Source organism: Lycium barbarum, chromosome 1, assembly GCF_019175385.1.
Source record: "Lycium barbarum isolate Lr01 chromosome 1, ASM1917538v2, whole genome shotgun sequence".
NCBI lineage: Eukaryota > Viridiplantae > Streptophyta > Magnoliopsida > Solanales > Solanaceae > Lycium > Lycium barbarum.
This window is the reverse complement of record NC_083337.1, coordinates 61,977,222-62,049,310: the sequence shown is the minus strand read 5'-3', so window position 1 is coordinate 62,049,310 and position 72,089 is coordinate 61,977,222. Positions and strand designations below refer to the sequence as shown.

The following is a 72,089-nucleotide window of genomic DNA, read 5'->3' as shown; positions in this document are numbered from 1 at the left end:
TGTGCAATAAAACCACATTATTATCTCTATAATCCTTACAACAACCCACAACAATTTAACTCCAACTCTAACCATTAAATTCCTTCACTCTCCTCACATATCCATGATTACAACAACCAAAATATTAATTCAAATCAGTCCATCAATTTCAATTAAAACAGCCCCTCACCCATAAATTTCAACAAAACAACAAACGAGTTTATAATGTTGTTTTCTCCGTTCTAATTCGTTAAAACTCTAAATAAACACTTTAATAACATAAAAGGAATTTTATAAATACCTTATCAGAAGCTCCACCACGAAAATTTCATCCCCCAAGACCAATATTTATCTCAAATTGAAGGCAACGCAACGTACAACGTTTTTCTCTTCATGAGCTTCGGGATTCGGAGCTCGGATTTTGATCAAAATGGCTTCCTTAGCCTAGGATCTCTCTATCTCTCTCTCTCTCTAATGTTTTTGGAGGATATTAGCTGAAAATTATCAGCCCTCAAGTGAATTTTCCATATATATTAACGTTAATGGGCCTCATGGGCTGAAACATTAGTGTTTGGGTCGGGTCCAAACTTGCTGCCCTGCCAGCCCAAATTGCATCGTCCATATATCCTTATCCAAATATCATTTTGACGAGCGGTTTGTTGCGTTGGAAACCAGACTCGATGAACTTCATTGTAGGCGTTTGAAACACCTTAAAACTTCTCATATACTAGGAGATATGCCCCCAACAATATGGGCTAAAAATCTGGTCCGAGATTTTACTGAAGTTGTTCCGATTCATTTTGTTTAGATTCGTTTATCTTCTAATCCTCTTCCAACTCTCATGTAACCTCTTATACATACATATACATACCCATATACATACATGACAATCCATACACGTCTCGAAGGGTCCGAACAATCACCATAACCTTAAACGTAACTGGAGAACTTACGAAGCTTCGACGAAACTCCAATCGCAAAAATATATTCATATCTTTTATCCATCTTCTATATCATTACTAATAATCTCAAATACTTTAAAAGGGCACTCACATTACCTCATATACGCTCATAACGCGATTTCAAATCCTTTAGGTTACGATGTCACCTCGGGATACTTAAGGCAACCATATATATAACGATATTCTTACTAACTCGATTAACTTTCCTTGAACTTTCTTAACTCATTCTTTCTTGTCTTAATTAAAATAGCACAGACTCTTACAGGGTGTAACATCCTCCCCCCCCTTAGGAACATTCGTCCCCGAATGTCAAATTAGTCCTACATAATTATACTGCTTCTGGTGATCTTATAACGATTCACTTGTAACTTGAACTCATCTATCATGTTGTGCCTTTCTTTACTTAGACTAATGCCATTCTCCACCTGATATCTGTTAATATTGATCTTCCAAATATAGTAGACACGATTTAGCTACCTCCGTAATCGACTGCAACTTACCATATCCATCTATACTTGAAGCTTAAGTCGAGTTCTTCTTGCTCGTTCTCTTTAAATTCACTGTCTTCTAGTAACTAGCTCGTTCTGACCATCTCACTTAAACCATTTCGCAATTTCCCTTAATCCTACTTATAACACTTCAAGCATATTTTCTCGTGTCGTTTCTCTATTTTTGACTCAACTCTTCTATCGCCCCTTTACTCAGGTTCACCTGGGTCCCCAATCCCTCCTGAAATGATCTCCAGAAATTTGCTGATCATATATGCTTTCCCAAAATAAAATTTCCCAAGTAAGGATGATGCTTCTTACGAATGACATGGAGGGTATCTCTTAGAATTTAACCCAACATAATAGATTTTCCCTATCGGTATCGACTTTCAAAACATGCTAAGAACTTATATCTCATTTTCCTATTCATATTTCTGGAAAAATTTGGGCAGAGGTTCCTCTGTATTTCTTACTATCCCAAAACCTGCACGCAGGAAATACCGACCATGCCTCACAGGGCCAACACACATACGTATATACACATCATATCACATCGTATCATAGCCACACAGGGCTAACAATTTCAAATAAAAGTATAAAGGTGTCGGGACTTACCTCACATATGGCACCTCGAGACGTACCTGATCCTTTAACTATTTGTTCTGTTGTACTTTTCTATCCACTTTCTCTTTCATCCTCAAATATCACATTTCAATCAAATTCTAATATTCTTACCTTACCCGACACGCCTCTTTCGTACCATAACTTACTTGCGTATTGTGTAGCTTCCAATATCATAGGTCACTTTCTTTTGTCGATATCATTCTTCAGCTGAAATCAAAGGTTAGTAAGAGGAATTTCATTTCTTATGGCTGGCTATATCGCACGATCTAAGATCCAAAGAAAGGTAACACCCTAAATGCCCTGTAGCCTCCTGTTTATCGATGTGGTGCACAACACACCGATAAACAAGACTCTACTAGACACGGCTTTGCAGACAACCCCTAGGACAGACCTGCTCTGATACCACTTTGTCACACCCTAATTCCGCTAGGGTGTGATGGGCACCCGACCCTTACCTAGGGCCGAGCGAACCCTCAGACTCTTGCTGCACATAAAATCATGTCAAACTTTTCAAATCAAATGAGATGAAATACATCGTAATTTTTTATTTTCCAGAAATATTCTTTCACGTAGCTTCCAAGCATAACGAATCAATAATCATACAAAATTCAGTACATAACACAGACCGACATTTTGGCTGACGGAGCCGCTTACAGACTGACAACCAATACCCACGATGCTGTCTCCAAAGTCTCTAACGTAATCCAGAAAGCATAACATACCAACTCTGACTCGGCAGCACTCCGGGAACAAATGGAGCTTGCCATCTGCACTGGAACATCTTCTATACTGTCTTTAACTCACCTGGGAGTACCTGCGCGGCATAAAACGCAGCCCCTCGAAAAGAGGGGGTCAGTACGAAATATGTACTGAGTATGTAAAGCATACAACACAGAAAGCAAAGTCACAACTGAAATACGATATATAGAAAGCGAGCACAATAGCCAGCATACTAAGGAGTCGTATCTGGCGTACAACAGGCAAAAGAAGTTCCGGAGAAATCAACACGGCAATCGGGATGACAAAATGTTTGCTTTCTTTTGGAAAACATCTATGTTTCACACACATAGAAGAATCAACGCACAATTTTCGCGGCCATAAGTTCAGCGGTCACAATCACACATACCGCGGTCAAGTATCCAGCGGTTTTCTATCACAAGTTCGACATACCGCGGTCAAGGGTCCAGCGGTCTATGTCGGCATAATCACAAGTGCGGCAGACGCGGTCAAGGGTCCAGCAGTCAATGCCACACGTCCGTCATGACGCGGTCAAGGGTCCAGCAGTCAATGTCGGGCACGCCGCGGTCGAGGGTCCAGCGGCCAATATCACATATGCGCATATTCACATAACCGGCCCGGGACTCGGTAACACAGAAGATAACCAGACAAAATGCCTAATTATCACTTTCCAAACATAATCACACATGCCAGGATCATGCATCACACAGGACTCAGGTATACCAAAATCGTATATCGGAAAATAAAGAAAATAAGTAGTTTGTCCAGAATCTCAGGGTAAGATTTTTAAAAACGCTTTAGATGTCAAAAACATTTTATAATGCTCATGAAGGTGGTCATAACACCTATCATATAGTGAACAGCATAATAACCAGGAGTTACCTGCGAACTCCGGACAAGAGTACATTGGCTAAAGCCGTACATCACATGTCAGGGTTTCGGTCCCCACAATTGGGTCAATAATCATTAAAATCCGTCTCGGGATAGATAAAATATCTCCCATTTAGTAGTCGGAACAATAACCATGAGTTCCCTTGACTTACCGTACGGGAATAAGACAAACAGAACAATAAGAGAGGCATCGGGGATAGCGGGCCCACCTCGGGCCAAGTCGAGGCGGCGGACGAGAATCACGCCCATTAGACTCTACGGAGTCATCCAGGAAAGTTTTAGAACGATCGGGTTACATTTGTAAACGTTTTGGAAGTCCAACCACTTTTCTAGTAAAATGCACCTTTTATAATTCAATTCTATTGAATGAATAGTAATGAAAACTAATCTCGGGTTACGATGAGCAGGATGGTCCCCGAGGCCGAAATCTCAACCTAGTAGACCTAGGGCATGCCAAAGAAGGAAAGGATAATCTTTACATACCTTTCGCGCTACTCACGCTTGTCCAAACTCAATCTCCGTTTCGCCCAAAACCTACAAATGGTCATTTTTGCCAATTGTTAACTATAAGGCTTTTGGTATTCAATCTTTAACTCATCACTTGTCTACAAAAATTTGGGCAGCATTTCCCCTATAAACTCGTCTATCCGAATTTCCAATTGCTCTCCTGTTGACACAGAAATACCAACAATAACATATGGACACAACCATATCTTCAATTCTTTTATTTCAACAAGAACAACAACATATCAAAACAGCCCCCAACTGTAACATAACGATGCCCGAAATTCTAACGAACACTTGCAATACACCAAGCAGCCCATATGCACTTCTTATACCTTATTTCATGCAATATTTTCAGAAAATTTCAGGGAAATACAACAGCAGCCACTCGACACCACATCATCTACTCATGTGCAATAAAACCACATTATTATCGCTATAATCCTTACAACAACCCACAACAATTTAACTCCAACTCTGACCATTAAATTCCTTCACTCTCCTCACATATCCATGATTACAACAACCAAAATATTAATTCAAATCAGTCAATCAATTTCAATTAAAACAGCCCCTCACCCATAAATTTCAACAAAACAACAAACGAGTTTATAATGTTGTTTTCTCCGTTCTAATTCGTTAAAACTCTAAATAAACACTTTAATAACATAAAAGGAATTTTATAAATACCTTATCAGAAGCTCCACCACGAAAATTTCATCCCCCAAGACCAATATTTATCTCAAATTGAAGGCAACGCAACGTACAACGTTTTTCTCTTCATGAGCTTCGGGATTCGGAGCTCGGATTTTGATCAAAATGGCTTCCTTAGCCTAGGATCTCTCTCTCTCTCTCTCTCTCTCTCTAATGTTTTTGGAGGATATTAGCTGAAAATTATCAGCCCTCAAGTGAATTTGCCATATATATTAACGTTAATGGGCCTCATGGGCCGAAACATTAGTGTTTGGGTCGGGTCCAAACTTGCTGCCCTGCCAGCCCAAATTGCATCGTCCATATTTCCTTATCCAAATATCATTTTGACGAGCGGTTTGTTGCGTTGGAAACTAGACTCGATGAACTTCATTGTAGGCTTTTGAAACACCTTAAAACTTCTCATATACTAGGAGATATGCCCCCAACAATATGGGCTAAAAATCTGGTCCGAGATTTTACTGAAGTTGTTCCGATTCATTTTGTTTAGATTCGTTTATCTTCTAATCCTCTTCCAACTCTCATGTAACCTCTTATACATACATATACATACCCATATACATACATAACAATCCATACACGTCTCGAAGGGTCCGGAGAATCACCATAACCTTAAACGTAACTGGAGAACTTACGAAGCTTCGACGAAACTCCAATCGCAAAAATATATTCATATCTTTTATCCATCTTCTATATCATTACTAATAATCTCAAATACTTTAAAAGGGCACTCACATTACCTCATATATGCTCATAACGCGATTTCAAATCCTTTAGGTTACGATGTCACCTCGGGATACTTAAGGCAACCATATATATAACGATATTCTTACTAACTCGATTAACTTTCCTTGAACTTTCTTAACTCATTCTTTCTTGTCTTAATTAAAATAGCACAGACTCTTACGGGGTGTAACAACAACAACCCATAATAATATTGCCTCACAGGGCCACAACACAATAGAACTATAAATTGGCCCCACACGACCAAAAGCATGAAAGAAAGCACACATACCTCATAGTGCTAGCGTTTCATCTAGAGTCTCTCCCGGGGGTTGGAATAAGTGCGGATACTTGAACTTCATACTCTCATCTTTATAAAACATATTGACAATATAGTTTACACGATAAGGAAGCTTTCATTCATGACTAACTTACTCGGTAGCGTATGGCACTCTTTAATTTTATTTATTTATTTTTTTCTAACTAACTCTATCTTTTCTCTATCCTTCAGCAACTACTATCTTGGAAATTCTACTCCTCATATCTTACTTCTTTAAAACTTAAGTACCATCGTCCCTACAATCCCCTTTAAGTTCCATCGGTAGTACTTTTAAAAAGGTACTTCATAAGGATTACAAGTAATGGATCAATACTGTCCTCAAGGATACATATAAACATTGTTAATACCACATATCGTACTTTATCTATTACCGTCGCTACATAGCATAAAACCTCTCAATTCATACTGGCTTAATATTACAAATATTCATTTCTCCTTTCACACATTATCAAAGGTGCAGATGTACCTGTGACGGCATCGGGGTATGACTCTGGATCCTGTCGCTCAGCTAAAGCATATATACGGGGCTGAGTGGCACCGGAAATAGATGCTCCCCCTCTGCCTCTATCTCGACCTGCTGGAATCGGGGGAGTCTTCCCTCCCGGGCGCACCGAAGAAGAACCAGCCGCTGATCCTGCGGGCTGAACCGCACGCCTACCGCCTCGAAATGGGCACTCTCTCATAATATGACCTAACTGGCCGCAAACATAACAAACATCCGAACCCAATCGGCATGGTCCCCAATGTAGCTTGCCACACTGGGTACATTGTGGTATAGATAATCTCTTCTGTCCTGAATCACTCCTATGCCGAGAGCCCGACTTTGTGAAACTCTGTTCCGGTCCGGGATGACTAAAGAAGTCGGACCCCTGGTCTGCAACTCGTTGAGGTATACTAGTTACCGACTGACCTGAGTGTCCAGAATACGTCTGTCTCGATCCCCTTCTATGGTCGCTATCAGCACCTATGGATCTAGCCCTCTTACTTGGCCCCTGGTCCGTATCATGCTCGCCCCTTTGCGGATGTCGTTGCTCTTCTAGATTTTGAGCATGGGCTTGAATGCGGGAAATATCCATCCCGTCTTGCAATGAAGCCGTTAAGCAATCTTTGAACAAATGTGGCCCTAGGCCACTCACAAACCTATGCACTCTATCTCCCATATCGGCCACCATAGCCGGGGCATATCTAGCCAATGAATTAAATTGCATGCTATACTCCCGGGCACTCATATTTTCTTGCCTCAAATTTAGAAATCTATCCGCTCTAGCTCGGCGGACCTCGAGTGGCAGCTAGTGACGGATAAAAGCATCTACAAATTCTTGCCACACGGGTGGAGGCGCATTCTCTTGCCTCGATGCTATCCAATTATTATACCACAATACCACCACATCTCGGAGTCTATACGATGCCAACTCCACGGATTCAGTCTTGGAGGCATGAATAATTTTCAATGTCCTCAACATCTCATCTATGAAGCCTTGCGGGTCTTCATCCGGCTTCGACCCAAAAAACTCTGGAGGATTTAAAGTCATAAAGTCACTGGCTCGGGTACTAGATGACCGATCACTTGGGCCCGCATTCTGCCGCTATGCCTGAGCGGCAACCAACTGTGTCAATAGATGTATGGCCTCAGTCACTTGTTGACCCGAAGCAACTGGTGGAGGAATTGGAGTTGAAGCTCCTCCGTATTCTTCTACATTGGGCGGGGTAGAGGAGGTATTAGATAAAGCCTCATTATATGACTCGCCCTCTTCTACATTAGTGGGTGGCTCTCTTTCCACCCGTCTTTTTGTCGTAGTCTTGCCATTCTGGGCGGCTGTAGCTTTTCCCTTTGGCTGCATTCTGAAATCACAACACACTATTAGGAAGGATAAAATCTTATACACGGCTCTATCGCGCGATCTCATAAGAAGAAAGATGGTCATTTTTCCTAAATGCCCTGTAGCTTCTTGTTTATTAGCGTGGCGTGCAACACACCATAAACAAGACTCTACTAGACACGGCTCGTAGACACTCCCTAGGACTGAACTGCTCTGATACCACTTTTGTCACAACCCGACTAGGGCCGCGACGGGTACCCGGGGCTAACCACCGAGCACCGCTCGTTCTATTACTCGTCATACTCATTTACGCTCTTTCATCAATTATATTCAAATCATAATCGTTAGACAATCATTTTTCATTTGAAAACATAATTGATTTTATATGCATACGCCCTTCGGCTATCAAAATAATAACATGTACACCATAGTAGTATCGTGAGACCATATTACCCACACGTACGTATCTACGAGCCTCTACTAGAGTACTAGACATATGGACGGGACAAGACCCCGTCGTGCCCAAAATACATACATAAATAAATATATATATATATATATATACAAAAGTATAAACCCGATTAGCACCTCCGGAATAATGGAGTGCTCCCGAAAGTCTGCTGATAGCTCCTATAGGTCTGCACCGTCTTCCTGTCTACCTGTGGGCATGAACACAGCGTCCAAAGAAAACGGACGTCAGTACGAATATTGTACTGAGTATGTAAGGCATGAATGAAATAAACATGATAGAGAATCATAAGTCATGAGGTGAAGGCAAAACCTGCGCGACCTTTAAGGATGAATGCATTTCATACATATACCACATATACATAATCATCGTACATGAATCATCATAGTGTATACATCATCATGTCATATCATTCATCATCGTAATACCGTATCTGCTCATACACATATAACATTATCCATATTCGGCCACGTAGGGCTGGACAATATCCGTATTCAGCCACGTAGTGGCTCGACAGTATCACATACACAATATCCGTATTCGGCCACGTAGTGGCTCGACAGTATCCGTATTCGGCCACGTAGTGGCTCGACCATATTACATGCATCATAACATGGATCGGTATATCTCATCATTATCATTGTAGTCACATACATCTCATAAGCGTATCGAAACCTTTCATTAATGCACACATTTAAATTTAAAGACAATCTATAAGAATCACATCATATTCGTAGCACGAATTTCGTATAAGTATCGTATGATAGTCTTTATAATCTTTTCAGCTTAAGCTCATCATTACCATTATCGTTTCTATAGCATATCTCTCACCTTTATCTCATATGAAATCTTTTATGAATATAGACTCGTAATTTTGCGGAACATTGGTCATAAGACGTGCATTAAGGCTTATGGACAATCTATAACAATGTCGGGGTGACATGAGGTTGAGAACCCCCGAGTCCATTATGGAGCATTCATAAGCATTATACCTCACCTTGAAGGAATTAGCATATAAGATGAGTGTAGTCAATGAACAATATCAATGGATCGTAATATGGATCGTTAACCTTGTAGAACCATGATATTATAGGCCTTAGTATCTTTAGACTTAGACTCATCATCATCATTACTACATTCGTAACATACCTCTTATCTTATCCCATATGGCTATTCGTATATCTCTTAGTTTTTCGAAAAATAGGAAAGTCATGGAGAGGTAAGGAAAATGTCACGACCCAACCCCGTAGGCCGTGACTAGTGCCCGATCTGGGCACTCAAACGCATTCTAGTATATGGCAGAAGCCGACAAGGCTTTATTTCAAATTTAGGTAATTTCCAGAAAAATTTCGGCATAGTTTCCTTTGTTTTACGGACTATCCCATATACCCTGCACGCAGAAAATACCAACAAAGGCCACACCGGGCTAACAAAGCAACATTTAAATATATGCGGACCGGCCGCCGCGGCGAATGGGATCGCCCAAACACATCATAAGCACACAACTGTACAGAAAGACCCCAACCCACAAACATGTCCACAGACCTCTAAACAGACCGACAAAATCATATGACGGGACAGGGCCCCGCCGTACCCATGAACGAGAATATACATATATAGAAGTGACAGACTATACCAAAAGATGGCTCTGAATAAAAGAGCGCTCCAAAAATAGCAGAATAAGATCCTAAGCGGACGGATCAGCAAACCTGTCGTCGGTACCTGCGCGACATGAAAACGCAGCCCCCGAGGAAAGGGGGTCAGTACGAAATATGTACTGAATATGTAAAGCCTGAATTACGGAGACAAAATCATAACTGGTACAGGACATACAGAAAATAAACAGAAAATCCAAAGTATCAGATACATAATTTCAAAACATGCAGAGTGTGTACAGAAACATATGTCATATCAAATCCGGCCCCTGCCAAGGGACTCGGTAGACAGAACGTGGCCACCCTCCCGACGCTGATGCCACAACACAGAAGAATCAGAATGGGGCATAACCCCGTCACATAATATATCATATCAGATGGCCATAGCAAATCATATCAGAACAAGCGTACATGGCACAGCATACTCCACAAACCCATGTACGCGTATACCTGCCCCCTCACATCGAGGCACGGCGAACAATGCAAAGGATCACGCTTGACAACATATCCTGGCCCGGGCTCAGTGTGGGAAACATTGGGACATCCACGAGTGGAGTAGTGAGAGACTAATGCAATTAAAATACCATAAATGTTTTCATAGACTCGATGAGGCATATCAAAGACAAACCGATCCAATGAAGTCGGAAGGGATCATAGTAAATGAGTTTCGGATATCATAATGAATTACAGAGTATAACCTTGCTGAAGTCGTTTCGAGTGTCAAAACAATTTATCAGACTTAATAGAATATTTAAAACAACGTTTATTAGGTAATTAGAATGGTAGTCAAAACATTTCTTTCAAAAACCGCTCGAAAGCAAGGCTTGAGTACAATATGGGCAAAACCGGGAATAGTGGGCCCACCTCGGGACAAGCAAGGCGGTGGGCTCAAATTACATATTTTAAGCTTATGGGATCACCTACAAGGGTTCTACGGACGTTCTATAGCTTTCCAAGTAGTTTAGAGAAAGTTCGCATAATTTCCAAGAAAGTATACCAAAAGAGTTTAATCTTAGTGAAAGAAAAAGTGATATTTTCACTTGTGGATTCCGAGGGGCAGAAAGTCTTTCGAGGCCCGAACTCGATTCTAATACACTTAGGCATGCCAAAAGAAGGATCGGGGTAGCTTTACATACCTTTTGAGCTTTACACGCCTATCCAAGCTCACTTCCCGTTTCGTCAAAAATCTGCAAATGGTCAAGTTTACCAATTGTGAGTTATACATTCTACGAATTCAACTTAACTCATATATGTCTACCGAAATTTCGGCAGCACCTCCCCTATACATATAGCACTCCCGAGAATTCAACTCGGCTTAAGATCATCAACAACAACCCAAACAACAACATCAACACCAACAACAAACATTAGAAACACAATATGGCACAACTAGTTCTACTTGCCGACATAATGCCACAACCTTCATTTCAACTTCAATTTCCAAACCAATTTCAATGATTTCACATTCATTATCAAACTAGATCATCACAACATAGTTTAGAAGCGTTTCATATCGTTTCCTCAAATTATACACACGATATACATAATATACAACTTTTCGCCAAAGTCATAATTCACTCAAAACTTCTAATCTTTAACAAACATGTTCATAATATGTTTCTAGCTTCCAACTTCATCAATACTCATCATAATTTGCAACTTAATAACTTCATTTTCATATGTCGTAAAATCATTCTAAAACGACATAAACTTCTACATTCCGTTTCATAACAAACTTATATCGTTTTACTTTCATATACCTTGCAAACATAACAACAACACTACTAACTTGTTAAACAAAATTGATTCATTCTCATTCTACCAAAGACACCCCACAGCTACATCACTATTTTCCAACTTCCATCAAATTCATTCAACTTTCATTTCCAACATGCATTTCACCCCAACCACAACTAGAATATGATATAAATTCAACACATTATAATTATACACATACATATATACACGGCCACATGCCTATATACATACCCACTTGGTAAACTTCCATTTTTCCGTACAATCAACTCATTCCCACATACTACAACACAAACAAAACTTCATAACACAATAAAAAGGAATGAATCCTTACCTTTTTCCCTAGTCTTCTTCACTTGGATATATGATCAAATTGATGAAACAAGGGCTCCTTCCTCCAAACCAACTACACCAAGTTGAAAAGGGCACTCAATTTAGTAGGAATTCAACAAGAACAAAATTTTAGAAGCAAGATTTTTGAGAGTCAATTTTCCATGGCCAAACCCGAACCCTCTTCTTTTCTTTGCTCTTGTTTTTCTTTGTTTTCTCTTCTTTTCAATTCTTGAACCTTCTAAAGAATATGACCCATATAATTATTTAACACATGGGGAATTAATTAACCAAAGCTTGGGCCTTGGCATGGCCGGCCACCCCCTATTATTGGGCCCAAATTTTTCTCTTCAATTTTCTTGGCCCAATGGATTTAAATCCTTGTTTTACAATTCCCGAAACTAATTTCCGAAATTCCAATTTTTGCCCTTAACCTTCGCCAACACTTTCACATTAATATTCTTTCACAAATAACTCATGTGCTAGATGTAATCAATTGTGACTTTATTTCATACAAGTCAAGATTATTTCTAATTTTCTAAATGTGCGAAAACACGGGATATAACATCCTCCCCCCCTTTAGAACATTCGTCCTCGAATGTTAAATTAATCTTATAGGGTCTGAAAATACTTTGGGAGAGTTTTTGTTTATAGACAGCACATATGACACTCATTCATTGTTGAAATAGAATTAACAAGGAGTCAAGATTACCTGTGGGCATAGGGAACAAATGGGGATATTTCTTCTTCATTTCATCTTCGGTCTCCCAGGTCATTTCCTCCCTATTATTGTTCCGCCACAGCACCTTAACAGAAGCTACGTCTTTATTCCGGAGCTTTCTTACCTGGCGGTCCAAAATGGCTATGGGCTGCTCCTCGTATGATAACTGCTCCGTCACCTGAATGTCATCCGCAGGAAATATTCTGGAAGGGTTACCAATGCATTTGCGGAGCATAGACACATGGAATACCGGATGTACCGCTTCCAAATCAGATGGCAGATCTAACTCATAGGCGACATTTCCAATTTTCTGCACAATCAGATAAGGCCCAATATAACGCGGACTAAGCTTACCCTTTCTGCCGAACCGCATTATGCCTTTCATAGGCGATACCTTTAGAAATACCCAATCACCAACCTGGAATTCCAAAGGACGACGCCGTTTATCAGCGTATGATTTCTGTCGACTCTGGGCTGCCAATAGTCGCTCCCGGATAAGTTTCACCTTATCAACTGCCTGCTGGATCATATCTGGGCCGATTAATTCTGTCTTGCCAATATCAAACCAGCCAATAGGTGACCTGCATTTCCTGCCATACAAAGCCTCGTACGGAGCCATCTGGATGCTGGAATGGTAACTGTTGTTATAAGCAAATTCAATCAATGGCAAGTGATCCTCCCAGCTACCTCTGAAATCAATAACACAGGCCCGCAACATATCTTCAAGCGTCTGGATAGTGCGCTCGGCCTGTCCGTCACTCTGAGGATGGAAAGTTGTGCTCAGGCTCAGCTGAGTCCCTAATCCCTCCTGAAAAGACCTCCAGAAGTTCGCCGTGAACTGGGCACCTCTGTCAGTGATAATAGATATAGGAACTCCATGAAGTCGCACAATTTCTTTAATATAAATCCTGGCATAATCCTCAGCGGAATAAGTAGTTCTGACGGGGAGAAAATGGGCTGATTTTGTCAGCCTATCAACAATAACCCAGATGGAATCATACTTCCGTGGAGTGCGAGGCAAATCTGTAATGAAGTCCATATTAATGATCTCCCACTTCCACGTCGGAATTTCCATTTCTTGCAACAGTCCACCCGGTTTCTGATGTTCAATCTTGACCTGCTGACAATTTGGGCATTGAGCGATGAACTCTGCGATATCCCGTTTCATACCATCCCACCAGTATAGGCATCTAAGATCATGGTACATCTTCGTAGACCCAGGATGGACCGAATAGCGAGCATAATGTGCCTCACTCATAACCTACTACCGAAGGCCTGCAATATCAGGTACACACAACCTGCCCCTGAATAATAAAGTCCCGTCCGGAGTGAACTCGAACGGAGTCTTCTCCTTATCATAGGTTGTGTCTCTGTATCGAGCTAAAACAGGATCTTCATATTGATGCCGCTTGATATCTTCCTTAATAGATGATTCAGAAACCCCTCGGACAGAAATCCATGTACCTCCAGAATCGGCCAAACGAACCCCAAGATTAGCCAACTGATGAATATCACGTACTATCTCTCTCCTGTCTGGCTGTAAATCTGCCAAGCTGCCCATAGATTTCCGGCTAAGCGCATCTGCAACAACATTAGCCTTGCCCGGATGATACAGAATATCCACATCATAGTCTTTCAGGAGCTCCAGCCACCTCCGCTGCCGCAAATTAAGCTCTTTCTGCCTAAAAATATACTGGAGACTCTTATGATCTGTATATATATCAACATGGACGCCATATAAATAATGTCTCCATATCTTCAGGGCATGAATCACTGCTGCAAGCTCCAGATCGTGGGTAGGATAATTCTTTTCATGCTTTTTGAGCTGCCGGGAGGCATAAGCTATAACTCTGCCGTGCTGCATCAATACACAACCTAATCCCACGCCAGAAGTGTCACAATAAATAGCATATCCATCGGGTCCCTCTGGAAGAGTCAGAACTGGAGCTGAAGTCAACTTCTCTTTCAGCAACTGGAAGCTTCGTTCACATGCATCGGTCCACTGGAACGTAGCTCCCTTCTGAGTTAGCCTTGTCAAAGGCGCTGAAATCGAAGCAAACCTTTCCACAAATCTTCTGTAATAGCCTGCTAATCCCAGAAAACTACGTACCTCTGTGGGCGTCGAGGGTCTAGGCCAATTCTTCACGGCTTCAATCTTCTGTGTGTCCACCCAGACACCATCAGCTGCAATAATATGTCCCAAGAATGCCACTGAAGCCAGCCAGAATTCACACTTAGAAAATTTTGCATATAATTTCTGATGCCGAAGTACCTCAAGTACCGCTCTCAGATGATCTGCGTGCTCTGCCTCGGACCGAGAATAAACCAGAATATCATCGATAAATACAATTACGAACATGTCTAAGAACGGCCTGAATACCCGGTTCATTAAATCCATGAATACCGCAGGAGCATTAGTCAGCCCAAAAGACATAACTCTGAATTCATAATGCCCATATCTGGTCCGGAACGCTATCTTAGGAATATCAGCCTCTCGTACCCATACTTGATGATAGCCCGACCGAAGATCTATCTTCGAAAAATATCTGGCGCCCTGCAACCGATCAAACAAGTCATCAATTCTGGGGAGGGGGTATTTATTCTTTATAGTTACCTTATTCAGCTGCCGATAATCAATACACATACGCAGCGACCCGTCTTTCTTACGCACAAATAATACCGGGGCTCCCCAAGGCGAAGTACTGGGTCTGATGAAGCCTTTTTCTAACAGATCCTTCAACTGCTCTTTCAGTTCTTTCAATTCTGTCGGTGCCATTCTGTACGGGGGAATAGATATCGGCTGAGTATCTGGAAGTAAATCAATAGTAAAATCTATCTCCCGCTCTGGAGGAAGGCCTGGAAGCTCATCTGGGAATACATCTGGAAATTCATTAACCACGGGAACTGACTGAAGAGTCGGCGTTTCTGCTGTCAAGTCCTGTACCCGAACCAGATGATAAATATAACCCTTTCTGATCATTTTCTTCGCCTTAAGGTATGAAATAAACTTACCTTTCGGCGATGCAGTATTACCTTCCCATTCTATAACTGGCTCCCCAGGAAACTGGAAACGAACTACCTTATTTTGGCAGTCAAAATTAGCATAACAGGAGGCTAGCCAGTCCATTCCCCTAATAACATCAAATTCAATCATGTCTAATTCCACCAGATCTGCCTTAGTGTCTCGGCCGCATATAATAACAGAACAGTCTTTATATACCTGCTTCGCTACAATAAAGTCCTCGATCGGTGTAGCTACCTCAAATGGCTCTATAGGCTCGGACGTTATACCAATTTTACTAGCAACAAGAGACGAAATATATGACAAAGTCGAACCTGGATCAATCAATGCATACACAGACCGAGAGAAGACCAATAATGTACCTGTAACGACATTAGGCGATGCCTCCTGGTCCTGGCGGCTGGACAAAGCATAAATGCGGTTCGAAGGACCGCTAGTACCCGAAGCTCCACCACGACCTCTGCCGCGACCCGCCGGTGCTGATGTACCCGGTCCAGTAGGGTGCATAGCCACTGATGAAGATGATGATCCGGCGGCTGATCCGGTAGGCTGCGCTGCACCGCCCGAACTACCCTTATACGGGAAATCTCTCACAGAATGGCCCTAGCGGCCATAAGAAAAACATGCACCGGTGGCCCTGTAGCACTCTCCCGGATGGTATCTGCCACAATAAGAACACTCAGGTCTAGGTGGCCTCGTCTGACCAGAACCCCTATCTGTCCGCGAACCTGAAGCCCTGGAGCTCTGACCTGCTCCTGAATAACCTGGGCTATCAAATCTGCGACCTGTAGGCTGTGGAGGTGCGCTCTGTGCCGGCTAGGATAGATGTCTGCTAGGCTGCTGCGGCTGCTGAGGCTGTCTGCCCCGGAAATCTCCAGAATACCCGGATGATCTGGCCCTCTTGGGCTGTCTCCGATCCTGACTCCTATCGGGCTGATGACCCCTGTGCCGGTCCTCCATGCCCTGGGCGTGCGCCTGAATAGGGGCAATATCCATATCGGGCTGAGCGGCCAATACCAAACAACTGTCGACAAAATACCAGTCCAACCCCATAATATACCTATGCATCCTGTCAGCCATAGTAGCTACCACAGCAGGTGCATATCGGGCCAATGAGTCGAACTCCATACTGTACTCTCGAACACTGCGGCCCCTCTGTCTCAGCAATAAGAATCTGTCAGCCTTGGCCCGCCGTAACTCCGGAGGCAGAAAATGGCTAAGAAAAGCCTGAGAAAAATCATCCCAAACTGCTGGGGGAGCGCCGTTGCCTCTGGATAACTCCCATGACTCGTACCAATTTGCCGCTACATCATACAACCGGTACAAAGCCAATGTGACTGACTCTGTCGCGGAAGAATTAATAAAATGTAAGGTGCGCCGCATCTTCCTGATAAACTCCTCAGGATCCTCCTCGGGCTTTGTCCCGAAGAACTCTGGAGGGCCACAAGTCAAGAACTCACGAGCTCTCGAACTGTCACGCCTATATGCTCGATCACCTCCCAATCCGTGCCCCTGAACCTGTCCCGCCACAAGTCTGGTCAATAGCTGGACTGCCTCTCTCATAGTCTGATCCTCAGTGCCTGGCCGTGGAGCTGGGGGCTCAGGTACTGGAACTGCGGGAGCTGGCGGTGGAGCCGCCCCTCGACCTGCAGCTGCTGCTCCAATCTCCTCTACATGTGGCGGTGTGGAAGAGCCCTCTGCCGGGGGTAAAACATCAGGAGCAATATGAGCATGGGCCCTGGTAACCCTCTGGGCCCGACTAGTCTCTCCCACAGCTGCTGCCTTGGCCTTTTGGGCCGCTGTCGCCTTTTTTGGAGGCATAACTGCAAATGTAACAATTCGTTAGAGAGGAATCATCCTGATAACACAGCTCTATCGCACGATCTAAGACAGAAAGAAGGGTAGTATCCTAAATGCCCTGTAGCCTCCTGTTTATAGGTGTGGTGCACAACACACCGATAAACAAGACTCTACTAGACACGGTCTGTAGACATTCCGAGGACGAACCGCTCTGATACCACTTTTGTCACGACCCAACCCCGTAGGCCGTGACTAGTGCCCGATCTGGGCACTCAAACGCATTCTAGTATATGGCAGAAGCCGACAAGGCTTTATTTCAAATTTAGGTAATTTCCAGAAAAATTTCGGCAGAGTTTCCTTTGTTTTACGGACTATCCCATATACCCTGCACGCAGAAAATACCAACAAAGGCCACATAGGGCCAACAAAGCAACATTTAAATATATGCGGACCGGCCGCCGCGGCGAATGGGATCGCCCAAACACAACATAAGCACACAACTGTACAGAAAGACCCCAACCCACAAACATGTCCACAGACCTCTAAACAGACCGACAAAATCATATGACGGGACAGGGCCCCGCCGTACCCATGAACGAGAATATACATATATAGAAGTGACAGACTATACCAAAAGATGGCTCTGAATAAAAGAGCGCTCCAAAAATAGCAGAATAAGATCCTAAGCGGACGGATCAGCAAACCTGTCGTCGGTACCTGCGCGGCATGAAAACGCAGCCCCCGAGGAAAGGGGGTCAGTACGAAATATGTACTGAATATGTAAAGCCTGAATTACGGAGACAAAATCATAACTGGTACAGGACATACAGAAAATAAACAGAAAATCCAAAGTATCAGATACATAATTTCAAAACATGCAGAGTGTGTACAGAAACATATGTCATATCAAATCCGGCCCCTGCCAAGGGACTCGGTAGACAGAACGTGGCCACCCTCCCGACGCTGATGCCACAACACAGAAGAATCAGAATGGGGCATAACCCCGTCACATAATATATCATATCAGATGGCCATAGCAAATCATATCAGAACAAGCGTACATGGCACAGCATACTCCACAAACCCATGTACGCGTATACCTGCCCCCTCACATCGAGGCACGGCGAACAATGCAAAGGATCACGCTTGACAACATATCCTGGCCCGGGCTCAGTGTGGGAAACATTGGGACATCCACGAGTGGAGTAGTGAGAGACTAATGCAATTAAAATACCATAAATGTTTTCATAGACTCGATGAGGCATATCAAAGACAAACCGATCCAATGAAGTCGGAAGGGATCATAGTAAATGAGTTTCGGATATCATAATGAATTACAGAGTATAACCTTGCTGAAGTCGTTTCGAGTGTCAAAACAATTTATCAGACTTAATAGAATATTTAAAACAACGTTTATTAGGTAATTAGAATGGTAGTCAAAACATTTCTTTCAAAAACCGCTCGAAAGCAAGGCTTGAGTACAATATGGGCAAAACCGGGAATAGTGGGCCCACCTCGGGACAAGCAAGGCGGTGGGCTCAAATTACATATTTTAAGCTTATGGGATCACCTACAAGGGTTCTACGGACGTTCTATAGCTTTCCAAGTAGTTTAGAGAAAGTTCGCATAATTTCCAAGAAAGTATACCAAAAGAGTTTAATCTTAGTGAAAGAAAAAGTGATATTTTCACTTGTGGATTCCGAGGGGCAGAAAGTCTTTCGAGGCCCGAACTCGATTCTAATACACTTAGGCATGCCAAAAGAAGGATCGGGGTAGCTTTACATACCTTTTGAGATTTGCACGCCTATCCAAGCTCACTTCCCGTTTCGTCAAAAATCTGCAAATGGTCAAGTTTACCAATTGTGAGTTATAGATTCTATGAATTCAACTTAACTCATATATGTCTACCGAAATTTCGGCAGCACCTCCCCTATACATATAGCACTCCCGAGAATTCAACTCGGCTCAAGATCATCAACAACAACCCAAACAACAACATCAACACCAACAACAAACATTAGCAACACAATATGGCACAACTAGTTCTACTTGCCGACATAATGCCACAACCTTCATTTCAACTTCAATTTCCAAACCAATTTCAATGATTTCACATTCATTATCAAACTAGATCATCACAACATAGTTTAGAAGCGTTTCATATCGTTTCCTCAAATTATACACATGATATACATAATATACAACTTTCTGCCAAAGTCATAATTCACTCAAAACTTCTAATCTTTAACAAACATGTTCATAATATGTTTCTAACTTCCAACTTCATCAATACTCATCATAATTTGCAACTTAATAACTTCATTTTCATAATGTCGTAAAATCATTCTAAAACGACATAAACTTCTACATTCCGTTTCATAACTAACTTATATCATTTTACTTTCATATACCTTGCAAACATAACAACAACACTACTAACTTGTTAAACAAAATTGATTCATTCTCATTCTACCAAAGACACCCCACGGCTACATCACTATTTTCCAACTTCCATCAAATTCATTCAACTTTCATTTCCAACATGCATTTCACCCCAACCACAACTAGAATATGATATAAATTCAACACATTATAATTATACACATACATATATACACGGCCACATGCCTATATACATACCCACTTGGTAAACTTCCATTTTTCCGTACAATCAACTCATTCCCACATACTACAACATAAACAAAACTTCATAACACAATAAAAAGGAATGAATCCTTACCTTTTTCCCTAGTCTTCTTCACTTGGATATATGATCAAATTGATGAATCAAGGGCTCCTTCCTCCAAACCAACTACACCAAGTTGAAAAGGGCACTTAATTTAGTAGGAATTCAACAAGAACAAAATTTTAGAAGCAAGATTTTTTAGAGTCAATTTTCCATGGCCAAACCCGAACCCTCTTCTTTTCTTTGCTCTTGTTTTTCTTTGTTTTCTCTTCTTTTCAAGTCTTGAACCTTCTAAAGAATATGACCCATATAATTATTTAACACATGGGGAATTAATTAACCAAAGCTTGGGCCTTGGCATGGCCGGCCACCCCCTATTATTGGGCCCAAATTTTTCTCTTCAATTTTCTTGGCCCAATGGATTTAAATCCTTGTTTTACAATTCCCGAAACTTATTTCTGAAATTCCAATTTTTGCCCTTAACCTTCGCCGACACTTTCACATTAATATTCTTTCACAAATAACTCATGTGCTAGATGTAATCAATTATGACTTTATTTCATACAAGTCAAGATTATTTCTAATTTTCTAAATGTGCGAAAACACGGGATATAACAGAAAATACTATCATAGGAATCATATAAGGATCATTAACTTCGTAGGAATATCATATCATGGGATTCATGCCTTAGAAAGAAGGGACTAGCCTTACATACTTTTGTCGTTTACTAATATGTCGCTTGCTTGTTCTCCTTTAATGCCCACGTTTCTACCTTCAAGAGAAGTCGCATTAACATTAGTTAATCGGCTATAAGAACGTGTTACTATTTCTAGGGAAAATTGGGCAGCATTTCCTTTGTTCATGCAACTTTTCCCATGTTCTATATCAACTTCCAAACGTTCATAACAACATTCACAATATCGTAGCCACAATCGTCATTTATCTACATTTACCACATTCCACCATTTTTCTCCAATTTCTCCACATTTATGGGTCTTAGCTCACCATCACATTTTCTCATACATCACGCCTATTTCATGGTATACACGTCATTTATAACATATTTATACTCCCAACTCATCAACATTCATAATTCAATCCAACTATCATTCAACTATGGCACTATTCACATTTTATGACCCATTTACTACACTCTTCTATAATCCAAGTGTTTCAACGTATAAATACTTCAATCATCATGAGAAAGTCATAAAACTTACCTTAGATAGTGTAGGAACAATTCTTGAGTAGTATTACTCTTTTTGCACCAAAACCCTAATTCACTTCCATTGATATTCCTTGGCTTGGATGAACTCTAATGTGCTTCTTACACTTCATTTTGTGGGTTTGATGACGTGGATCTTTAGTTTCACTTGGATTCTTTCATATGAAGTGTTTGGAAGGCTCTAGAGAACTCTTGAGTCGTGGACGAGAAATGGGAATGAAAAAAATGAACTTGGGTCTCTTATTTAAAAGCTTGAAATCTGATCCGTCGGGCAATTCTACGCCAATTTTGACGGGCCGTCAAAATTCCTACGGACCGTCAAAATGGTCCGTAAAACTGCCCAGTCAAATATGCGTTTTTGTGACCGTTTTACGCTGGTCTGTGTCAATTTGGCGGACAGTATAATTATTTTACGGTTCGTCAAAATTTCTACGGGCCGTCAAATGGTCCGTAGAACTTTTCTGCTCAGACAGTCTGTCGTAGAATGGCCATAACTTTTGATCCCAATATGCTGTGAGGGCCCATGACCTATGGTTGGAAATATCTTTCAATTTTCTACAACTTTAATTCTTGGTGTTTTTCCAAATTCCAAACTTATAATAGAGTTTTGGCCCCTCCAAATCAGATCATCCGAAAATGTTTCCTTAAATCACCCTTTTGGATGGCTTATGCCCATATTTGGCTTATGGGTCCTTCTTAGGACTTGCTCAACGTTCCATGTACTACTCATATATCCCTTCATATTTCCTTTATCAAACTCTGATGTGTGAGCCCCACTTAGCGTACAGCAACGAGGGATTTTCGGTAAGTGACATGAACCAATTCAACTCATATGGTCTCCAAATTTCATATGTATGTCATTATTACACTCTTATAATATAACCTTTCTCCTTAATCCTCGCATAACTTGCTCTTCCTCAGGCCTATACTAAGCTGGCTACGACCTAGGTAGCACGAAATTTTCCAAGGTGTAACAGACAGTTCTTCCCAAATAATGTCTTGTACGAGGCAAGGTGCAAACTTAGGGAGTTGAAGGATACAGGGAGCATTCGCGACTATGTTAAGGAGTTCACCACCCTTATGCTTCAAATTCCCAACAGCACCAGCGATGACTTGTTGTTTCACTTCATGGACGGGTTGCAGAACTGGGCTAAGTAGGAGTTGAAACGCCGGTAAGTCAAGGACATAGACCAAGCCATTGTGAAGGTTGAGTCTTTGATGGACTTCAGGCATGACAAGCACGACAAAGGCAAAGGTAACGAGTCAAAGGGTAGCAATGCCAAAGTTAGGGAAGACCGTGGCAAGAGCAAGGAGTCACCACAACAATACTCCAAGACTTAAAATGCCAACAAGTTCGATAGCAAGAAGTCAAGTGGTCGTCAGGGCTTGTCATGCCCCAAAACCCACCCTAGACGTGACCGGCATCCGACTTCATGAACAACATCGGAAGAACCTTATAAATCAATAACATCAAGCCCTTTTTCGATAATCTTTTATTATTTAATTAACAAGTGATAAATAACTAAATAAAATCTAAGATCACAATTATGAAACAAAATCAGCGGAAGTCTAATATAAATGAATAGTTATGAACGTAGCAAATGCCTCAAAAAGTCATAGGAGACTTCAACATCTACCCACAGTATGACACTTATCTACGGAGCTTCTAAGAAAAATAAACTAACTCAGGACAGAGCCCGAAACTACTAAGCAGTAATAATTGACTCAATAACAACCCACAAACAAATGTGTGGGCTCACCAAAAATCTGGAAAGCAGCAAGTACTCCTAACCCATGAGATATGTCTGTACCTGCTCTTCTTCGTTACCTAACGTACCATCAAAAATAAAAATGGTATGCCTGAGTACTGGTTACTCAATGAGTGTCTAAGGGGCAATAGTTAATAAAACCAAAGTAAGGCAGTAAAATCAATAAAATGATATCAAAAGAAATAGTTCGAACTCCAGAGAATAAGTAAGCCAGTAAACTAGGGAAATCACCAATAAGAGTCAACATACAAGAATATATCAAGTTCCACTTATCTTACCGTTCACATCATTCTGTATTTCATTTACGAACTCAAGGTTTCCACAAGCCACTCACAGGCAACAAAGATACAAAACAAGCCACTCACGGCAAATCAATCAGTCGATACTCCGGGCTAGGAAACCACAGAGGCTAATCATCCTCTGGACTAGCACAGCAATAGATACTCCGGGCTAGGAAGCAACGGAGGCCACATCCTCTGGACTGACACAGCAATAACGAAGTTCAATTATCCTCTAGACTTACACAACAATACTCGTATTGATACGTTAGGATCCATAACGGCTAATCGTCCTCTGGACTAGCACAGCTTGCCCATACAGGCCCAAACATAAACAAAATATAGATCATGGCATAGTAACTGCATCATCAATCATGGCTTAGAGCCAAATATCACTTCTCAAGTCATCATCTCAAAATAGAGGCACTTCAAGTCATAACCGACTTAGAATCTTATTCAAATCTCTTATTCAATTTCAAGTTCAAGAAACTCGTTTAACAACAAAATAAGTTTAAGGTCCAAACCTTTAGAAAAATAAGTTCAATCATCCAATACTAGGAAAAACGAGTTTCACAAAGTAGTATAGTTCGTATAAGGTTCGATGTGGGCTAGACCCTACACACGCATGACCTTGTCTAAAAGAAATCGTCTTTAATTCCAAAAGAACTTCCACCAAACAAGAGTTATAACTTATACAAACAATCAAGGAAGGATTCTCAAATACAAATCATGCTTTCACAATATAAACGTACTTCAAAAGTAGACATACTTGAAAAGACGATTTTTGAAATAGACATACCTCATATCCCGCTCAAATGTAATTCCCAAGGTTCTACAATCACACTGCAATGGTTTTAGATGAGAAAGATTAGAGCTTTAATCTAATTCTACCCATATACCCCCTTTATAAAAGAAACTAGGGTTTTCATGTCTAGAACGTGTCCTTGAACACTTCCCTGAATCACTAGCAGATTCTAATCTTGTAGAACATTCTACTCTAACCCAAACTTAACAATAAACTTAGAAAACTTCAAAGTCTTACCTTTTAGAAGAATTCCACACGCCTCTCTTCTTCCTCTTCTTGAATTTTTCAAGAACCTAGGGTTTGGAGAGATGATTTATGATCAAGAAGAGATGAACTTTGGTTTATGATTGATGGAGATTGAGTATAGACTCACCTTAGGGTTATAGAGACTTCTTTGATGTTCTTTTCCTCATAAATTAGTTTAAAACGAAGTGGGAATGAATATAACGAAGTTAGGGTTTTAAAACATCGTTTTCGGTGCGCGGCCGCACAGTTGGAGGCCCACTTCGCGCAGCTGATTGTATAGCGAAGGCAGTAACACTGCCTCTGGTGCGCGATTGGGCACCTGAAGGGCACTTCGCGCAGACTGCACTGTGTCTAGTAAAACGGGCATAACTTCTAGCATAGAGCTCCGTTTGAGCTACATAATATATGGTTGGAAAGGTGTTTCAAAGACCTACAACTTTAATATTTTGATTTTTCTCAAATTCCTAACACAAGTATCCGAAAACTGGACATAAGTACAGACTTTCTCAGACTTACACGAATTTAGAAGGCCTTAAGAACTTCACTTTTTAGTTTGACATCAAAACGACCGTTTATCACCCGAATTCATCCCGAATGGATTCATATGGCTAAAATTCCAACTTAATACGAGTTTTCATACATTCACACCTAATTTGAATTTACGGGATATTACAGGGCTATGCTGAGAAGAAGGCCCAAATTGAGAAGAAGGATGCTACATATGTGGAGGGCCGCACGGCTTTAGAAATTGTCCCGACTTAAAGAGCCTCAATGCAATGGTCTGAGAACAAAATGAGCAAACGCAAGAAGAGAGTTCAGGCACTGCACAGTTAGGTATAATAAGCATATATGGCGCTGTCAAGAAACAACGTATCCAGGCCAACGAGAATAGAAACCAATACGTGGATCTCATCAACACCAAGCTCGCTCGTGCATTGGTGGATACTGGAGCGACTCACAATTTTGTGACCGAGGCTGCAGTGAAGAGACTAGAGTTGAAGCTCGCTTCAATTAATGCCCTCGGCAAGACAGTGAATGCTAAGAAAGAAATTCTCGTGGGATAGCCAATGGTATTGGTGTCAAATTGGGCGATTGGAGAGGTACGACAAATTTTACAGTCACTACTATGGATATCTTTGACATTGTTCTGGGGCAAGAGTTCTTTAGGCATTACCACGCTATCATCGACCTCTACCTCCAACGTCTCTTGGTCTTAGAGCGAGAAGGAGCTTGCACGGTGCCTACAGTGACTATGCCGCATGCACAGGGTCAAACACAGCTAATCAAAGGGCTCAAGAAAGGGGAGCTGACATTCATGACAACCATTGCAAGTTTGAAGGAATAGAAGGGTCCCCAGGAAACACGGTCGCCTTGTATAGAGAAGTTGCTCGAAGAGAACAAAGATGTCATGCCAGACGAGCTACTTAAGCACTTCCCTCCTAGACGTGAGGTGGATCACAAGATTGAGTTGAAGCCTGGGCTAAGTCACCTGCATTCGCCCGTTATCGCATGGCACTGCCTGAGTTGGAGGAGCTTAGGAAGAAACTAAAGGAGTTACTTGACGCTAGCCACATTCGCCCATCGAAGGCACCCTTTGGCGTACCAGTGTTGTACCAAAAGAAGAAAGATGGATCATTGCGCTTATGTATAGACTATCGGGCACTTAATATGGTCACAGTGAAGAACAAGTACCCGATCCCGCTCATTGCCGACTTATTTGATAGACTTGGACAAGCCAAGTACTTTATCAAGGTGGATCTTCGCAAGGGTTACTACCAGGTTCGAATTACAGAAGGGGATGAACTGAATATAGCTTGTGTGATGAGGTACAGAGCCTTCGAGTGGTTGGTGATGCCTTTCGGCTTAACCAATGCACCGGCTACATTTTGCATTCTCATGAACAAGATCTTTCATCCCTACCTGGATCTATTCGTGGTAGTCTACTTGGATGATATAGTATCTACAGCAACACCTTGGAGGAGCACGTGGAACACTTAAGGAAGGTTTCCCAAGTCTTGCGGGAGAATGAGCTATACATCAAGAGGGAGAAGTGCGGGTTTGCACAATCAAATGAGCACTTCTTGGGCCATGTCTTTAGCAATGGCAAGCTATGCATGGATGAGGCTAAGGTACGGGCTATCCAAGAATGGGAGGCACCTACAAAGGTAATCGAGTTGAGATCCTTCCTTGGCCTTATTAACTACTATTGTCGGTTCATCACTGGCTATTCAGGCAAGGAAGCACTATTGACTGAGTTGCTAAAGAAGAACAAATTGTGGGTTTGGACAGAGCACTGCCAAAATGCTTTTGAAGACCTTAAGGCAGCCATGATAAAGGAGTTAGTTCTAGCGCTGCCCGACTTTACCAAAACGTTCGAGGTGCATACATGTCACGACCCAACCAGAGGGCCATGACGGGTACCCGGAGCTAACCTACCGAGCACCTCTTATCATGCTTCTCATAATCATTCTAGGTGGACCATAAAAGATAACGTATGAATATCATAATAAAAAAGGGCATAAATCCGCAAAAATAATAGCCCGTCTATTTGACCATCATCAAATAAGCCCATGTATATATATACAAGCCGGCAAGACCGCCAAAAATGATATACAGAAGATGAACCGACAAGGTTATAGGACGTTTAACTATACATATTGTCTGCGAGCCTCTACATAGAGTGCAAGAAATCATAAGAATGGGACAGGACCCCACCATGCCCAAATATGCACACAAAAGTGGCAATACCAATAGATTGCGGCTCCGAAGTAAGTGGAGCGCTCCTGAGACTCCGTTGATGATGCACCTAAGGATCTGATCCGTCTCCCTGCCTACCTGCGGGCATGAACGCAGCATCCACAAATAAAAGGACGTCAGTACGAATAATGTACTGATTATGTAAGGCATGAATAACAACATAATGAAGATATAAAGGAGCATGAGATAAAGAGATAATCTATGCATCTGATTGCCTCTTAAGGCAGATATCATGCATGCTTAGCTTTTCCTTTCAAAACAACATCTTATACGTACATACATATATATATATATATATATAAAGAGAGAGAGAGAGAGAGAGAGAGAGAGAGAGAGAGAGAGAGATAGTATACTGGCCGGCCATATAGGCGCGGTGTTATCATCATCATTATCCCGCGTCCAGGACGATATCATAAGCTGCTCACTGCAGTAGTGTGTATGTCTATGTGTCTGCCCGGCTGCCTATAGCGCGGCGCGGTGTGACAAAATACATACATATATACATATATATATATATATATATATATATAGCCTGCATGAGAGCCCAATGAAACATCACTACTCTCTCAAAGTGACGTAAGGTCGATAAACCTCCCATTTCTATTATGGAATTATCATCATCGCCATATCTCACCTTGAAGGAACAATTATTATAAGATGAGATCAACAACAATGAGTAAAGTCAATAATCATGGGACAAGCTTAATAATATTATGAGAACATCAAGAACTATAAGCTTTGGTATCTTTAGGAATAGGATCATCATCATCATCATTATCATTATCATCATGGAGGGTATTTATCAACAATATCATAGAAACTTTGAGAATTATGAGCTTCTAGCGTTTCTAGGAGTAGAACATTGTGGATACCATATGTGGTTTCACAATAAAGGAATCATGTCTTTAGAAAGAAGGGTTAGCCTTACATATCTTTACGTCTCCTTAATTACTTAACGTTCTCCTCCCAAATCCGCAAAATCTATATTCAAGAGGATTCATACTAAGATTAAGTCTTGAAAACACTCTTAAGTTCAAACTAGCATAATTAACGAGCTAACAAGATTTGGGCAGCACTTCCCCTATTTTATCAAACTTCCACCATATCATAAAACGGCTCCCAAACCACAATAACAACATCCACAATATCAAAATCAAGAAGTTATATTCAATTTAGTCTCAAATTTATCCAAAATCCCTTTTCAAGTTTATCTCATAGTCATCTTCTTCACTTCAACACTTATGACTTCACCACTTTAATTCTTTTCCTCTCCAAGAGTTACTAAGACTTCATATTAAATCAATCATGTAAATAATAGGAAGAACATACCTTATAATAGAGGAAATTTACCTTCCTCAACTCCTTTCAAGACCAAGTTTACCATAACTTTGAAGAGAAGCAAGAACAATCTCCTTCCATGGATTATCTTTGAGTTTAGATGTTGATCTTCTCTCTTGATGATATGGAAAGGTTTGGAGTGCTATAGAACCTTCAATAACTCTCTATAAGGGTGGGGAAATAAGTGTGGAATGTTGGAATCAAAATGGGGTCTTTTGGGATTTAAAAAGGTGGCAAAGTGGCACCCCCGCCCCAAATTACAATGGAGATGCGGCTCAGCATAATGGATATGCGGCCACATCTCCCCTCCTCTCCTTAAGGAGGAAGTTGGGCAGTGAGACCAACAATTTTGATGAGTTTGCGGCCAATATGCTGCACAACAAACTCAGTTTGCGGCCGCATATTGGTCCACAAACTCCACTTTTCATGAAAACGCGCTCTTTTCGATTCGTTTGACCTCCAATCCTTATGGAACCTTCTTGGAACTTATATAAAACTTCATTAACCATATAAGGGGCCCTATATCTGCCCCTCAAGGAAATGCTAAGCAATGTATAACCCAAATTATATGAAACCTTCCCAAAACATGACTCCAACCCCAAATTCTCCAACGAACTATACTTCCATCACTTCATATGACTCTAAAACCTTAAGGTATACACTTAAATTTATCAAGTACCCTTCTTAACCTTATAAGGGATTCATGTCCACTTTAAGCTTGCGTTAGTTTACTCATTATGCAAATGACACGAGATTTCCAAGATGTAACAATACAGATGCGTCTGAATTTTCCATTGGGGGCGTCCTGATGCAAGATAGACACCCATAGCATTCGAGAGCCGCAAGTTGAACGAGCAAGAGCGGCGTTACACGGTGCAAGAGAAGGAGATAACTGCCATTATGCATTGCCTTCGCAAATAGAGACATTATTTGCTAGGGTCGAAGTTCGTGGTCAAGACTGATAATGTGGCCACAAGCTACTTTCAGACACAGAAGAAGCTCACACCTAAGCAGGCAAGGTGGCAAGATTTCTTGGCTAAGTTTGACTATGTGTGGCCGAGCTTGCTACCATCACTTCATCAAGTTGGGACATCCGAGAGGCTATAAAGGAGGGCATGCAACATGATCCAGCAGCTAAACAGCTTATGAAGTTAGCCACCCAGAGGAAGATGAGGCGCTTTTGGGTGGAATATTGTCACGACCCAGCTAGGGGCCACGATGGGTACCCGGAGCTAGTTACCGAGCACCGCTCATTCTACTGCTTATCTTGCTCATTTAATACTCTTTTATCAATTTTACATACCAAGTGTAGGAAAATCATATTTAATCAAAATATAAATACTTTATATACATTTTCCCCTTGGCCATCAAAATAATACACATACATATGAAAACATCTTGTGAGACCATCTAACCCACACTGCGTATCTATGAGCCTTTACTAACATAATGAATACATGGACGGAACAAGACTCCGTCATGCCCAAAATATGCATATATGAATGTACATCAAAAGAATAGTCATAAGCACCTCCGAACAATGGAGTGCTATCTATCAGCTGACAGCTACTGAGGACCTGGGCCAAGCTCTCCTCCCTGTCTACCTGTGGGCATGAACACAGCGTCCGAAGAAAGGACGTCAGTACGAATATTGTACCGAGTATGAGAGGCGTACATAATGAAAGGAAACATCAGTAATATGGGAATAACATCAACATGAGACATATGGATCTGACTGATAATCATAAATGAAGTAATGCATGCTATCTTACTCATACTCATCATCATAACATGTATGCATCATGTGCAAGCTGCCCGTCCATGTCGGAACGGTGTGATAATCAATAATATTAGCCCGCGTCCAGGCCTCCCGCATCCGGGGTACCATCTCATGCCGCCCACTAGTGGTGTCTGCCCACGCCCGTAGGTCGTGGTGTATCCGCATCGCCGCCCGCCGAAGCGGTGTCTGCCCGGCCGACTAGGCCCGGTGTGAAATGCTCATAGTAATATGCTTATCATAAAATACTTATCTTATCATAATACGTATATAAGACTCATGATCAACTTTACTCTATCGGGGTGACGTAAGGTCGTGATCCCCCGATTACATTATGAAACCATCGTGGACATTCCGCCCCACCTTGAAAGGACTAGTACATAAGGTGAGTGTAGGCAAGGAATAACATCATCATCATTCTAGTGTCATCATATCGTATAACTCATCTCATATAGACATTCATAAGTATAAGCTTTTAACTTCTTAGAATGCAAGAACTTATGAAAGGAATAAGGATTCAAGTTAAAGGATTCATGCCATTAGAAAGAAGGACTAGCCTCACATACCTTGGTCGTTTAGCTAAGATATCGCTCACTTGTTCTCTGTCGATATCACGTCGTTACCTTCATAAGAGAATTCGTATCAACATTAGTAACTGACTATAAGAACGTGTCGCTAATGCTAGGAGAATTCGGACAACGCTTCCTTCGCTCATACTACTTTTCTCACGTTCTATATCAACTCCCAATATTCATAATATTATTCGCAATATCATAATCGACAATCGTCATTTACGTGCATTTGGCAAAATCCACCATTTTCCTCCAATTTTCCCTTATTTCTACTTCTAGCTCATCCTTGCGTTTTCATGCATTTAATGCTTGTTTCATGATATAAACATCATTTATAACGTATTAGTACTCACAACACTTCAATATTCATAATCCAATTCCACTATCATTCATTTATGTCACTATTCACTCAATAATGACCCATTTCTATGTTCTTCTACATTTCATGTGTCTAAGCTTTCCAATACTTCAAACAACATGGAATAATCATGAAAATTACCTTGGATGATGGTTGAACAATCCTTAAGTTGAAATACTTCAATTAGCCAAAACCCTAGTTCCACCTTCTTGGGAATTTCTTAACTTAGAAGATCCTTTGATGTGTTCTTACACTTACTTTTATGAATTTGGTTTTGATAATCTTGATATCTCCTTTGATTCTCTTGAATTCTTGTGGAGGAAATATTTGGAGAGTTCTAGAATGTCTCTTGAGGTGTATGGCTGAAAATGAAGTGAATGAGGCTTAAGTCCCTTTTAAAAATCACAAAATCTGATTTTTAATGAATTCTTGTCGGGGTGAACAGTGGTCGTAAACCACCATATAGGGACCGTATTTTGATTTACGGTCCGTCCACTGTGGTCGTATTTAAGCATCCCAGAAACAGAAAGGTTGGCTGGGCATTATGGCAATTTACGACTGAGGTTTACGGTCCTTAAACCAGTTTACGGGCCGTTTAGTGCCATATACGACCACTGTGCTGAAAAATTTTCCGCGACTTTCTTATTTCTAAAAATTCTTAATTAGCCATTCCCGACTTAATAAAACATCATTCACTCAATTTTTCATCATTCCACTCATCATACAAGTACGGCGAAATTTCCGAGGTGTAACATTCTTCCCCCCTTTTGGAACATTCGTCCTCGAATGTTCGACCCTCGGGGATTCTGGAAAGATTTTGCCAGAGTTTCCTTTTTGATTTGGATACTACCTTTCCATTACAAAAACCCAAAATATCTTCGCCTCACAGGGCTATATCACAACATCAACACTTTTATGGCCACACACGACCAAAAACATAAAATTAAAACATACATACCTTACACCATCGACGTCTCATCTTGAATCTCTTCTGGGGATTGGAACAAATGGGGGTACATGGATTTCATCTTCTCCTCCGCTTCCCAAGTAATTTCTTCTCAATTATTGTTCCGCCATAGAACTTTGACTGAAGCAACCTCTTTATTCCGAAGCCTTCGTACTTGTCTATCCAAAATGGCAATGGGCATCTCCTCGTATGTTAGCTCCTCTGTTACTTGCACATCATCTATCGGGACTATTCTTGTTAGGTCTCCAATACACTTGCGGAGCATCGAAACATGGAATACTGGATGCACGGATTCGAGCTCTGAAGGCAAGTCCAATTCGTAGGCTACTCGACCCACCTTGTGAATGATTTGGTAGGGTCCGATATATCTGGGACTTAGCTTTCCTTTTTTGCCAAATCTCATCACTCCCTTCATCGGCGATACCTTCAGGAACACCCAATCGCCCACCTGAAATTCCAAATCTCGTCGGCGATTATCTTCATAAGACTTTTGGCGACTTTGAGCTGTTAACAGTCGGTCTCGAATCCCTTTAACCTTTTCAACTGCTTGTTGGACCAGGTCGGGGCCTATCAATTGTACTTCTCCGGTTTCAAACCATCCAATTGGAGATCTGCATTTTCTTCCATATAAGGCTTCATACGGGGCCATTTGAATGCTGGAATGATAGCTGTTATTATAGGCAAATTCAATAAGAGGCAAATGCTCATCCCAATTACCGCCAAAGTCCAATACACATGCCCGTAGGATATCCTCTAAGGTCTGAATAGTGCTCTCGGCTTGTCCGTCAGTCTGCGGATGGAACGCCGTGCTGAGCTTAACTTGGGTACCTAGACCTTCTTGGAAGGACTTCCAGAACTTGGCTGTGAACTGTGCCCCTCTGTCTGTGATAAGGGCCAAAGGAATACCGTGAAGTCATACAATCTCCTTGAGATACAATTTAGCATAATCTTCCGCTGAATATATGGTCCTAACGGGGAGAAAATGAGCTGCTTTCGTGAGTCTATCCACGATCACCCATATAGAATCATACTTCCCTCGCGTACGGGGTAATCCCACCACAAAATCCATGTTAATTTCTTCCCATTTCCACGTAGGAATTTTCATTGCTTGCAATAACCCTCCTGGCTTTTGATGCTCGGCCTTCACTTGCTGGAAATTCGGACACTGTGCTACAAATTCTGCTATGTCTCGCTTCGTGCCATCCCACCAGTATACCAATTTGAGATCGTGGTACATCTTGGTTGCACCTGGATGAATAGAATACCGGGAATAATGTGCTTCCTCTAAAATCCATTGGCGCGCAAGTTTGCCACATTCGGTACACATAGCCGGCCTCGATATCTAAGAACCCCTTCTATGGAAACTTCAAATGGAGACTCTTCCTTTTCCTGAGATAGATCTCGATAGTGGCTTAACTGAGGATCTTCATATTGTCGTTCCTTCACTTCTAGATTCAATGATGAAACTGTGGGGTCATTGACGCTAATACCGGCATCTCCTGAATCAATGGGTCGTACGCCGAGACTTGCTAACCGATGGACTTCACGAACCATTTCTCGCTTTTCCGAAGGAACTCCACATAAACTACCCATCGATCGGCGGCTAAGTGCATCTGCTACTACATTCGCCTTCCCTGGATGATATAGAATGTTCACATCATAATCCTTCAGTAATTCTAACCATCTCCTTTGCTGCAGGTTCAACTCCTTCTGTTTAAAAATATATTGAAGGCTTTTGTGATCCGTATAGATGTCCACGTGCACACCATATAAGTAGTGTCTCCATATTTTCAATGCATGAATGACCGCAGCTAGCTCAAGATCATGGGTGGGGTAATTCTGTTCATGTTTTCGCAACTGTCTCGAAGCATATGCAATAACTTTCCCATTCTGCATCAATACACATCCTAATCCCACACCGGAGGCGTCACAATACACTACATAGCCATCTGATCCTTCTGGAAGTGTTAGCACCGGCGCTGAGGTCAACCTATTTTTCAACTCTTGGAAGCTACGCTCACAGGCATCACTCCACTGGAATTTAGCCGACTTCTGGGTTAACTTTGTCAATGGGGCTGAAATAGATGAGAAGCCCTCTACAAATCTTCTATAATATCCTGCTAACCCAAGGAAACTACGAACTTCCGTGGGCGTCGTAGGCCTTGGCCAAGTCTTCACAGCTTCTATTTTCTGAGTGTCAACTCGAACACCATCATCTGAAATAACATGACCCAGGAATGCAACAGAATTAAGCCAAAACTCACACTTCGAAAACTTTGCATACAGTTCTCGATCTCGAAGAACGCCAAGAACAATTCTTAGATGATCTGCATGTTCTGATTCCGTGCGAGAGTACACCAAAATATCGTTGATGAACACTATCACAAAAAGGTCCAAGAACGGCCTGAACACATTATTCATTAAATTCATGAACACTGCCGGGGCATTCGTCAACCCGAACGACATTACTCGAAACTCGTATGACCATATCTTGTCCTGAAGGCAGTCTTGGGAATATCTGCTTCCCTAATTCTCACCTGATGATAACCCGATCTCAGATCTATCTTGGAAAACCATTTAGCACCTTGCAACTGATCGAACAAGTCGTCAATTCTAGGAAGGGGATATCTGTTCTTCACCGTCACTTTGTTCAACTGCCTGTAGTCGATGCACATTCGTAGCGATCCATCTTTCTTCCTTACGAACAAGACTGGTGCTCCCCATGGCGAGGAACTAGGCCTTATAAACCCCTTCTCAAGTAAATCATTTAGCTGTGCTTTTAGCTCTTTCAGTTCTGCTGGAGCCATCCGATACGGAGGAATAGAAATAGGCTCGGTGTCTGGTAGTACATCAATAGCAAAGTCGATCTCCCTTTCTAGAGGAAGGCCTGGTAACTCGTCGGGAAACACATCTGGGAATTCATTCACTACCGGGACAGACTGGAAAGTTGGCACTTCCGCTTCCGTGTCATGAACCCGAACTAGATGAAAAATATAACCCTTGGCTATCATCTTCCTCGCCTTAAGGTAGGAAATAAACCTACCCTTTGGGGAAATTGTATTACCCTTCCACTCGAGTATGGGCTCTCCCGGAAATTGGAATCGAACTACCTTTGTCTGGCAACAAACATTAGCATAACATGATGCCAACCAGTTCATACCCATAATTACGTCAAAATCTATCATCTCAAGTTCAATTAGATCAGCCCTTGTCTGACGATCACCTATAATGACTACACAGTTCTGATATACTTGCCTCGCTATTACAGGATCACCAACCGGAGTGAATACCTCGAAAGGTTTAATTGGCTCAGGTCTCACCCCAACACAATCAGCGATATACGGAGTAATATATGAGAAGGTAGAACCCGGATCAATCAGAGCATCTACATCACGGGAAACTATAGCCAATGTACCTGTGACAACATCTGGGGAGGACTCAAGATCCTGCCGCCCAGCTAAAGCATACACACGGGGCTGAACAGCACCTGAAGTAGATGCTCCCCCTCTACCTCTGCCTCTACCTGTTCTAGTCTGAGGAGTGTGTGCTGTCGGGCGTGCTGAAGAAGAACCCGCTGCTGAACCTGTAGGCTGAGTCCCAGCTCTATCTCTTGCTGAGGGGCAATCTCTCATCATGTGACCGACTTGCCCGCAAGCATAACAAGCATCCGAACCCTGACGACACTGTCCGGAATGTAATTTACCACACTGGCTACACCGCGGCACTGGAGGTCTCATCTGGCTAAAGTCTCCCCTGGGCTGCGAATCTGAGGCCCTCGAACTCTGCCCCTGGCCTGACTGAGTAGAACGATCAACCCTCCTATCTGAGAATCTAGGAGGTGCACTAGTCACTGACTGACCTGAGTGCCTAGAATATGTCTGTCTCGGTCCCCCTCGGTACTCACTGCTCTCCCCCATAGATCTAGCCCTCTTACCTTGTCTTCTGTCACCCTCAGGATCACTTCTCTGCTGTCGTTGTCGTTCCTCGAGGTTCTGAGCATGGGCCTGTATCCGGGAATTATCCATCCCGTCTTGCAAAGATGCTGTCAGGCAATCTCTAAACAAGTGTGGTCCTAAACCACTCACAAATCTATAGACTCGGTCTCCCATGTCAGCCACCATAGTCGGAGCATACCGGGCCAATGAGTTGAATTGCATACTATACTCTCGGGCACTCATGCTTCCTTGTTTCAAATTCAAGAACCTGTCCGCTCGAGCTCGGCGGACTTCAGGTGGCAAGTAGTGACGAATAAAGGCATCTACAAACTCTTGCCACACGGGAGGTGGTGCATTCTCCCCTCTTGTTATCACCCAATTCTTATACCATAGTACCGCCACGTCGCGAAGTCTATATGAGTCCAACTCTATAGATTCAGTCTCAGAAGCATGCATAAGTGTTAACGTCCTCAGCATTTCATCGATAAAACCTTGTGGGTCCTCATCCGACTTCGACCCGACAAATTCTGGAGGATTGAGAGTAAGGAAATCACGGGCTCTTGTACTAGCTGAACGATCACTTGGGCCCGCATTCTGTCGTTGTGCCTGAGCGGCAACCAACTGCGTCAATAAATGTATAGCCTCGGACACTTGTTGACCCGAAGCACCCGGTGGATCGGAGCTGAGGCTCCTCCCTGCTCTTCTACATTGGGCACGGCCTCACTTTGCGATTCACTTTCCTCTACCCCCGCCGGAGGCTCCCTTTCTACCCGCTTCTTCGTCGTAGCTTTGCCTTTCTGGGCAGCTGTAGATTTTCCTTTCGGCGGCATTTTTCTGAAACCATAACGCACTTTTAGGGATGATATAATCCTAGACATGGCTCTATCGCACGATTCATGGGAAGAAGGATGGTCATTTTCCTAAATGCCCTGTAGCCTCTTGTTTATTAGTGTGGCACGCAACACACCATAAACAAGACTCTACTAGACACGGCTCATAGATACTTCCTAGGACGAACTGCTCTAATACCACTTCTGTCACGACTCAGCTAGGGGCCACGACGGGTACCCGGAGCTAGTTACCGAGCACCGCTCATTCTACTGCTTATCTTGCTCATTTAATACTTTTTTATCAATTTTACATACCAAGTGTAGGAAAATCATATTTAATCAAAATATAAATACTTTATATACATTTGCCCCTTGGCCATCAAAATAATACACATACATATGAAAACATCTTGTGAGACCATCTAACCCACACTGCGTATCTACAAGCCTTTACTAACATAATGAATACATGGACGGAACAAGAATCCGTCATGCCCAAAATATGCATATATGAATGTACATCAAAAGAATAGTCATAAGCACCTCCGAACAATGGAGTGCTATCTATCAGCTGACAGCTACTGAGGACCTGGGCCAAGCTCTCCTCCCTGTCTACCTGTGGGCATGAACATAGCGTCCGAAGAAAGGACGTCAGTACGAATATTGTACCGAGTATGAGAGGCGTACATAATGAAAGGAAACATCAGTAATATGGGAATAACATCAACATGAGACATATGGATCTGACTGATAATCATAAATGAAGTAATGCATGCTATCCTACTCATACTCATCATCATAACATGTATGCATCATGTGCAAGCTGCCCGTCCATGTCGGAACGGTGTGATAATCAATAATATTAGCCCGCGTCCAGGCCTCCCGCATCCGGGGTACCATCTCATGCCGCCCACTAGTGGTGTCTGCCCACGCCCGTAGGTCGTGGTGTATCCGCATCGCCGCCCGCCGAAGCGGTGTCTGCCCGGCCGACTAGGCCCGGTGTGAAATGCTCATAGTAATATGCTTATCATAGAATACTTATCTTATCATAATACGTATATAAGACTCATGATCAACTTTACTCTATCGGGGTGACGTAAGGTCGTGATCCCCCGATTACATTATGAAACCATCGTGGACATTCCGCCCCACCTTGAAAGGACTAGTACATAAGGTGAGTGTAGGCAAGGAATAACATCATCATCATTCTAGTGTCATCATATCGTATAACTCATCTCATATAGACATTCATAAGTATAAGCTTTTAACTTCTTAGAATGCAAGAACTTATGAAAGGAATAAGGATTCAAGTTAAAGGATTCATGCCATTAGAAAGAAGGACTAGCCTCACATACCTTGGTCGTTTAGCTAAGATATCGCTCACTTGTTCTCTGTCGATATCACGTCGTTACCTTCATAAGAGAATTCGTATCAACATTAGTAACTGACTATAAGAACGTGTCGCTAATTCTAGGAGAATTCGGACAACGCTTCCTTCGCTCATACTACTTTTCTCACGTTCTATATCAACTCCCAATATTCATAATATTATTCGCAATATCATAATCGACAATCGTCATTTACGTGTGTTTGGCAAAATCCACCATTTTCCTCCAATTTTCCCTTATTTCTACTTCTAGCTCATCCTTGCGTTTTCATGCATTTAATGCTTGTTTCATGATATAAACATCATTTATAACGTAGTAGTACTCACAACACTTCAATATTCGTAATCCAATTCCACTATCATTCATTTATGTCACTATTCACTCAATAATGACCCATTTCTATGTTCTTCTACATTTCAAGTGTCTAAGCTTTCCAATACTTCAAACAACATGGAATAATCATGAAACTTACCTTGGATGATGGTTGAACAATCCTTAAGTTGAAATACTTCAATTAGCCAAAACCCTAGTTCCACCTTCTTGGGAATTTCTTGACTTAGAAGATCCTTTGATGTGTTCTTACACTTACTTTTATGAATTTGGTTTTGATAATCTTGATATCTCCTTTGATTCTCTTGAATTCTTGTGGAGGAAATATTTGGAGAGTTCTAGAATGTCTCTTGAGGTGTATGGCTGAAAATGAAGTGAATGAGGCTTAAGTCCCTTTTAAAAATCACAAAATCTGATTTTTAATGAATTCTTGTCGGGGTGAACAGTGGTCGTAAACCACCATATAGGGACCGTATTTTGATTTACGGTCCGTCCACTGTGGTCGTATTTAAGCATCCCCGAAACAGAAAGGTTGGCTGGGGATTATGGCAATTTACGACTGAGGTTTACGGTCCGTAAACCAGTTTACGGGCCGTCCTCCAAGTCGTATTTAACCATTCAATGACAGAAAGTTTTGGCTGATGGACATGGTAGTTTACGACCTGGTTTACGGTCCGTAAACCAGTTTACGAGCCATAAACTGGGTCGTATTTAATCATATTCAACATTTACAGAAAGTTGAGATTTTTGACAAGCTGGAGGACGACTGCACTATACGGTCCGTAAATCACTTTATGGGCCGTATAGTGCCATATACGACCACTGTGCTGAAAAAATTTCCGCGACTTTCTTATTTCCAAAAATTCTTAATTAGCCATTCCCGACTTAATAAAACATCATTCACTCAATTTTTCATCATTCTACTCATCATACAAGTACGGCAAAATTTCCGAGGTGTAACAAAGATGGTCTATTGCTCACCACAGGTCGGAGGGTGTATGTCCCGAAGTTTAGAGATATTAGGCGGCGTATTATAAAGGAGAGCCATGATACCCTGTGGGCCGATCATCCAGGCCAACATCGCACTAGAGCCTTGGTTGAGTCGGTCTATTATTGGTGGCGCATGCAAGAGGACATAGAGTGTTATTGTCACGACCCGACTCGGGGCTGCGACGAGCACCCGGTGCTAACCCACCCGAGCACCCTCTTAGCTTACTCTTTTACATACATCTAGGTGAGCCACATAATTATACATGCATTTCCATTGATTCGTCAACTAGTCCCATATGGACAACCGCACATTTATATCATCATAGGCATTTATGCTACATCAATATACATGGGCCAACGTGGCCGACAAAATGATATACAAAACATAGGCCGACAAGGCCAAACACATCTACCCACACACACACACATGTCTACGAGCCTCTAAGAGTATAACATATCACATTAGCGGGACAGGACCCCGCTATGCCCATAATTATATACACAAAAGAATGAGTACCCAAAAGATATGGCTCCGAAGGAAATGGAGCTCTCTATGAAATCTCCGAATAGGCAGCTAAGGATCAAATCTGTCTCCCTGCGCACCTGCAGGCATGACGCAGCGTCCACAAACAAATGGACGTCAGTATGAAGAATGTACGGAGTATGTAAATCATGATCAACATCAATATAGAAGCATAATAGATATCACATGAAGATAGCATAGGAGGGGAGACAGTAATATCATCATCATGTCGCTTACTTGCATACATCGTCGTTCGTATCCCATAATAATACTCGTACCATACTTGTGCTCATATTCGTATACATGTCCTTATTCGTATTCCTATACATAGTCTTTTCACATTCATATTCATATTATATACATAGTCATTTCATATACATAGCATTTACATAGCATACCCGACCTCATGGGATCGGTGTCTTATGCATACTTGGCCAACCAAGGCTCAAGGTCATACATACCTGGCCCTACCAAGGCATCAGGGTTATCCGTACCCTCTGCAGAGGTGTGCGCACGTTTCGTAATCGTATACATACTTTATACATAGTCATATACATATAGTCTTACCCGGCATCATAAGCTCGGGGTCTTATTATAGCCCTTCATAGGCACACATACACATATATCGTAGCTCGTAAGCATCTCTAGTCTCGTTTTACTCTCATCATCATTACTATCCTCATCATTATCGTTACATTTACATTATAGGTTTAATCGTCATACGAGGAACGTAGTATAAGCATAGTACATATCAAGGGTCGTGAGCTTATGAGCTCGGAATGTCAACCATGTGAAGACAACATACTCATATAGAGGAATTTAGGAATTTGGCCAAGAACCATGCCTTATGAAAGAAGGGTTAGCCTTACATACCTTTCCGTCGAACTATTCTATGCTTACACGTTCCTGTCACGACCCAACTAGGGGCCGCGACGAGTACCCGATACTTGTACCGAGCACCCCTTATCTATCATTTTACCTCTATTACTGAGTGGGCCGTATGAACTATACCATATCTTTTTTTTTTGTGCTTAACATTAACACTAGTAGCATAATTATAAACATAGGCTAGCAAACTTTGCTAGCACATTATACAGCGACGAGGACCATCAAAAGTACAAAACATCTAACTGTACATATCTGTCTACGAGCCTCTAAACATAGTACACACATATACATAGGAAGGGCCGAGTACTGTCGTGCCCGAATATATACACAAAAATAGTACCAAAGAACTGGGGCTCCGGGACAACTGGAGCGCCGCTATAGTAATGTTGATGAAGCTCCTAGGAGTCAAGCCTGTCTACCTGCTGACCTGCGCGGCATGAAACGCAGCGTCCACAAGAAGGGACGTCAGTACGAATAGTGTACCGAGTATGTAAGGCATGGAAAAATAATGCAAGCCGAACCATAGAGCTTGAATAAAAATATCATGGGATCATAGGACATATAATGAAATAAGAAAGTAACCTGTACATAGGAATGCCCTTTCAGGCCAGATACCATGCATGCTTGTCTGTCTTTGGAAAACATTTCTTTTTCATAGACATAGAAAATAGAACTTATATTATGTCATGTCTTATCATATCATATCATATCGTATCAAATCATATGAGATCATGTCATATCATATCGTGTCATAGCATAGCAGGACATAGCATAGCACCGAACAATGTCGGCTCGCCCACATAGCACCGAAATACATCGGCTCGCCTATATATCCCGCGTCCAGGCATCCCGCGTTCGGGATGATAAGCCAGCTGACCAGGTGGCAATGAAACATGTTTCCCTTCCCATCCCCCATGTACATATTCATATCTCACATACATATGTCATATAAGCATGCAGGAAAGCCCAAAGAAAATCATGTAACCATCAGAGTGACATAAGGTCGGTGACCTCCGATTACATTATGGAACAATCGTGATCGCCTTGTCTCACCTTGAAGGAACGAGTATTTTAAGGCGAGACTATCAACGGAGAATAGTGTTGAAAGAAACATAGAATGAAATCATGGACGTCATAGAAATCAATTCATCGGCTTTGGAATCTTTAGAGGATGGTGTCATAACCAAGGAATAGAATTGGAATCAAGAACTAGTTTGATACTTTCATATTCATATTGGGTGCTTAGCTTAAGACTCTTAGTCATGGAATCATTCTTGTCATACTTATCATAGACGTATTCTCTTCCTTAGCATCATCGTTATCATGGTCATCATAGACATATTTCATTAAAAATAGTACAGTACTTATCGTTTGATAATTGGAACAAGGATCAAAAGCTTCCTTTGGATTCTACTCCAAAATGAGTCAAACGGAGCAATAGGGAAAATCCGGGAACAATGGGCCCACCTCGGGCCGAATGAGGTAGCGTACACCATTTGCATATGTTACATGTCATGGCGTTACTTGTGAGGGTTTCAAGGTAGTCGGGTCTTATTTATGCAAGTTCTAGAGGTTTAGGAAGTTTTTCCAACATTTCACACGATTTTTAATTCAATTCTACTGAATGAAAAAAGGGGAAACTTTAGGTGCGGATTCCGGAGAATAGAGTTGTCCCCAAGGCTCGTATCCGACCTATTACATCTAAGACATGCCATAGAAGGAAGAGTAAATCCTTACATACCTCTTTCCGCTCCTTATGCTATTCCAAATTCAAGTTGCAAATCCGCCAAAATCTACAAATTGGTCACAATTACCAAACTTTGATTAGAGCATTTAGAATTGAATTCTTAAAGTGACACTTGGCTACCGAAATTTCGGCAGCACTTCCCCTGTAAATACATCATTCCCAAACATCACCTTGGCCAATTCTCATCAACGACAATCCGGGAATTCAACCCGGCCAAACTATCAACATAATGTCAACAACCCTACCAACAATTTCCATATTCAATCCAAGATACATTATAACAACTTAATCAATTTACTACTTCCTTCAAACCTTCCAATTCCAATAAAAGCAATAATAACCTTATAATATACATTCCAACAACACCATACTAATATCATTATCTTCCATACATGTAAGAACATAATATTCAATTTACATAAACTTCAACCACAAGTCTCCGACTACCATAATTTCTCTAAGATCATTAAGCTTTTTATTAGCAATATAGAATCCACAACACAACAACCAACACACTAATCAAAACTTGCTCACCATCCCTTCATGATTCACCAAATATACACGACTATACATATGATATACAATTCACGGTCAACATCATGCACACATGGCTACAACTTCACTAGAATCATCCAACTTCCATTATTAACATAGTATTCTTTATAACCACAACTATCCACTAAATAAAATAATTAAAACATGATTTCCACACACACATATATATCACACCTCACGGCCACAACATGGATTTTCTCTTCCATGAACTTCATCCACTTTTACATGCTACAACACACAAAATCATCCATAACATATAAGAAAGGATTAAACCTTACCTTTTTCTTCAATTCTTCACTTAGCTAAAAAATTCAACTTGCATGACTATGAGTTTTTCTTGTTCCAAAGACCACTCCACCTTGCTAGGGGCCCTTCAATTGGTAGGAAAATAATTTTTGAAGAAATTTTTGTCAAAGTTCTTGTGGAATTTTGTCTTGGCCGAATGGCCTATGGAGTCTTGCTCCTTCTCCTTTTTTTTTTTTTTTTGTTCTTGAATGTTCTAGGGAGTTATGAGGAAAAGATGACTTAATGGTCATCTTTTAAACCACTCATTAATTCTCATATGGGCTTGGCCCATCAAGAAGGATGGATAGCCAACCTTGGCCCAAAAAATATCAAGCCCACTCCCCTTTTTGTTTTGTTGTGCTTCATGACAAATTTTTAATTTTTCCAATTTCCAAATTTGCCCTTCGTCTTCCTTCATAATTCCACGAGTCATATTGCGAATTTCCCTTTATGCCCTTGACCTTTCTTAATATTCCCACTTTAAAATTTTCATAAACAACTCTCATGCTTAATAAGATAAAAATATGGCCTGGCTTGTTGTCTTCCCGCGATTGTCTTGAATTATCCGACTGTACAAAAATGCGGGATATAACAGTTCCCTTCCAATGCTAGCGTTTATACCTTCATTAATATCATAACAATGGCCATTAGTCATTCACATTATCCACATTATCTAGAATTCCTCAATTTGCCTCTAATTCACCCACATTCATGATTATAACACCCATCTTCGTCCATTCGTCTAAAGTGTTTAGTTCATGATCTTAATACCATTTATAACACATTCATATCACAACACAACAACATTCATAACTCATTTCAAACTATTTCTCAAAATGTCACTATCCATCATTCATGACCTAGTTGACCACATTTTCTACAATCCATGTATTTTAATTCTCCAATACCTCAAACATCTTGTAAAAATCATGAATCTTACCTTAGAAGTTGTAGGAACAAGCTTTGGTTGATAATACTCTTCTTTGAGCAAAACCCTAGTTTTTCTCCATTTGGATTTCTTGACTTGGATGATCCTTGATGATTCCCTTGTCCTTGATTTACTTGTCTTAATGTTATGGATGACTTATAATCCTTGAAAACTCATAAAATAAATGTAGAGAGAAGTTCTAGAGAGAAGTGGTGTAATGTTGTAAATGAAATAAGACAAGTCTTGATCCTCATATTTAATGAATTGAAAAATCTGTGCTGGGTGAACAGTGGTCGTCCATGGAGGTTTACGGTCCGTATTTCAGTTTACGGACCGTCCCTCGTGGTCGTTTTTAAGCTTAAGCAGAACCAGAAACTTTGGCCTGCATGCATGGTGATTTACGACCATGGTTTACGGGCCGTAAATCACTTTACGATCCGTCCCCCAGGTCGTATTTTAGCCATTTCCTCAGCTGGCAGAAAGTTGAAGTTGGACATGCCAGTTTACGACGTCAAGTTTACGGACCGTATTGCACTTTACGGTCCGTATTTTTCACTATACGACCACTGGGCAGTTTTGCCAACTTTCAATTTTTCTCATTTCTCGACTTTTCATTCTAATCATCCACATCCCTTTACATACATTTCCCATGAAACATTATACACTCGCACTCCTCGCACACATCATTAGTTCATTTACTTGCGTACCAACGGGAAATTTTCCGAGGTGTAACAGTTATGTGCAGAGTTGTCTTGTTTGTCAACAGGACAAGGTTAAGCAGAGGAAATCACCGGAGGAGGCCACATGGGAGTGATACGAAGACTTGTGGAAGTTTAAAGGCAAGATTCGAGAGTTTATGCAACAGTAGTGCACCGCGGTCGTCGCACCATCAGGTGGGGGAAAGTGTGATGACCCGCCATATCATCATGCCACCTAGGTGCCATTTGGAGCTATTATTGCCATATGGGTCCCTACACGGAAAAGAGACTATATTAAGGAAGATTCTAGAGACATATGGAGATTTTCCTTAGAAGACCCTAGAATTCCATGGATTTGCATGGAAAGTCCTTGGAACACTCTAGTCGTGTAGAGATTTCTAGAATAGGGGCTTCTTTGTAAATATGTAGGGACTTATGTAATAATCATTATTTACATTAGTCCCTAAGTGAGTAGTATAAATAAAGGGACATTCATTTGTAAAAACCATCAAGCAAAACAATTTAAGTTTTCTCTAATACAAAGCTTTCTTTAGCAAATTTCTCGTCTTTCTTATCTACCATTCTCTTAGCGATCCTAAGTGTAATCATCTAGGCTGACTTGGCATAGCAAGATCGTGAGCAAGTTGTCAAGTGTCGCACGTGTGCTTAGTTGAAAACTAAGGACGTGACACTAAGACCCATTAAATTATATATATGTGTGTGTGTGTTTGGATTTATATTTATCATCTATATTTGTTTTAAAATTTTATCCAATTAGTGTTCACATTATATATCGAGGATTTTGGTATGTCATGATTTCTCATTTTTTTTTTTTTTTTTGGTTGCCCATCCCGAGTCCGGTACCCGCATTGGGGCTCGACTAAATCTGATTCTTGCTGGGTAGCCCCCATATTGGGGGGCAAAATACTCCCTAACAATGATGACTCCGTACCCAAGGAGGCTCGAACTCGAGACCTCTTGGTTAAGGATAGAGTAGGATCAGCCACTACACCACAACCCTTGTTGATCTAGCTAAATATTATCATTTTCAAGAACTTACACTTTCTTTAGTTTTAATTTCTTCCTTTGTTGATCTAGCTAAATATTATCATCTTCAAGAACTTACACTTTCTTTAGTTTTAATTTATAACTTAAATATATTATTGAATAATATTTATTTAATTTATTTAATTATATTTTTATAAGTACACACGCAAACTGCGTACATTAAAATCGATCTTGTTATAAAGGTACGATATTTTCTCTCTTCTAAAAATATATTTTATTTAGGTAAATTTTCATCACAATTAATTATATTTGTAATTTGTTTAGGTTTGATTTGTTTTTAAGTCTGTCTATATTTTATTATTGTGATCTAATTTGTTCTAAAACTTGTTTAGGTCTGGTTTAGAATAAATAAGACTAAGCAATTGTGGTGTCCAAGTAATATTCTAACACAAAAATCCAAAAACACTATAAATTTAGAAGTGTTTCTGAAAAATAAAAAGTGTCAAATATTGTATCCAACCTATTCTAAAGTTCTAAAGACGTACCAATCCTACATGGACTTAAAAAAAAATTACCCTTTAAAAAAGAAATTCACACTAGAAAAAATAGTTATTTAATTGTTTTTTTAATATATAGATTTTCAAAATTAACTAAAATTTATTTAGTCGCGTTAGGAAACTTTCCCACTTTGGGTTCCTTTTAGGTTTTGGAGTCTTTATGTTATTAAAATCCTTTAAAATTCATTCACGTTAAGAAAATCACGAAACACTAATTTGAACTCTTTTTAGATTTAGGAATCTTTTTTTTTTATTTTTGGGTAATAAATTAATAGGTTTGGATTCTTGAAAAGGGAAAGTTTGGTAACTATAAAAGCTATGAAAAAAATTGCAAATTCACATTATACATTAGGAAAACATGCTTCGGACTCTAGGTTTAGGCTACATTTAATGAAATTATAATTTAATTATTTTTATAATATGTAGAACTTTAAAATCAATAAAAAAAATTGTTATATAATAGGAAAAACGCAAAATCTCTTAGCGAAATATCGTTCAACTTTTTTATCGTTTAAAAACAGATTCACATTAAACGAAATTATAGTTTAATTGTTTCCTGATATGAGTACTTTAAAATCAACTAAAATGTTGATTATTAAATATTTTATTATTTGAAATATTGTAGGCGAAGTTGTTTACCCTCAAAAACGAATAACAATTAAATTTATAAGTGGTTAATAGGATATGTGGTTAGGTTAATTTATAATATAAGATTATAGCAAGTAAATGGTAATATATTGATAAAGAATAGTAAAGAGAACTTAAGAAGACAAGTTTGTAAGCTCTGAGAGCTGGTCCGGTTTGGAGATTGCTTTCTTTAACCGAGCCAAAACACTTAAGAAGATTTCACTACCACTTTTCTGATTACAAATGTGAAGAATGATCAGAAAGCTAACCTGAAAAATAAGGGGTGATACCCCTATTTATAGCTAATAACAAATGGGCCTTAGTACATTCTAAAAAGGCCTTTCTAGAAAAAACCCTAAAATGGATAAGGTGGCGTATGTACGGTCTGACACCCGTACTGTTGTCGGTGCAAATGGCGGAACGGTCAGATGACGCGTGTCACGACCCAACCCCGTAGGCTGTGCCTGGTGCCCGACCTGGACACCCGTATACATGTTCTTTAGCTATATGTTCTTTTCACAACAAACTCAATATGGATCTTATAACGACCAACCATGGTCTCAGATTTGTCGCATAATTATACATATAATAGCAAGCCGACAAGGCTGCCACCACATATCAATATCATATGCAAGCCAACAAGGCTGCCATTATAGACGAACATCATACCACAGCACATCGTATAGACACAGCTGAACAGAAACCATACACAACCCACACATATGTCCACAGACCTCTAAGAGTTTCAACAGTAAATATGACGGGACAGGGCCCCGTCGTACCCTTAGTCAACATATGCATATATTTAGATTAGAAAGGATCTATACCAAATCTGGGCTCCGGAACAACGGAACTCTCCAAAATAGCAGAAAGGGAATCTTAAGCTGTCGGATCACCAAAGCGAGTATCTGCACCTGCGGGCATGAAACGCAGCCCCCCAAAGAAAGGGAGTCAGTACGGAATATGTACCGAGCATGTAAAGCATGAAATACAGTAAACGGGATCATAACTGAAATAAGAGGTACAAAAAATGAGTACAATAACCAGAATACCAAGTACTTGCTTTTGAAACATAACTCATGCACATCAATATCATATGTCAGATCCGGCCCCATTATGGGACTCGGTGAACATGGTCGTCACCCCGTCTCTAGCGCCATAACACAGCATACTCCAGAATATAATATAACTCCGTAACACAGCATAACATCATAACACAGCATAACACCATAACACAGCATAACTCCAGAATATATATATATATATATATTGTACCCGGCTCTTTAATGAGGGACTCGGCGAACAATGCAGTGGAAGTGTGCACGATAACATACCCGGCTCGGGACTCGGTGAAAGATATATTGAGGTATCCACGAGCAGAGTAGTGAGAAACTATATGCAATTCAAAACATTTTTAAGGACTCAATAGGATAGTTAACACGAACCATCGTTCGCAATTTCAAATAATAGTCATACCATATACCTTTCGGATGTCCCTGTGGATCATATCAAAATGGAACTTTGAAATCATGTGTACATATCAATATATAAAAAACAAAACATAAGTTATGGGAATCAAGATCAATAGCCATCCTAGTGGCTCTAAGAATAGGAATTTCCTTTGGAATCGTATATATATCGTATATTCATTTCACAACAATCATGCCAAAAAGAAAGAAGGGTTAGCTTCACATACCTTTAGCGCTTATTCGTCACACAATATGTATACGCTGCCCAATAATACTTCAACCTATATTAAGATGCCAACAACTACGTTTAAGTTACGGGGAGATTCAAAATGTATTCTAACGTTAGTAACTCCTTTCTAGATGTTTAGACGACGTTTTCTCTTGTATCCAAACCAACCACATACAACCAATCCAACATCAATAATTATGTGTTCAATACCAATCCGGACAGCCCACACAATATCCCAAACAGCCCACATTCACAACATGCAATAACGATTCACATACGGCTACTACATTCTCAAGTTACTTCTAATAGTTCGTAGCCTTAACGTTTGCATGTAACAACTTATAACAGCCTATCCAACACAATGCATAATCTTAATTATCATTAATCTCACAAGCTCAATAAGAATAACAACAATCTTGTCAAAACAGTCCGCACATTACAACACCCAATAATAGTCTACATGCGATTATGACACGTCCAATTTATTCTTGTTAGTCTATAGTCATAACATTTCGTCGAAACGATTCTATAACATCCCAACCACTATGACAACATGATGTATATTCTTAACTATAATTAGTTTTTCCAACTTAGCCAAAACAACACGTCCAAAACAGTCCTTAACCAACAACATGTCCAAAACAGTCCCTAACCGACAACATAAAAATGTTCGGAATTCTTGCAAACGTTTACGAACATACTAAGCAAACCACATATGATTCTTACACATTATTTCATGTCTTCTTTTCATATAATTTCAGTAAGCTATGACCAGATATTCACACGACAAGTACAACATCAATTCATACGCAACTAAGCTACATCGTCATCTCTATAATCCTTACAACAACTCACAAACGACTTTGGTTTCAACTCCAACCATTAAACACCTTCATTTCCATCATAAAATTCATGACAATAACAATCAAAATATCAAGTAAAATCAGTTCACTAACTTCTTACAAAAACAGTCCATACACGGTTTCAACATGCTTCAACATCACTCACATAAAATCATAGATTCAATTATTTTCATACTAACACAACATCACTTTTAACCTTCCAATTCTTTTCATTCCTTTTTACCATGTGATCTATGATAGTAACAACCATATTTATTAAAGAAAATTAGTTCATTAATTCCACCAAAACAGTCCCCTCGGCAACATAGTCATTCCAACACCAACATTCATGATTTTATGCATGTGATTCATGTTCATCAAGTTACAACCATACTTCAACATCAACACCTATAACCTCATGGTTACTATCATGTTCCCACATCAACACACCTTATTTCATGCATACAACTTATATTTACACATCTACATCACCCTTAATACATGAAAAAGAAAGTTAGATCTTACCTTGACAACTTGACTTCTCAACTTGGCTAGAGTTTGTGAATTGAAATGAAAATGGTTCTTGTTGCTACAATGATTATCTTCACGTTTCTAGTGACCTTCTAAAGGGTTGAAACACCTTGGAAAATAATTTTTGGATCAAGACTCAAGAGCTCAAAAATCAGCCATTGTGGCCGAGAGCTTTCTCTCTCTAGGTTTAGGTTTTCTTTCTTTGTGTTGTGTAGTTGAAATGAATGTATTTGCTGATCTCCTTAGTCCTTATTTGGTTAAAATATGATGCCTACAAGGTGGACACATGCTCCACTCATGACAATGAGTCACTCCATTAACTTTACACTTAAAATTCATCTTCTTTTTCCTACACCTTTCGGCTAGGTGGCCGAATGTCTCCTTGTTGTTTCCTTTCTTCTTCTTTCTTTTCAATTGTTTACAAGACAATTGCATATGTAGTGGATGATTCATACACTATCCTTTTTCCATTGCAATCATACAAGATGAATGGTCAATATTTAAATATGAAATGATTCCTCCAACATGTTATGTCTTCATAAAATAATGCATGCCTTCATAAAATAATAGATGCTTCAATATTCAATTGCATGCTTCAACTTTTTCTCCTCCAATTTTCAGCCATCTTGGCCGAATCCCACATGTGCTTTTCTTCCAATTTAGTTGTCCACAATATGATGAAAATCTTGTGGATGAATTTACATTTAAATGCACATTTGTATGTCTTCCATAATAGCCTTATTTTAGATGACTTTGAGTCATCTTTTGGACATGGCATGTTAATGTTCATATTGGCTCATTGTTGCCACTAATTTTTACTTAACACCACAATTAAGTAGTTCCTAATTTCCAACAACATTCTTATACTAAGTAAAATTTATAACCGATTAGTTCTAGTTTAGAAATTAAAAATCCGAGGTTTCTATCTCACGTCGATTCCTTCGCGAATAACTCGACGTATAAAATACGGGGTCTAACAACGCGTGTCCTGCCCCATAACGGATTCTCCGAGCCTATATTGAGTGTGTTCGCCTCAGGCTCGGGATTTCTGTGCCCATCAAAGTACCTTCGGTTTTGACACTGAGGTGAATGTGAACTCACGACCCCTCGGTCTTCGTTCCCATCGGTGGCCAACGACCTTATTCTTCCTTGGTTGTATACCAGACAACTGTAACATTTACCCCGGTCCTTGCCTTGTACAAATTAATTCGATTTTTACCGTATACAGAAGTCATAATATTTTAAAACCGTATATATGATCTTAAATCAATTAAGATTTATCTTATACAAAAGCTTTCCTTGTCTGAAGTCCAAACTATTTAACGCATCAGAACTCTACCTTAAAATGTTTTCCTTATTTGGAGTTTAAATTAGGTAAGACATTTGGGGTCTAAAGCAAGAGTTCCAATTTTATGATGAAATTAAATATCTCTTTTGACATCCAAATTATATACATATACGCCTTATACTCTTTTTTGGTCTAAATTTTCATAGATATTAACTATTTCGGATTTAAACAAATAATTTGTCTGAATTTCTTTAATTAATACACACGTGCAACGCACGTACGTTGAAACTAGTAATATCAAAAGTATGACTAAGAAAAAAAGTACTCCCTCTGTCTCAATTATTTGTCGTGATTACTAAAAATAGTTGTCTTAAATTATTTATCATTTTAGAAGTTTAAGGCACAACTAATTATTTTTTACCCATTTTATCTTTAGTAGTATTCTCTAAGTAATAGAGATGACACATAAATAAAGTAAACATTTAATGTAGAGAGATTATAATTTAGACATAAACAAGGGTAAGGTTAGTCAATATTTTTTAAGGCGCGTGTAAAACAAAATAACGATAAATAATTTGAGACATGGTGAGTAAAATAAATTTCTTGCATTTATTTCTCGAAATTATAGAAACCAACTCCTCCAGCGGCCCAACCAACGAATCAAACAGCTACAGCCTAATGGCCCTTACATTTATTTCCATTTAATTCTTGTCCAAAACTCAAGCATTCTTTTCCAAATTAACAACAGCAAGTATGGCTGAAGAAAGTAGTACCCATAGCAGAAGCAGTTGTACCATTGAGAGCACCGACGGTGTGACCATAGACGCTCGTGTTTACCGGCCAATATCCGACAACAATTCCACCAACGTTGTTGCAGTGTTGGTGCATCCTTATTCGGTGCTTGGTGGATGTCAAGGGTTGATGAGAGGCATTGCTAGGGGTTTGTCCAATCGAGGCATAATTGCGGTCACTTTTGATACCAGAGGCGCTGGTAAATCCACTGGCCGTGCTTCTCTTACTGGATCCGCTGAAATTAATGATGCTATCTCCGTTTGCAAATGGGCTGTCTCCAATTTCAAAACAAACAGAATTATCCTTGTTGGTTCATCTGCAGGTCAACAAGCTACTACCCTCCGCTGTCCCAATTAATGCGACACAATTTCCTTTTTTTTAATCTATCATTTTTCTATTTTTAAAAATAAATTAATTTTATGAGATTGATTTCTAGTAACATAAATATCTAAGACTTGTTTTGAATTATAAATTTTAAAAATCTTCCTTTTTCCCTTAAGCTCGATGCCTAATCAAATAGTGCGGACTCTGGGAGCATACTTATTGTTTATTACTTTAAGTAAAAATTTCAAATCATCCAAAAAGGCATGATTTGAGATTTCAAATTTCAAATTTTTTAAATATAAAAATTGACTCATAAGTTTATATTTTGTAAAAATAGATCTATAAGTTGGTATATATATTTACCAATCATGTTTACCCGCCATTTATATCAAATATTAAAAGATAGTAGTATATTTATTACAAATTTACTCTTACCAATTATGTGAGAGAATTATATTAAAGACTAGTTACACTACAATTTATGTTCAATTTTTCATTTTATTGAACTTAAGTTTGATTAATTAATGTTGTATTTTTTTTAGAAAGGCCGTCTAATAGTGTATTAATTTTGTTATGAGTTATGACTTGTTCATCTGGTAAGATTGCATAAGAATTGGTAAAGTTTTGATGGTTTTCACAATTTGTGAGGTTTTTTGTTTTTATGTCTATAAGAAAAAATACATCTTAAGATTCAAATTACATATCCAAACAAAACTTTAAAATCAAATCATCATGATTTCAAATCGTGTCCAAACGGCTCCTAAATATGGGCAACTGCAAAGTTGTATGTCTCGTATAAATTTTCGATTTAGCTGGATCTCACAATACTGACATTATTTTTCCTCAGCTGGAAACGGTAAAATAAATTGCATCTTGAATTTTGATGGGGCTATTTGAATATCCGAGCAATTGGTGCCTTCATTTCAATTTGTTTGTCGGGTTTTGATTTGGCGTCGAGTTTAAGAAAGTAAAGTGATTTTTGAATCTTGTTGTTATCGACTAAAGATATGTAAAATGTATTAAAATGTCCTTTAATCTTGTGATCTTAATGTGTCATGTGAAAACTGAAATTAAAGAGTTGCAAGAAAAGGAGAGAGACATTCGTTTTTTAAACGTACTAAAATTGAAAGTAGGACAAGACAGACAAATTGAAACAGGGTTGTAATTAAGTACAACCTATCTCCACAGCTTATTGAATTTGTTATTCCGTGATAACAGGAGCAGCAATAGCCGGATCTGCAGTTGATCAAGTAGAGCAAGTGGTTGGGTATGTGAGCTTGGGATACCCTTTTGGTTTTACTGCTTCAATTCTCTTTGGAAGGCATCAAAAAGCAATATTACAATCCCCAAAGCCTAAACTATTTGTGATGGGTACCAAAGATGGCTTCACCAGTGTTAAACAGTTGGAAAACAAGTTGAAGGATGCTGCTGGACATCACATAACCCACCTTATTGAAGGAGCTAGCCATTTTCAGATGGAGGGTCCTGCTTTTGATGCTGCCATGGTTAACCTCATTCTCGAATTCATTACCACATTATAATTTTATTGTTATTTCTGAAACACAACTCATATGCAATCCCTTAATGCTTTGGTATTCTTTGCCATATACTTCAATGGTCAGCACTTGGGGCAAAAGAAAAAGCACCCAAGGGTGTCTAAATATTCTATGAAACGAATGAAAAAATAGGCGATTTCTTTTCATGTGTAAAGCCTTGGGTGGAAAAACACCCAAAGATGTAATCTAATGGTCTATGAAATGGATGAATACCATCAGAGACTTAAATCCCAGCACAGAAAACCTACGTACTTTCTTCCATTTGTCAACTCTTTGATGAGTACAATATCCAGTACTCGTGTTTGCGAGGGATAATAGTTATCTCGTAAATAATGCCAGCCCAAACTGGCTTATGCACACTACCATCACAAAAAAATAAAAAGTACTTGGGCAAGGAAAACAAACTGAAGCAACTTTATTCATTGGCTGGGGGCAGGGGTGGAGGGGGGAGTCCCGTTGTAGCAGCACAACTGAAGAGTAATTGATACATAACATACAAAGAGATCTCTACATTGTCTTACAAGATTAACAAATATGACAGCTAATTTGGCACTGCAATCCAATGAGGTGAAATACAACATTTAGAAGCTCAGCTCCAAAATCCTAGATGGACAAAATGGATTGCCTACAAACGTTGATGAAAAAGGAAGAAACTAGATAACGATGACGTCCTCATCTGGGTGATTTTCCAGTGCGCCTTGACCTCTTGCCCTCGTCTCAGGCTCCATATCCACACCATCATGATTGCTCCCAAGCAGATTATTTCTACGGAAGAATGGCTGCTCCCCACCTAATCATATAAATTATAATAACCGAAAAAGAATAGAAGATATATGTATATGTTTCTCAAAATCAAGCAAATACTTCTGGTACTGCATTCAACTGTTGTCAAAAGGGGGGTCAATCAAAGAACACAATCTCCATTGTTGCATCTTCAAGATTTACACAAATCTGCTCACTGGATTCACTACTATGCAGATATGGACTGATGGAACTCTTTAAAAACTTAAAAGCTCTGTTGACCATGGGGTTTTAAGATCATAGCAACGTATGTATATTTGCTACACTAAGAATAATTCTTACAATGAATTAAATCTAGACAGTATGATACATTTCATCAGTCATCACTGTCAGGGAAGCTGGATTGACTTTCATCGAGGTAAATAGGCAAACTTGCTCAGTTGACTGAAGAATTCACTTAAATTTTTTTAGAAGCAGCTTAGTTGTAGAAAACGAACCAAAACTTCTGAAAATCCAACGTGGGAAATTGTTGGAACAGAAAGCATACAAGTGTTGAACAATGTTCTCAAACTTTTGCAATTTTTACAAAAGTTTTTTTTTTTTTCAACTAAATCATTAAAGAAAAGTTTTCCATATAATTTGCAAAAACTGAAAACCACATCCTGAGTAGTTCCTTTTTTTCTTTATTTCCTTTTTTTTTTTTTTTTTTTTTTTTTTTTGGCAAAAGCTTTACAACTTCTCTTCAATGCATAAACTGAAAAGTATCTGGCTTGTTTTTCCGGAATTTTCCCTTAAAAAAGGCAGTAGATAAGAAGTTCTCTAACAGAGAACATAGTAGGACACAAAGCAATCAAGCAAGACTCGGATCAATTCAAAACACAAATTTTGATTAAGATGCACCAAGTTAAAAGAATAACCTAAACTGTAATTATTTCATACCACTTCCACTGTCACAAACATCTGCAAGCTTGGCAATCACATCAACTAAAGCTTCTTCATGTTCCTGTAATATAATCAGGTTTCAGCTGTCAGAAGAAACAAATATAGGCTAAGGGAACTGTTGAACTTGTTCTACCTTGAGCATTTTCTTTGCCTTTTCAATCTCAACCAGATCAGGGTGACTTGCATCAATAACCTTCTCAACCTATAGGTCGGCAAGGTGAAAATAAAATGACTTAGACATGGTCTATTATGTATGAGTAATTTAGATCCACACGGCATTATACCTTCTTTAACAGTGTTTCTGTGTGCAGTATCTCAATTTCATCTGATGTCTTCTGTACGATTCTATTCTCTGATGCATGAACATCATTCTCAAATTGTTGCCTGGCAAATCTCCTCCCGCTTCCAGCACTTAGAGTATTAACTCCATAGCCTGGCCCACCACACCCACCAACTCTAGATATTCCAGGATCATCACCTATCCATCGAATATCCACGGAGCGAATCTGCATTTTAAGAAAATAACAAAGTGATTTCACTATTGTATTTCCTAATGTCCCGTGTTCAAAATGCAACATTATTGTGCCGATGTCTTTCAGAACTCTTTCCTTTGGGAAGGTACAATGTCCTAAGGGTGCTCATAATCAAGAAATATATTGCCACAGCAAGTCTGAAGCAGAGATAATCAAGGTTTTATTTATAGCCACCATCACGAAATGAAGAATCTTAAAACATGTAATGGTCCTGATATAGCTAGAAATATATCGTTGCATTAATCACGAAAAAGAAATACATACAAATTTATCCAACGGAGGCTAAAAGTGGGGAATGTAAAGAAACATCTCAAAAGATCCCACAAATGATGCCTGTATGACAAGGGTGCAAGGCCACTGAAGCAGAGCACATTCTAGTTTTTCATAAGTAAATTCACTGATTAGAATCATTATTTTGTAGAAGATACAACAGCTGAACTTCATAAGTTGAAAAAAAAAAAAAAAAAGAGAGAGAGAAGGAAAGATAAAGGAAATCACTTTTTGATCCAACAGATTTGACATCCAGGCAAGAATTTGATCAATTTCCTAATATAAAACTATTTGGACAATAGTCAGATCCGAAGAATATAAGAGATGCGCTTATAACTTATGGCCTATAAGCAAAAGCCATAAGTTAGGAATCCTAACTTAATGACTTTTAGCTTATTTTGGCTTAAAAACAAGTGCTTAAAAGCACTTTTTTATCTTACCCAAACACTACAAAAGTTCTTAAAAGCTATCTTGGCTTAAAAGCACCTAAAATAAAATGAACAAGGATATCAATCGGCCGATATATATCACTTGTTTCCTTACCATGGAAAATGTTAGAAATGAATTTTAGGCTAAATTTACTCTAATTTATTTTACAATGATAGAGGATTTTAAGAAAAATATTATGATCTAGATATTTTTTATTTTTTATAAATATTATGATTTAGGATTTAGTGATATATATACATAAAATAATATTTTGTTGTAAATCATAATATTTATAAAAAATAAAAAATATCTAGATCATAATATTTTTCTTAAAATCCTCTATCATTGTAAAATAAATTAGAGTAAATTTAGCCTAAAATTCATTTCTAACATTTTCCATGGTAAGGAAAAAAATGATATATATCAGCTGCTTGATATCCTTGTTCATTTCCAAACAGGCTCTAAAAGATAATGCCCCTGCTAAGCACCAAATTCAAAGGTGTGGAGGCAGAGGGTTGTGCGGGAGATAAAGCCCGGGACCAAATGGTTTTTGGCATTCTTCCAGCAATGTTGGAGACTATGGAGGAATTTCACGAGGGGAGAATTTTGGAAAAAAAAAAAAAAAACGGCGCATCTTTCATTGTCATCATTCCAACGAAGGAAGAAGCAACAAGCTCCAAAGACTATAGACCTAAGTTTAGTCGAAAGAATCTATAAGATTATTTTCAAGGTTCTTTCCAATAGACTAAAGGATATCTTGGAGAAGATAATGTCTACTTCGCAAAATGCTTTTGTGGAAGGTAGACAAATCCTAGACGCAACTTTGGTGGCAAATGAAGTTATGGACTAGAGAAGAAAGCAAGGAGTAGCAGATATTTTGTGCAAATTGGATATGATCAAGTAATTTAGGAGTTTCTGGATACAGTAATGCTGAAGATAGGTTTTGGTGTTAGATGGAGGAAGTGGATCAAGTGTTGCATATCTACTGTTAGGTACATAGTTCTTATGAATGGTAATCCGTGTGATTTTTCCAACAGCTCAAGCAGCCTGCGAGAGAGAGAAACAGAGTCTCCCATGTTATTCCATCTAGTTATGGAGGCATTCAGCAAGATGATGAAACAGGCCGTAGTCGGTGATTATTTGAGGAGGTTTTAGTACAGTGATGGCAAGACATGGTTCCGTGCGGGTCTCATATCTATTATTTGCAGATGATACCCTAGTTTTTTGCGATGCGGATAGGGCCAAGTTGAAATAGCTGGGACGTGCGGTTACATGCTTTCAAGTGTTGTCAGGTCTTAAGATCAGCCTCAGAAAACGTGAGATCATATTGAATTGCAAGGTTGGGGCTCTGCCTAACACCTAATTTTGTATTGCCGCTAGGAGTTTCGGATAAGGATCAAACGGAATGGAATCAGGTGATTCGGAGGGTTGAGAAGAGGTTTCCTTGAGAGGTTTTAGGATGGCAGAAGAAATATGTCTAAAGGAGGAAAGGAAGTGTAGATTTAAGAACATATCAAGCATCCTTACCTACTTCATGTCCTTGTTTCATGCAACAACTAGTGACACGCAGAAGTTGGAAAGACTCCAAAGGAGTTTTCTACGGGATGCAACAAATGGGGTAAGTTTTCATTTTGGTGCAGTGGGAAACTGTGATGTCTCCTAAATCTGGGGTGGCCTAGGGGGTTAAAGATCTAAGGGTGTTCGATAAGGCTTCATTGGGAAAATGACTATAGAGGTTTTGTATAGAGGAACAAGTCTTTTGGAGGGAGGTGATAGCGTATAAATACAAGGTCTTGGAAGGGGGTTCAAGAACAAATGATGCCATTTTGCCTTGGAGAATATTTTCGAAGGATTGGTAGAGCTTAGCGGAACATATCAATCAAGGTAGTAGATAAAAGGATAAGTTTTTTGGGACATAGGTGGTGCAGAGACAACAGGAACAGCATTTTGAGACTTACATTTCCTAAAATATACGATGCCAGAAGGAGAATACAGTCCAACAAGTCAAAGACTACAGCATGGAGAAGTATTCTGGAATTTGAAACTTTACCAGTTTCAAAAAAAAACAAGTGTTTTGGAATTTGAGTTTTAGGAGGAATTTCCAAGATTGGGAGGTGAATAAGCTCCAAAGCCTAATTAAAATGCTTCACAAACAAAGCACAACACAAGAAGGCCCTGATGGATGTAGGTGAGGAACAAGGAGCAATGGAGTGCCTTCTGTTAAGTCGTAGTATGAGAAGCTCTTGATCAGGCTTACATCTTTTCGTATGGATTCCAAAAGTACCATGGAGGGCGTGTTTCTCCGCTTGGCAAGGAAAGTACCACAGAAGTATGTTTCTCCGCTTGGCTTGCAGCAAAAAGTGATGATTCTAACGGCTGAAAGTTTGACCGCCAAAAAGTTGAGAAAGAGGAAGACTACTTATGTTAGTTGATGTTTAATGTGTTAGGACACGGGTGAAGACATGAGTCATCTCTTTTTACAGTGGCTTCTCGATTATGCTTCTTGGTTATGGCGGATCATCTTTATATGGTTTGGAATGGATCAGGTGATGCCTGACACTGTAGAAAAATTGTTGTTCATATGGAACTGTGGAAGACAGAGGAGCAGACATAGGGCAGGGAAAGTTAGCTCAATAGCACCGACGCGGGTGGTTTGAAAGGAAAGAAATGGAAGAGCTTTTGAGGGTAGAGAGTAATTTTGCACAGTGGAGTAATAGCCTCTTATCCCTTACTTCCTTTTGGTGTACTATTCCTCTTTGTATAAAAGATTGGGTAACTTTTATCGAAAATCATATCTTTCTGTTGGTTCTCTTTTTTTTGGTATGACACTTGAATACATGTTTTTTAACCCAAACATTCAATAAAATCTTACACCCCATGTTCCAATTTAAGTGTCTTAATTTGACTAGGCACAGAGTTTAAAAATAGGGGAGATTGTTTAATCTTGTGGTCTTAAACTAAAGATGTGTAATTTACCAAAATGCCCTTTGAATCTTGTGGTCTTAAACAAGCCATACAGAATGTTAAAATTTGAGAGTTAGCAAATATAGAAAGAGACATTCTTTTGAAATAGGCAAAAAAGGAAAGACACTTAAATTGTAATGGAGGATTATTAAGTTATCAGAAAAAAAAAGCACCAAATACGAATGTACCACACATGAAGCAGGAATGTGTAGCCAATTGAATAACAAAAGAGAGTACCTCTTTGAGATCAACCCATTCCCAAGTTTCATTTGGTGTATTGATATCATACACCAAAGCATGCCGGCCCTAGAGAAAGAAACTGCAAGTCAGAAGAGTATGAAATTCACAGCACAAGCAATTTGCTCATGTAATCTAAAAGTAATGCAAAACCTAGAGTGCCTTAATTTATAAATAACCTGTGTTTTAGTTCATGGAACAGCATATCCATAGTATTATTATGCTTGTTGATCCACTACTAAATTAGTTTTAAAACAACCCGCAATTAAAGCAACTTTTGATTTAAGAGAAATATTAAAATTAAAAGCAACATTGTCAGGTTTCAAGAAAAAAGTTGCCAAATCATTAGGATTGCACTGAAAAGTTTTAAGTCAACAAGCCCTGCCCTCAACCACCTACACCCAAAAAAGAAAGGTAAGGCAATAGCAAGAAATCTAAAGTGAAAAAGTTCTATTCAGAAGAACCAAATTGACAAGGAACGATAAAACATTCCAAATTACAAAATTTGGCACACTGGGAATCTCAATAATAATTGTCTCTTGCACTCACTCCCTCGTCTCCAAATCTTGAGGCTGAAAGAATAGGTAATTCATCTCTCTCGTTGTGTCTGAGTGCAACCTTAAACTACCCTCCCTCCCAAAAAAAAAAAAGAATTTTAGCAGGCAAAGAGAGCTATATTGGCAGCTAGTAACACTCTGAAAGCATGATACTTTCTGATAACCATTTTTTACATCGGTATAGAGACAGATAATGCACAGTCAATAACCTCCAACATACTAATTAAATCCAGAACATAACCTCCAACATACTAATTAAATCCAGAACATAACCTCCAACATACTAATTGAATCCAGAACATACATCGACAGCGTTGTAGTCAGTTATAACGGCCTCGTAGAAGTTGTTGTCATCTGGCCACCTAGTCATCACTCTTCTACCAATCAAAGGGTCACGCGGTCTTTCAGCAAGTTCACCAGAATGAAGAGCACTTGAAGAACCAGGACCAGCCTGCTGATAATGAATGGGCTTTGAAGAGAACACTGACTGGTCCTATTGAAAAGATAGAACGCATAACAAGTTAAAAGATACATTGATATCTATACCTTTGACTATAGGAAGATAGCTCCATTAGTTATCAAGAAAACATACAGGTCTAGACCTCAATCCTCCATTTCCTGGTGCTGCTCCCCATTTTGCACCTGGAGTTGTAGGTTGCGTGCTTGCTGCAATTGTCTGATGATGCAATGACTCAGGCGGGGCACCAAGTGGCATTATCATAGATTGTGACATTTTTGGCCTCTTTCTTGATCCAGAAACTGTTGGACTAGGGAGCTGCTCATGAACAGGTTGATTTCCCATAGTCTTTCTCCATTCCCTGATCCTATGAATGAGGTTATCTGCATTGACCTTGGTTAGTAGGTCTCTGTGCTCGTCATCTGACACTCTCAGCTCTTTCCTGAGTTCTGTTATCAAGCTTTCCTTTTCCTGAATATTATAGATTCTGTAAAACATATTGCCTACTCAAAACAATGTTATAGACAGCCAAAACACTGAATGTAAATGTTTTATACCCATGTAAGAGCATCAGACTGTGCTTTGAAAGCTCGAAGGATTGCACCATATGCTTCCTGCTCGAGGTTGTGAATTTGAACTTCCATATCAACATACATCCTTTGGTATGGGGCTGAACTTATACTAGACCTCCCGTTTCCACCTATAATGCTTCCTGCAGGGGCTCGATTATATTGTGATTGAGGCAGATCATCATCAGTACCTACATTAATTGCAAAACAAGCGAAAAACACCATTGAACTGGAGTAGCTTTTACATATAAAAAAAAAAAAGAAATCTGCAAAAAAGGTTGTATAAAAAATGCTTAGCAGCCCTTTTAACAGTCACAGTACAATAACACAGTAAAAAGGTTGGTTGACACTATGTCTTTATGGTAAAACATTACCTAACCAAATATTTACTACGTCTTTAAGGTAAAACATTACCTAAACAAGTGCTCTGAGTTTAGATGTGTGCAATTTACAAACCTCACCAAGATTTATATCCGAGATGCTAATAGTGCATCTTTTGATCTGCCCAGGCAGACACTGTAAGCAACACAATAAGCATATAAAATATACAAGTCATTCTTCTGTAACAATGAGACAAGAGACATTAATGGACAACAAAGATGTCTTTTATTGCACATCACAATGGAAAAAAGTTCATCAAATAGTCAAACACTTAATATTTGAAAGACACATTTGAAACTGAGAAGGAAACTCCAGATGATTTTGTAATCATAATCGTATACAAAAGAGAGAACACTAAAAGGTCAATGGTTGAAAATATGAATCACCAACAAGAACTAGAGTAAATGGTCAACTAATATAATAAGATAAGTCACAAGTTTTCACATCCGCTAGTCAATTTACATTTTGCTTCTTCTCGACTTTCTAATTTTGATGATAACAGTAAGATTTATTTCCCTTTACTATCTTCATTGCAAGTGTTTCTATATCTTTTAAGGTGTGACAAAACTACAAAACACAAAGCTTCCAAACTCCATTGCTACACCGATCACAACATGATCAGTGAAAAAACTCTGCTTAGCAAGAAAGCACCAGATTTAGTCCACAAGCTTTGAAATTCAACCCCCTCCCCTGCGCCCAAACCCATCCCCAATGGTTCCCTAATTTTTCATGAGTTAGCTACTATATAAGCAGGAGATTTGGAGCCTGTGATCGTTTCAAGAAGAAAAAATGGGTGGACAGTCCTAGACAACATTTATTACATATTTCCTTAAATCCAGTGATTTCAAAAGCGAATGCGCCAAAATTTACAAGGTTCGTGGGACTTAAGCAAAAAGTGAGAAGTGCAGCGTTTTGTCAAATTAAAATATCAAACATAAAGAATGTAGTAACATAATAATCAATTTCAACTAAATTTACTAACTTTAGCATCCAATATACAATGATGTAGATATTAATCCAACTCCTCAAGTTGAGCTTCAAAAGACCAACCTTCTGGGAACCACTTTGTGCATCATGGTTTCAAACGCTTCTCTAATGGCTTCACTCATGAAGCTATAACCCCTCGATTTGCATCGCTTTATCGCTTTAAGTTACAAAGTGATGGCAAGCTAGACTCGAAGCGGAGTTAACGCGAAGTTAGAGATTTGGAGCAGTGTTTTAAAAGGCAGGGGGCGCGAGGCGAGGCGAGATTTTTTACGCAGCACGGGGCAAGGCGTGAGCCCCGACACACGGGGCGTAAGTTCCATGGATCTACGGGGCGTATGTCTCATTATGTTCAATTTTATAATTTTATTATTAAAAAATAAGCAAATGTAAAGTCTTCATTAAAATTCTACAAATAAATTCAAATAAATCACCAATAATATAAAAAGAATTATTATAATTATTATTTGACAAAGGTCACAACACAAAAATGATAATAGCCTAGATAATCTTTTGAAATGAAATCTTCATTCACTTCATCATCAATCTCCAAATCTATTAGCTCTTCCCACTCTGAACTAATATTTGCACTAACTTTTATTTATATATTCAAAGAAGGAGAAGGGCAAAAAGCGTAAGAGCAAAGACAAAAAAATGGAAGAAGTTGCTTCAGGAACATAGTGGTATGAAATCTCTATCATCTAAAAATTATTTAAGGCAGTGTTATTTTCTATGAGAGATGCTTTCTTTATTTATATATTTTAAGAAAAATCACTACAACATGAAAACATGATAACATAAAGTATAAATATCATTACAACAATAATAAAAATCATAATATATAGCAAAAATACTTTTAAAGCAATAAAAATTAAGTTAACGCCCGGGGCGTACGCCTTTACGCTCGGGACTTACGCCCCAAATTCTAGGGCGTATGCCCTATGGATCTACGCCTTTCATTTGCGTCCCAGAGCGTTTTTGGTACGCCCTGCCCCGGGACTCGCGCCGAAAAATAAAACGCCTCTGAAAACACTAGGTTGGAGATAGACTCCATAGTCTAAAGGTTTCAAATTGAGAAGGACTAAGACAGAATACTTGGAGTGCAAGTTCAATGACATGACTCATGAAGCAGATGTGGACGATAATGTCAGACATCATATTGGAGCGGAATGGATGAAATGGAGGTTCGCATCCGATGTTTTTTTGTGATAAGAATGTGTCACCAAGACTGACAGCTAAATTCTACAGAGTGTTGGTTAGACCGACTATGTTGTAAGGGGCGGAGTGTTAGCCAGTCAAGAACGCCTATGTCCAGAAGATAAAAGTAGCAGAAATGAGGAAGCTAAGATGGATGTGCAGCATACCATGAGAGATAAGATTAGGAAATGAAGACATTCGGTACAAGATAAGAGTGGCCTCTGTGGTGGACAAGATGCGAGGAGAGAGGTTGAGATGGTTCAAGCAGTGCAGAAGAGATGCATAGATGCCCAAATGAGGAGGAGTGAGAGGTAGGCCAATGATGTACTGAGGAAAGGTGATTAGGTAGGACAATGCACAGCTTCAGCTTACCGAGGACATGACCCTCTATAAAAGGTTGTGGAAGTGGAGAATTAGGATAGAGGGTTAGTAGGCTGCGAAGTGTATTTCTTTCTATACTAGAAGTATTAGTAGTAGTTTTACGTTGCTTATTTTTATATTTCTAGTACTGCCTGATTGTTTCTTCGCTTTGTTTATCTTCTTATCTTGTTGTTGTCACTGCTTTTTATTATTGCTTTTCTTTCATCTCTCCTTGAGTCTGGTCTATCGGAAACAATCTTGCTACCCTCACAAGGGGTAAGGTCTGCATAGACACTACCCTCCCAGACCCCACCTGTGGATTACCTCCCAGACCCCACCTGTGGATTATACTGGGTTTGATGTTGTTTAAATATAGACTCGAGAAGAGGAAAGAAAATGAAAGCAAGAACAGACAGCCTTATTTTCTCCAAGTAATTCAGAACATAACCCTTTTTCCCACAGACAAATGAATGGTCATAAACAATCTGCACAACATATAACATGATTAATGGGTGATAAATATCCTTTTTACGAGTATCAAAAGAAAACGAAGACGATAAAGTGGCATTGGTGAAGAAAAGCATATTATAAAATCCATTAGTTTGCATTCCCAAATTTAAACCCGCCTCCCCCACCAGCCCCACCCCCATCCCTCTCTCTTAAAGGCATCCACAGGAAAAGACACATAAAGAAGGAATTAACCCCGTGCTTGGTAACTATACAAGGGAGTGAAAAGAGAAAAGTATAGAATTAAAGACTTGACTTTTCCAGGAAAGAAAATGTTACGATACAGATTTGCTTTTCACCAAGTTAGATGTATCAGGATATGAACTGTGATACAAATTTTCCTAAACTATAGAAGCCATGTATTGAGTTTAGAACAAGAGATTCACCCAATCAGCACTCTTCATATTTGAAACACATATAAAGACATAACCTCTCTAAGAATAGCAGGTTATGGCGACATAACATACCGAGCAGACAAACCTAAGAAATTTCGTTGAATCATTCAAACTAACCAAAAACAAATACAAAACACCTAAAGTGGAAAGGGAAAAAGGAAACAAGTTTCAACATAAAGCAGTAAGTATAACATAAGAGGAAAGCCACAAAGCAAGCACAGACCATGCCCTAATTTTCAGAGGTAATTTAGCGGAGTTTACAACAAATTTACAGAATACAAACCAAAAACATACAATCTAACATAGAATGAATGAGGACACAGTTACACATGATTAATTCCCTGAAAGCATTAATTTACAGAGCCCAATTGGAGAAAGGGGTTTAGGGAAATTGGCAAAACCCTAAACGTAGAGAAATAGAACAAGAATTGAAGGACTTACCGCTGCTGTCTATAAGTTCATAGTCCATATAACAAAACACACACCAGATCTTCGAAATGGGTCAATCAAGAAACCTTCAGAATTTGACGAAATGAAACGGCTTGGATGGAGAAAAGATTGTTGCTATTTGAAGACGTGCGTCATATATAATTCTGAAACAAGCACAGATTCGACGTTCCAACGGACAATTAAGGACCGACAAGAGGGGATTGGGAATGAAAGAAAAAATGATTCAAAGGGCTGTGAATTTGTAGATGTAGAGCCAGTTTGGTAGAAGAAGAAAAATAATATCACCGTGTTTTATAGGAAGAAACTTTTAACAAGCGTTAAAAATGCTTCTCCAAAACTTATTTCATTTTGAATTATAATATATTTCAATTAAACACATTTAGAGAATATTTTTTAAAGTTGTAATTTAAACCGTCAAAATATTTGTGTGGCTACTTTAAATGTGCCTTTCATTAAATATTTTTCTGTAATTCCTTTTAAATGAAAATAAGTTTCTAAATTCTTTTTTAGTCTTTTTTTTTTGGCAATGCTAAGTAATATTTTCCGAGAATATCTTTTACCTAATTATGAAACAAACACCACTTGAATAAAAATTGAATTCTATTTATCACATGATATTACAAGGATATAAAATTTTATATTCAGGAATATTTCAATTTATTTTCCTTCGACTTCCACTGTCACCATAAAACAAAGACCATTCTGACGATTTTTTGTAAATTAAATATTTGATATTTCTTATAATAATTTATTCGGATAGATTTTAGATAGTCAAATAATTTTGAGATCACGCTATTTTAATTAACAAATAATATTTGATTGTTGGGATCCGAATCTCTTAACCTTATCTGACTTCTTTTTATGCTTTTATTGAGCCGAGGGTCTTTCGAAAACAGCCGTCCTACCTTGGTAGGAGTAAGGTCTGCGTACACTCTACCCTCCCCAGACCCCACGATGTGGGATTTCACTGGGTTGTTGTTGTTGTTATTTGATTGTTGGGATATACATACAACATAGAAGTCAATATATTAATATGCTATTTTAATTTTATTTTTTGTTGACATATTAATTTCTTCACTCTACTTTTATAAACATCTCTGTAATATAAAGTCAATATGTCGGTGCATAGGTAATGCTTTTCTTTTTTAAGCAAAGCAACCAGCATGATGCTGATTGAGATTTTTATTAAAACAAAATAGTCTATACAGAAAAAATTTGGCCAAAAGTGCCTACAATAAGATTAGCAAACAAACAAATCAAGAAACATGCTGCTGCTTAATCTTCAACCTTGGAAAGTTGAAGCTATGTTATAGTTGTCATCCTACATCTGTTTTTGCTGCTAAGTTCCTCTATGATCAAGCTTGCTGAATAGTCATCTGTGTCTCACCAAAGAAGCTAGGCTACTAAGAAGGTTCTTCCAATAGAATGAACCAAAAAGGTTGATACAACACATTGGATAGAACTTCCCTAGTAGCTAAGTTCCATGAGACTGCTGAACTGTCATGTACTCTAAAGCTTGGGATCTACATTTTGTTAGCCAACAACAACACCTTTGCCTCAGCTAGAAATTCCTGTAACAGAAACTGAAATAGGATATTGTAATAGATTAACTCCTTCCTGCAACATGTTGGAGTTCTGAGATTTTCCTATTGTATGATGTTTCCATTATAAGCCACCTCAAAGCTCTCACCAGGTGCTATGGAAATCAGGAATCAATCTGGAAAATTACTGCCTTCTCCATGTTGCTGAGTTTCTGCTTCTACATTTAATTAGTATCCTTGATGAACTGTAGCAGTTTCATAGTTTGCTACTACTGCAGTGATGAACAAAACTGTGATAGTACTTCAATCAGGTTCCCTGCATTTGTACATTTTGTATCTGAAACTAGGCATCAAAGTCTTGTCCATGTTTAAGATCTTCTTGGCATCAGATGGTAGCTCCTAAAAGTTATTGGCCTGCAAAGTACCTGCAAAATTGAGCACACAGTTAGCTAAACAGTCTGCAAGTGCATTGCCTTCCCTCAGGATATGAGCAAACTGCACTTGCCCCTTATTGCTCCAATAATGTATTCTCCTTATCTCCATTCTGATATTCCAAGGGACACTCCATATCTGCCTTATGATGTTTAGCAAAGCCAAGGAATCAGTTTCCATAATCACAGGCAAGAACTGATGTGTCAAACAATATTCAATTCTGTTACATCCGACATTTTTCGCTTATTCGAAAAATTCAAGATAAATTGACTTGTGATGAATAAGGCCACAATTGGACCTTACTTGGTATGAATGTGTAGGTCATGAATTCAATGGTGTGGAATTACGAAAGGTGGCCAAGGGCAAAATTGGAATTTTGGAAACTTGCCTTATGAATTACAAGATGTAACCACCAATTTGGGCTCAACAAAATTAATAAAACAAGGCCCAAAAGGGAAGGCCCAACCAGCCATGCTATGTAAAAAAAAGGGGCCCAAGTCCATGATTTTAATTAGGTAATATTATATATGGTTATACATATCCATAGAAGGTTCAAGAAAGCAAGAAAAATCAAGAAATAGAGAACAAGACCATTTCAGGTTTGAGAGGAGAAAAAGAAAGAAAAGAAAGAAAATTCTTGGAGCCTAATCCTTGAGTTTAAAATTCAATTCTTGTGGGAATACTACTAAGTGCAAAGTCCTCTACAACTTGGTACAATTAGTTTGGCAAGAGGACAAGTTTAGTGCAAAGTGAAGAACTTGAAGAAAGGTAAGGATTTTATGCTTTTGTTATGTTATGGAAGGTATATGTATGTTGTAGTATGTGTGAATGAATGAAAAACATGGAAATTTTGTGTGTTGAAAAGTATGCTTGTTGGCCGAATACATGTACATGTATTACATGTCTTGGATGATTTGAATTCATGTTGTAATTTAGTTGTAGTGTGGTGGAAATTGTATTAGAAATGAAAGTGGAATGAATTAGTGAAAATTGAAGAATGTAGGAGGTGGCTGTGTGGTATGGTTATGTGTTGATGGAGTATGAATTTGATCTTGTTTGTATGTTAAGTGTGTTATGGTGAAGTGAATGGAAAGATAACAATCCTTGTTGTCTTGGAAAAATGGTTATCAAGTTGTTGTAGGAAAGTATGCAACTTTGTTATGGTTTATGTAAAAATGGAAATGAAAGTATCAAGAGGCAAATTATGATTATTGTTGATGAATTTGGAAGATGGAAATGTATTATTAACTTGTATGTTGAAAGTTAGGAAAAATTGGATAAGTAGTGGCTTAATGGAAAGTTGGTATGTTTTGCATATCTTGTGTATATTGTGTGGAAATGGTATGATATGCCTCCGACGTATGTTGTGATGATTTTGATGGTTGATGAATATGAAAATGATAAGTTTGGTTTGGAAATGTAAGTTTGAAACGAAAGATGTTTCGTTATGTCGAAAGATGGCTAGTGATGCCATAGTGTATGTTTTAATGTCTATTGTTGTTTTGATGTCATTCTGGGTTGTTGTGTTGATGAATTGAGCCGAGCTAAGTCTCGGGGATGTCTTATATACAGAGGAAATGCTGCCGAAATTTCGATAGGCAAGTATGTGTTAAGTTGGATTATTGAAAAGTTTGAAACTAACAAATGGTAAACTTGACCATTTCTAGATTTTTGACGAAATTGGGATTGATGCCAAGCGAGCGTAAGGCGCTATCGAGGTATGTGAAGCATTCCCCTATGTTCCTAGGCATGTTCTGGATGTGGTAGGCTCGGCCGCGAGCCTTAAGTACGACTCCGTTCCCCGGAATTCGAGACGGAAAACAGCTCCAATTCCTTCAATTCAATTGAAGCTATTTTCTTACAAATTGCCTTTAAAGTGAATTTTTGTACAAAACTTCCTTAAACGGAGTCGGAACACTTCCAAACGACTATGGATGACCTCATAAGGTCTATTAGCAATAATTTACCTATGTAGCCTCGAGTTGGTCCGAGGCGGGCCCACAAGGCCCGATATCTTCTGTAAAATTTTAAATACTTCCGTTTTGGTCCGATTTTCTCTAAAAACTTCTGGACTATTATTTTGTGTATGATATGGCTATTTTTGTGTAATTTATACAACATGATTTCTGAACATCTGAGAATCCAAATCTGATAATAATCTGTCGTGCCTTCCCAACTAGGATATAGGCGCGTACTATGCATACTATCCGGATATTCTGATTTTGGCTCGCCGTTTGGCACCCTTCAGTTTGATTGAGTCTGTATGTTGAGTCTGTATGTAAGTAGTTTCTCATTTATCGGTCCGTGTCTGTCTCAATGCATTCTTTCACTGCGACCCGGGCCAGGTTCTGTTATCATGCATATTTCTCTGCATTGTTCACCGCGTCCCTCGGCGTGCGGGCCGGGATCTGTATGTCTGTATGATATTATGATCTGTGTATGGGGATGGCGGCCAGGATGGCATATGATCTGATCTGATTCTGTCTGTCCACCGCGTCCCGTACTAAGAGGGTCGGGTTCTGTTACCGCGCCCCCAGACAGGGCCGGGATCTGTATGAATGTATGCGTGTGCCATCTGTATTTATATAAGCACATGCCTCTGTATGATTCTGTATGACTCTGTACTACTCTGCATGCATAATTCTGTCCGACATACTTCTGTCTGTCCGTCTGAATCACGACTATGTCTGTATGTCCGTATGGATTCTGATTCTGCTCGTCTGTCCGTATTATGATTCCGCCTGTCTGTCCGAACCATAATTCTGTTTATTTGTATGGAACACGATTCTGTATGTCTGTCTGGATCATGACTCTGTCCGTCAGTCTGATTTACGGTTCTGTCCGTTATATTTCTGTGATTCCGGTTCGGACTATGCTTATATCTGTTATATTTCTGCTTTACATACTCGGTACATTTTTCGTACTGACCCCCGTTCTTCGGGGGCTGCGCCACATGCCCGCAGGTACCGACGCACCAGGTGATACGCCGCCAGCGTAGGGTTCTAATTCTGCTGTTTGAAGAGCTCCTTTGATTCGGAGCGTATACTTTTGGTATATATATCTTCTATCTTCTGTATACTCTGTATGTATGGATATTCTGGGTACGGCGGGGCCCTGTCCCGTCATATGATTCTGTATGTCTGTAGAGGCCTGTAGATAGATGTGTGGGTTACGGGTTTCGTCTGTATGTTAGCCTTATCGGCTTATCTGTATGTTTCTGTATGTCCAGATATATATATGTTTGCGCGCGTGCCGTAGTTGTATCGGCCTACTTCTGTAACTTCTGTTTTAAAAAAATAATAATAAAAAAAATCTGTATGATTCGAATTCGATCGGGTAGGTACGTATGGGTACCCAGTTAGGGTACCAGTCGCAGCCCACGGGGTTTGGGTCGTGACAAATTCCATCTCCTATTGCAATGGCCTCTGCACAAATATTGGTAGTATCATTTAGGGTTCTAGCTGCAGCATACGTTAGATCTCCTCTATCATTCCTTATGCAACAGGCAGCTG

General features: G+C 39.6%; 2 protein-coding genes across 8 annotated transcripts; one reads left to right on the top strand and one right to left on the bottom strand.

Moving 5' to 3' along the window:
• The first annotated feature begins 52,572 nt into the window (after positions 1-52,572).
• On the top strand, positions 52,573-54,777 carry LOC132635685 (uncharacterized). The gene is made up of 2 exons (XM_060352183.1): positions 52,573-53,073; positions 54,294-54,777. Exons 1-2 carry the CDS (start codon positions 52,713-52,715, stop codon positions 54,614-54,616), a joined length of 684 nt encoding a protein of 227 aa, XP_060208166.1. The 5' UTR covers positions 52,573-52,712; the 3' UTR covers positions 54,617-54,777.
• A 249-nt stretch (positions 54,778-55,026) lies between these two features.
• Positions 55,027-66,929, bottom strand: LOC132635651 (protein EMSY-LIKE 3-like). Of its 7 annotated transcripts, none has more exons than XM_060352161.1 (10): positions 66,596-66,926; positions 62,745-62,846; positions 62,319-62,521; positions 61,897-62,232; positions 61,609-61,797; positions 60,748-60,816; positions 56,599-56,820; positions 56,448-56,516; positions 56,312-56,375; positions 55,027-55,421 (listed from the first exon to the last, which is right to left on the bottom strand). In XM_060352161.1, the coding sequence occupies exons 3-10, from the start codon at positions 62,415-62,417 to the stop codon at positions 55,285-55,287; spliced, it is 1,185 nt and encodes a 394-aa protein (XP_060208144.1). In that variant the 5' UTR covers positions 62,418-62,521; positions 62,745-62,846; positions 66,596-66,926; the 3' UTR covers positions 55,027-55,284. The 7 variants fall into 7 exon arrangements, with proteins under 7 accessions (XP_060208144.1, XP_060208150.1, XP_060208114.1 ...); XM_060352167.1 differs by having other exon boundaries at positions 62,792-62,846; XM_060352131.1 differs by lacking the exon at positions 62,745-62,846.
• Positions 66,930-72,089: the final 5,160 nt, after the last annotated feature.

Bases quoted from the DNA above. Each gene is read 5' to 3' on its own strand.
- LOC132635685 (XM_060352183.1), top strand. From the start codon at position 52,713: ATGGCTGAAGAAAGTAGTACCCATAGCAGAAGCAGTTGTACCATTGAG. The intron at 53,074-54,293 runs GTCAACAAGCTA...CCGTGATAACAG, and splicing joins CCTTGTTGGTTCATCTGCAG to GAGCAGCAATAGCCGGATCT.
- LOC132635651 (XM_060352131.1), bottom strand. From the start codon at position 66,623: ATGGACTATGAACTTATAGACAGCAGCG. The intron at 62,233-62,318 runs GTATAAAACATT...TATAATATTCAG, and splicing joins AGTCTGATGCTCTTACATGG to GAAAAGGAAAGCTTGATAAC. The intron at 55,422-56,311 runs GTATGAAATAAT...TTATATGATTAG, and splicing joins TGTTTGTGACAGTGGAAGTG to GTGGGGAGCAGCCATTCTTC.